The sequence below is a fragment of the Citrus clementina genome, unplaced genomic scaffold (genome assembly GCF_000493195.1).
Source record: "Citrus clementina cultivar Clemenules unplaced genomic scaffold, Citrus_clementina_v1.0 scaffold_6, whole genome shotgun sequence".
Classification (NCBI taxonomy): Eukaryota; Viridiplantae; Streptophyta; class Magnoliopsida; order Sapindales; family Rutaceae; genus Citrus; species Citrus x clementina.
This window is the reverse complement of record NW_006262139.1, coordinates 893,794-965,882: the sequence shown is the minus strand read 5'-3', so window position 1 is coordinate 965,882 and position 72,089 is coordinate 893,794. Positions and strand designations below refer to the sequence as shown.

Below are 72,089 nucleotides of genomic sequence, written 5' to 3'. Positions count from 1 at the left end.
GAAAAACCAACTCATTAACTTGTACTAAGACATCTTCTAATACCCCATCAGGATATGCATTAGACCTGTCAGCTAGTTGAATTATCACACCAGTTTCTTTTAATGGACCAATATTCAAAGATGAATAAATGGAACGAGGCATGACATTAATAGAAGCTCCTAGATCTAACAAAGCCTTTTCAACTCTAACACTACCAATTTTACAAGGGATAGTAAACATACCTGGATCCTTGCACTTAGGAGGTAGTTTCTTTTGGAGAACTGCTGAAACATTCTCCCCCATGTGAACTTTTTCATCTCCTCTTAATTTTCTCTTGGAGATGCACAGTTCCTTAAGGACTTTAGCATATCGAGGTATTTGTTTTATAGCATCTAATAAAGGAATATTTACCTCAACCTTGCGAAATGTCTCAAGGATGTCTTTCTCTTGTTCCTCCTTCTTGGATTTTGCAAATCGGCTTGGAAAAGGAGGAGGTATCACAATAGGTAGGGATTTCGCTTTGGTGGGTTGTGCATCTTGAGATTGAGGCATTAATTCATTCTTCTCAAGCTCATCTTCTACATGCTTTGTCACTTTCTTACTAGGCTCTTGCAACTCCGTCCCACTTCTAAGGATGACAGCACTAACGTTTTGCTTTGGATTCACCTCAGATTGTGAAGGCAATCTCCCTAATACTTGAGACTCCAGACGGCTCACTGTAGTCGCCAATTGACTCATTTGGTTCTCCAAGTTCTGAATGCTTGCTGTAGTTGCCTGCTGAAATTGTTGAGTGTTAGTCGCAAGTGATTTAACAATTTCTTCAAGAGATATACCTGACTTGGAGTTTGACTGTGGAGGTGCTGGTTGTCTTGGTGGATACTGTTGTGGGAATCCTGACGGCCTAACTCCATAGCTGAAGTTGGGATGATCCTTCCATCCCGGATTGTATGTTTGTGCATAAGGATCATACCTCCTCTGAGGCATGCCTGGAAATCCTCCAACTGCATTGGCTTGTTCAATGGGTTCTTCTTGAAGTGTAGGACACATATCAGTTGAATGACCCATATTGTAACATATACCACAAGTCTTCACCTGCTGCACATTACCTACAACAAACTTTTCCACAAGAGAAGTAAGTTTATCTAAACGTTGTTCAACAGAAGAAATATTTACCTCATTCACCTTCCTTGAAGTGAGCTCTTGCCTGCTGCTAAATTGTTGTGCATTGGCAGCCATATTTGATATCAACTCCCTTGCTTGAGTAGGGGTCTTGTTCACCAATACGCCTCCACTAGCAGCATCTATCATACTCCTATCCATCAATGACAGTCCTTCGTAAAAATATTGAATAAGAAGTTGATCAGAAATTTGATGCTGAGGACAGCTGGCACACAATTGTTTGAATCGCTCCCAATACTCATATAAAGTCTCCCCAGGAAGTTGTCTGATCCCACAAATATCTTTTCTGATGTTGGCAGCTCTTGAAGCAGGAAAGTACTTCTCAAGGAACTGCTTCTTCAAACCATTCCACGTTGTAATTGATCCAGGAGGCAAGTAGTACAACCAATCTTTAGCTAGCCCATCTACAGAGAACGGAAAAGCACGCAGCTTAATCTGCTCTTCAGTCACACCTTGTGGTCTCATACTTGAACACACAACATGAAACTCCTTAAGATGTTTATGAGGATCTTCACCTGCAAAACCATGAAACTTGGGTAATAAATGAATAAGACCAGACTTTAATTCAAAATTTACCTCCAAATCTACATATTGAATGCAGAGTGGTTGTTGATTCAAGTCTGGTTCAGCTAACTCTCTAAGAGTTCTTTCTACAGGTGCAGGTCTATCCATCACTTGTTCTTCTGAATCGCTAGATGATTCAACTAAATCACGCACCGTATCTATTTCAGAAAGCAAAGGCGACGAGGATCGTTGCTTAGCTCGCTTCGTCTGCTGTCTCAGCTGGCGAGCTGTCTTCTCAATTTCAGGATCAAACGAAAGTGTACCTGTACGAGAAGAACGAACCATACACCAAGTAAAACGTAAAAAGGATTAAATAAATGACACCAATCCCCGGCAACGGCGCCAAAATTTGATGGGTGTCGAAGCCAACAAAAATAAATTCCTACTCTAAATAAATTGTGTATAGTGATTGAGTAGGGTCGTGTCCACAGAGATCGGTAATTATTTAAATCCTTTTGAAACGTAAAACGTAAAATGGGGGAATTGTTGACAATAATAAAAATCAAATTAAAAATAACAAGAATGCAAATTAAAGTTGTAATTCAAATTGGAGAAAGCTCTGGTTGAAGGAATTAACTCAGCTTGATTCGACTACTGATCATTGATTCAAATATAGATTATTATTACTCATGAATAGACCGGTTATAGCTACTGAGACCCTCTAATAGCCAATCTCTCCTTAACTAGTCGATAACCAAGGTACGACCGTTGGTTATTTCCCTAATCAATAGACAACCCTAGATACGATCATAGAATTTAATCAATTGACAGCCTGAAAAACCAGAGAGACCCAAATCCTAATCAACACATATGATGATTCATTTAAATTAGATTGTTTATTCTCACAACACAACTCTCTGCTATGTTATTTGTCACAAACATTAAATTCTTCATACGATGAATCCTTTAATTGACAATAGATTAAGTTGATAATTAAATAGTGGCCAATTACCTAATTAACAAACATAATCATGAAAATAATTCAGAGAATAAACAAATACCCAAAAAGTAATAAAACAATTAAAGCACAAGAAAGATCTCACAGTAGTGATGAATCAAAGCTTCATTAACCTTCAACCAGAAAAATGGGTTTAGTTCCTCATAGAGAGAAGAGAAAAATTAGATCTAGGGTTTCTTTTTCTCCAATCCAAAAATCCCCCTGGTTCACAATAGATTCCTCCCTTAAATACTCTCTCTCTCTTCTCTTTTAGAATTCTATTTAAAATAAAATCCTAATATCTGAAATATTAAATTCGTAATTACAAAAATAACCAAAAATACAAAACACGTTAAACTAAAAACTGCAGGTCCGCAGTTGACAGCACGCGCCCACGCCTTATCAATAAAGTTCTTCTGACGCTCATAATTTCTCCAAGAGAACAATCATCCTTAAACATCATCTTATAGCTCAATTTTATCATCAATCAATAGAATTGCACCTACAAAAGTAAAACACAAGTAAATCACTATTATTAAGTGCAAAACATTGATATTAAGGGAAGTAAATAATGCAAAACTAGTGCATAAATTGCACTCTAACAGCCACTTCATTTATGTGTGTGAGTGTGTGTGTGTGTATAAAATTAGTAAAATGTTTTAAATATTAACTTTAATATTTAATTTTCTTCAGAAAATACCCAATTTGTAGATTTGGTTGTAGCATATGATGCCTACTTCGTAGGCACTAAATGGTATGATTACTTCACAATATGGAGATATTTAAAAGGAGATAATTGTATTTGGTGAAACAAGAATATTATCTTCCTTCTTAGAAGATTATTTTGGGTTTCACCATGATTGCTTGCTGATTACGGTGCCGTTCTTATTATCTATCCTCTTGTTCTTGCATTTCTTTTTGCATATTGTATAGGAAAGTTGAACTTTCTCAGCAGGTGAAATATTTTTCTGGAGAGGATGTAATGTCGCAACATATATAGCCTAGCTAGAATTTATACATTTGTAATCTATGTATACTCTTTGATCAATATTGCGGTAAATAGTTGACTATTTATATAATTGAACACAGTTTAGCAATTCTATAAGCTAAACAATTACAATGATATCATCTGTTCCTGAATTTCTAAAACTGCCCAAAAGATTCCTTTAGAGGTGCTTTCATTGCCTTTATCAAATTTACAACATTTACAGAGGTAGAAGCAATCAGATTTGAAGCTTGGTAAATTAAAATTTTCAGGTCAACTGCCCCGAGACTGCCAAGTTCGTTTAAGCACTAACATCCGCCTCTACATTAAGCTTGCACTAATTTTCTAGAGAGGCACTGCAAATTGGCTTCTTAGTTCTGTTTCCGCGTTGTTATATCATCCACATCTTTTTTTTTTTTTTTTAAATTTGACGTTGAATACATATATGTAATTGAAATCCACAAAAGTACATAGGTTGATAAATTGTTATTGCCTCTAGCAGTCCCAATATGCATTAATTGAGGCATTTCATCAAACAGTTTTAGATTTTCATCAAACAGTAGGCTTGAGAAGTTTCTCTTTTATCAACCACTGGCAAAATCTGTTCCATGATCTACTAAGCAAGGCTTGTTTGGTCTGTTATTATAAAGGCGATTACCTAGTGGTATTAGCTCAATCTGAAAGGAGTGAGAAAAGACTAGAAATCGGTACCATATTTCAAATAACATAAGATAATGTAAATGTAAGCATTATTAATATCTAATATGTTTTGACATCTTCTTGCTGAAACTTTGAAAATTTATCCATGTATATGCCTGATTGACAAACTGTATAATCTAAAAACAAAACTGCATTGCCATTGCATATGTTCAAAAGTTTCTATATGTACAAAAAATATATATTGCAGTACTTAATTTAACCTAATAGAAATACAACTCATTGATTAATTATGTTAATGTATCAAAACACGGATACGACTAATTTATTTATCGTGTCTAATTGCGTCAACAGTCTTAAACATTTAATATAAAAAAATTAAAAATTATTTTAATATATGACAAATATGTCAACATTATTCTAAAATATGTTAACATGATATGAATAAGTTTATGACACAATAAGAATAATTAGTTTAATGTTAAGTATAAAAAAGCTATTTTTTTCCAATAATATAATCACATGTTAACGAATATTTGTGTCATAAACAAGTAATCATGTGGAGGTGGTCTACCACAGACATTCTTATCACCAGAAACATTATCACACATTACTTGTGTCATTTCATGTCAATATTTTTATTAATTTTGTCAACTTACATCAACACAAATTTGAATAAATCATGTGGTATTTAGGTTGCGTAATTGTATCGTTGCTCCATATTGCCACCTCTAATTGGAATACTCCATATTGCCAAAATAAACCCAAAGAACTTGTGACAAAAATGTAATTCCCTTTGGCGGCCCCGTTTTTCTCGTCTAAGATCAAATTTCAATTTCTTCTGTTTGATGAAGCTTTTAACTTTGTTGCATTGTGATTCATAAGACTGTTAAAAACATTAAAAAAAAAAAAAGTAATGAGCCTTTATTTTTCTCCTCACAAGATACAACGTAAATTTATATCACTTGGGCAAAAGCTATAGAAGAATATTGCATTATCTAGTTTTCAGTCTGCTTGTTGAACACAGTTTCAAGTTCAAGGAGGATATTCTTGACTGATTGTAACTCATGGACAACATTAGTCATGTTCATTCGATCTTGCGGTGACTCCATTGAACAAGCAACTCCGATTTTGACCATAGAAATAAGACATTCTAGTCTGCTGTTGATTCCTGTTTGCATTCGCCTACACTTATCAGTACTAGCCAAAATTTCTTCGTCATTTCGAAGTATTGGATCCACAATATCCATCACTTGATTAGGCAAGGCCATTCTTGCAAAGTTATGAAGATTCAAGTCTCCCTCAAACATAACATCCGTGGGTTTTTTTGCTGTCACCATTTCCAACAGCAATATTCCGTAGCTATAAACATCTCCATTTGTTGACACCTCACTTCCAAGGCCATACTCTATCATTCAAAAGCCATGCATAAAATAGTATAAGATTTTTTTCAGAATTTAGGAGTTGCAAAAAGAAATTAAAAATTAAAAAAGTAAATTATGGATTAGAATATAAGATATAACCTGGGGCTGTATAGCCAATTGTTCCCTTTACTCCAACAGAGCTACTTAAAGTTGAATTTGAGACTTCTTGATGAAATCTAGCTAGTCCAAAATCACCAATATGACCAGACAAGTCATTATCGAGAAGGATATTGCTTGGTTTTAGATCACAATGGAGAATTGGTTCTTGGCAGTGGTGATGAAGATAGTCTAGTGCAGATGCCACATCAATTGCGATGCTTATTCTTTGAAGAAGGGTAAGTTTAATTTCAATTTCTTTGTCTCTTTTTGGGACTGCATGTGGATGCAACCATTTTTCAAGACTCCCATTTGGCATGTACTCATAAACAATAGCTTTAAAGTCGTTACCTTGAAAATCAATACTTGAGCATGAAGTTATGACCTTAACAAGATTTCTATGACGGATATTTTTCAAGGCTTTGCACTCAGCCATGAAACTCTTAGATGCTCCTTCGCATTGAAGGTTAATCACTTTAATTGCAACAACAATTCCATCTTCATCAAGTGCTCCCTTATACACACAGCCAAAGCTACCCACTCCAATCAAGTGTGTTGAAGAAAACCCATTAGTTGCTTTGAGGAGGCTTTTGTAAGACATCTTTGGAAGTGCTTTTCTCATCATTGGTCTTGAAGGAAGCCTGGAAGGTCCCCTCCTCCATTTGTGCCAATATAAAATGAAAAATGACACCATGAAAAATCCAGAAAAGGCAGTTATAGCTGAGATTATTATTTTTAGTCTTCGAGAGATCTTCTGACTGCTTGATTTGCTCTCAGTGCATTTGGGCAGCTGCAATTCGGGTATGCCCCCACAAAGTCTATTACAACCTACAACTGATATTGCACTTGCATTTGCAAAAATTCCTTTTGCAGGTATTTTCCCCTCAAAATCATTGAAGGATAAGTTAAGATACTCCAAAGAAAGAGCCTCGAGGAATATTGGAATTTGGCCAGACAAATTATTTCTCGAAAGATCAATCTTTTGAACACCTTTTAAAGCATTGAAAAATGAAGGAATGGATCCGTGGAATAAATTTCCCGCTAGATAAATCTCTTCAAGACTAGAGCAATGACCCAGTTCAATTGGAATTTCACCGGACAAGTCATTATTAGACACATCGAAACTCCTCAAAGCTCTCAGATTACAGATCCTTGGAGGTATAATACCAACTAAGTGGTTTCGGGCTAAATTCAGTGAATTTGAAAGATAGGATATATTGAAAATGTCTTCTGGGATAGTTCCACTAAGTTCATTTCCGCTCATTTCTAAAAATGCCAATCGCTTCAAATTTCCTAGACTAAAAGGGATGACTCCTGATAAATTATTATTGTTAAAGAAAACTTCGTATAATGAAGATAGATTTCCCAGAGAGGAAGGAATTTCCCCTGAGAAATGGTTGCCACTAAAATCCAAGCCCTGTAACTTCTGAAGCTTACCCATTTCTTTAGGAATTGCGCCTGTAAATTGGTTTTCCACCATCCCTAATAAATATAAGTCAACAAGGTTACCTATTCCTAAAGGGATGCTTCCATAAAACTGATTAGAAGAAAGGATTAAAATTTGAAGTTGACTTGACAAATTAGCTATTGAATGAGGCAATGCTCCTCTGAATTGATTTCCACCTAAACTGAGAACTCGCAATTTGCTACAGTTGGTTAAAGAATTCATAAACCCCATTTCATCACTTTCCCCACTTCCTAAGTTACTGAATTGTAAATTTAGCAATGAAAGATTCTTCATGCCTCCAAAATTGACTGAAAGTTTTCCGGAAAAATTGTTATTCGCAATTTCAATATGTTCGAGTTTTGAAGCATTGGATAGAGATATTGGAATGGATCCGCTGAAGAAGTTGTGGTGGATTTGGAAGAATTTGAGATTAGGAAGAAGAAGACCTAAACTTGGTGGAAGGCTTCCATGAATTTGATTATGAGATACTGAAAAAACGACAAGGAAGGAAAGATTGTAAATGGAAGGAGGGATTGGACCGGAGAGGTTGTTTCCGCCAATAGCAAGAATTTTCAACTGTTTCAATTGACCCAATGAATCTGGAATATTTCTTCCAAAAGAATTCCCAGCCAGAGACAGAACTTCCAGGGATGTTAGATTCCCGAGAAAAGGTGGGATGCCTCCTGTCAATTTGTTTTTGGCTAAAGATAGATCTTTGAGTTTGGATAGAGAGACAAACTCTAATGGAATTCTTCCTTGTAGCTTGTTGTATTCTATGCATAATACTGTGAGCCTGGAACAATAAGACAAGTTGGCTGGAATTTTCCCAACCAGGGAGTTATTTGAAAGAAAAAGAGCTTCTAACCTGAACAGACGCCCAAATTCAGGAGGGATTTCACCTTGAATAGTGTTATTGCTGAGATTGATCTCTCTTAGGAAGCTGAGGTTGCCCATGTGCGGAGACAATGAGCCACTCAAGGATTTTGACATTAGGTCTAGGGCCGTGACTCTTCTGTGCCTGCGACCGCATGTAATGCCCTCCCATTCGCAGAAATGGCGAGAATCATTCCATGAGTTCAAGATTCCTTGCGGCTCATGAGCAATCATTGACTTGAAGGCCTGCAGGGCCGCACGATCTCCATCCTCTAAGGCTGCAACTTGGAACAATGTCATGAAAAAAAGAAACATGGATGAAAAATAAACAGAGTGGGTACTCATTTCTACAAGTGAGAAGGCAATTTCCTATTTTTCCTTGGCTTGCCTTTATATGTGAGCTTCACCTAGCTCTAAGAGTTGTAAATTCAAAGATATGAGGACAAGTTCAGACTCAAAACAAGGACAACGTCTTTCTTCTTTTTCTCCTCTTTTTTTTTTCCCTTAATTTGATTTGTCATTTTCACCGATGGGTCTTTGGTCTAGTGGTAGAACCTTTACACTTACAATATTGAGTGTAAGGGTTCGAACCTCCATAAAAATATTTATAGAGGTTATTTACTATCCTCCCTTAATTATCAAATAATTAAGTGGAGCCAGTTTATCCCTCACGAAATGTGCGTGGAATAGACAACTCTCAAATATTTGAGAAGATTTAAAGAATTTGGGCAGCGCTTCAAAAGAGTACATGCCACGAAAAAGGTTTCAATTATAGAATCTGTTTGTAAATATTAATTGTAATACCTGATGTATATATCAGTAACAGTATAACAGTATTTAAAAAAAATTTTGATTTGTCATTTTCGAAATATAAATGTTGGCCACTATCAATTTGCTCACAAGAAAAAGCTAAGAAAAATATAACTGTTACATTTTGAAAGCTATGAAAAAGCTGTACAGCAAACGTTTTAGCCCGCTGCTGCATTGCTATTAAAGGAAACATAAAGGGTTAATTTTGAAATTTTGTTAAAAATGGCACAAGTACTCGAAACCTTTATCATTCTGATGTTCATTTTACACGTAAAATTTGAAAAACGGGAAAGGCAGATCATAAAGTTATTATTGAACCACATGATGGCATCTTTCTTTCTTCAGATTCGAAGTCTTTAACTGTATGTTCATTTTACACGCGTTTGACAAGATGGCTGGGACCATAAGTTTAGACCAACAGAAGCCAAAACAAAGACTGGGTGAAATGAAAAAAGGTCCAATTAGAAGGACCAAAGAATTTGGACCTCCGAATGTGCACATTATCAATGATTAAAAATTTACGGTTAAAAACTGCTTTTTTCAATAGTGATTTTTAAATAATTTTATTTAATTAATTACGTAAATTTAAATTTTAAAAAACATTGGTGATAAAAGAATAATTTAAATTTTACTTTTTTTTTTTACGGATGGAGCTATTGAAACTCATTAAATTATTTAAAAAACTTATTTTCAAAAAATATTTTGGATTCTTAAAAATATCCATAACGTAAATTGCGAGACCAAAAAGAAAAAAAAATCCCTGAATCTATTCACTGTATGATCATTTTCTTTGATTTTTTTTCCTAACTCATCTCCTTGTTTTCTTTGTCATCAACACCTGTTGAAGCACTGTTAATGGTTGGATTAGGCTTCAAACTTTTGGATTTTGCTGATATATTTTTCACAATCAAGTCTATTGGAATTCATGTAAATTAATTATCTTTTCGTGGTTAAGCCATATATGAAAGCAAAATAGCACCATGAGAATGAAAAAATTTAAGTCAATTTTATCATTTAGTGTGGTTACAAATAACAATGGCAAATTGCGGGTCCAGGCTTCAAGTCCAGGTAAGCAGAAGCATTAGGGTCGGGCTTGGGTCGGACCGTTATTGGCCTGGCTTTCACATATTTTTTATTATTTTAAAAATTGTTATAAAATTGTAATGAGTTGGTAATCAACAAGTTGTTACAAGAAACAATGAATTGAAGAAAATAATTGTTTCAAACTAAAATAATAAATAAGGAAAATAAAGCAAACAAAAGCTTACAAATTTACCTTTTTAACACCGGATTCTTTAATTTAAGCATCCTATTAATTAACTAAGACTTCAGAGAAAGTTTAGTATTATAATTTTTAGTTGTTTGAATCATCAATGATTTATGAGTTATGGATTTAAGTTTTCTTTTTTATTAACACACCTGTATTAGTCTTAATTTTGAGTAGTTTAAATGTCAGAACCTGAATAATATGTTTATTTTTGTGAATGACTAAAAAGTATGTGTCAAATTATTTTTTCAACTTAAAAAATCTAAAAACTAGTATGTTTACATTTGTCCCCTTTCAGATTAGAAATATGAAATAAATAATAAACATCTCAAGGAATATAAATAAGATAATAAATTATCGTAACATAAATCATGCTCAATTAAATATAATTCTCTAATATTCTTTATCAGTATATGTTAATCAATTTCATTGTAGTTTAATTCAAAAAGTTATGAAGATAAATAATGCTAATTTGAAGAAAATAAAAAGACAAAAATAATAAGAGTAAATTACTATATTATCACAAGTTATAGAGATGGATAATAATTCTAATTATTAAATTTTATAGAGATGAAAATTAATTAATTGGATAAGGATGTTTTGGAGAATATCAATAAATGATAATATTAATTCTTTTTAGATTAAGTAGAAAGATAAAAAAATAAGATTAACAACTTAATGAATTAATGACTCAAAATTTACACAAATGAGAATCATGCTTTTGACATCAAGTCTAGGGTTGTGACTTCTGTGCCTGCGACCCCATGTAATGCCCTTCAATTCCGTGAAATGGCTAGTATCATTCCATGCGTTCCCGATTCCTTGAGGGCCATGACAAATCATTGACTTAAAGGCCTGCAGGGCAGCACGATCTCCCTCCTCAAAGGCTGCAACTTGCGACGGTATGATTAAAAAGAAAAATGGATGAAAAATAAACAGAGTGGGTACTCATTTCTACTAGTGAGAAGGCAATTTCCTATTTTTCCTTGGCTTGCCTTTATATGCGAGCTTCACCTAGCCCTGAGAGTTGTAAATTCAAACATATGAGGACAAGTTCAGACTCAAAACAAGGACATCATCTTTCTTCTTTTTCTCCTTTTTTTCCCCTTAATTTGATTTGTCATTTTCAAAATATAATGTTGGCCACTATCAATTTGCTCAGAAGAAAAAGCTAAGAAAAGTATAACTGTTACATTTTGAAAGGACCTGTCTACCTTACAGATTCTGTAACATACGCACCCAATGCATGCACCACACCTGTCCTGCATATGGAGAAAAAGCGTGCAATTGTTTTTGTTTGGTAGCTAGCTAACCAATCAGGAGCTGGCTAAGTTGGATCTGTATGTTACAGAATCTGTAACTTAGCCAGCTCCATTTTGAAAATATAAATTTTGAAAGCTTTAAAAAAACTATACGGCAAACTTTTTAGCACGTAGCTTCATTGCTATTAAAGGAAACATAAAGGGTTAATTTTGAAATTTTGTTAAAAATGGCACAAGTACTCGAAACCTTTATCATTCTGATGTTCATTTTACACGTAAACTTTGTAAAACGGGAAAGGCAGATCACAAAGTTACTATTGAACCACATGATGGCATCTTTTTTCTTCAGATTCAAAGTCTTTAACTGTATGTTCATATTACACGCGTTTGACAAGATGGCTGGGACCACAATGATGTCTTTCTTTTTTCATCAGATTCAAAGTCTTTAACTGTATGTTCATTTTACACGCGTTTGACAAGATAGCTGGGACCATATGTTCAAACAAAGAGAAGCCAAAACAAAGACTGGGTGACATGAAAAAAGGTCCACCAATTAGGAGGACCAAAGAATTAGGACCTCCGAATGTGCACATTATCAATGATTAAAAATTTGCAGTTAAAAACTGCTCTTTCAAATAGTGATTTTCGAATTATTTTTTTAATTAATTATGTAAATTTAAATTTTAGAAAACATTGGAGTTAAAAGAATAATTTGGATTTTTATCTTTTTTTTTTTAGGATGAAGCTATTGAAACCTATTAAATTACTTAAGAAACTTATTTTCAAAAAATATTTTTTATTCTTAAAAATATCCATAACCTAAATTGCTAGACCAAAAAAAAAAAAATCCCCCGATCTATTCACCGTACGATTATTTTCTTTGATTTTTTCCCTGACTCATCTCCTCGTTTTTCTTTGCATTAACGCCTGTTAGCGAAATGAAGCACTGTTAATGATTGGATTAGGCTTCAAACTTTTGGATTTTGCTGATATATTTTTCCCAATCAGGTTTATTAGAATTCATGTAAATTAATTATCTTTTCGTGGTTAAGCCATATATGAAAGCAAAACATCACCATATGAGAATGAAACAATTTAAGTCAATTTTGTTATTTGGTGTGGTTACAAATAGGGATGGCAAATTGTGGGTCTAGGCTTCAAGTCCAGGTTAGCAGAAGTATTTGAGTTGGGCTTGAATCGGACCGTTATTGGCTGGCTTTCACATATTTTTTAATTATTTTAAAATTGTTATAAACTTGTAATGAATTAATAATCAACAAGTTGTTATAATAAAGAATGAATTGAAGAAAATAATTGTTTCGAAATAAAATAATAAAGAAGGAAAATAGAGCAAACAAAAGCTTACAAATTTACCTTTTTAGCATTCTCTAATTTAAGCATCCTATTAATTATTTAAGACTTAAGAAAAAGTTTAGTATTATAATTTTTAGTTTTTTTAATCATCAATGATTTATGAGTTATGGATTTAAGTTTTCTTTTTAATTAAAAAATATGTATTAGTCTTAATTCTGAGTAGTTTAAATGTCAGAATCTAAATGAAGAAAAGAAACATGGATGGAAAATAAACAGAGTGCATACTCCTTTCTACAAGTGATAAGGCAATTTCCCTGGCTTGCCTTTATACGTGAGCTTCACCTAGCTCTGGGAGCTGTAAATTCAAAGATATCTTTTTCTTTCTTTCTTCCCCCCCCCCCCCCCCCCCCCCCCCTTAATGTGAAACTGGAATTGGCTTTCTCTTTTCCAAGTACAAATGTGTAATGAAATGACAAGAGAAATGTGAACATATTATACTTCTAATGTTGTCCATTTTTTTCTTTTTTGGGTTTTGATATTGAAAGGCGTCATTTTATTCAAATTTTGGATTTTTATGAACTGATTTCAAGGTTGTTCCTTCTCCAAAAACGAATATTAACATAACTTATTTAACAGTCAAAGAAAAAGTAAAACACTTTTGCATGTGATGATGAATAACTAATGAGAATCATGCTTTTAACAATATGCAAGTCATATGATAAACATATGCCAAGTCATTCACCTAACGTTTCCATGTGGACTCATTTTCATGATTCTAAAATTTAATATCATATCATAATTAGTTTTCAAAATTTAATATCCCAAAGCACATTAGTTGGAAAATAATCAATATGAATATATATTTTCTCTCTTTGTAAAAATTTAAAAGTAATTACGGCTTGGTTGATTGTTTATGACTGTTTCAAATGATCCTCTACGAATAAGTTGTTTAATTAATTAGTTTGCGTTTGATATTTATCTCATGGCATACAGACATAAATTCATGCATGGCCACATTTGTGCCTGTGCATGTAAGGTCTGTGGACTTTTCTCTATTAGAAAAGAAAACCTAGGTTAGAAATGGGATCTTGTACGTTTGATGATGAAAATGGATTTTGAAAATGATTTTGAGCACAAGGAATGATGGGAAAGATTTTTGTGAATCAACTTGGTGCAAAAATGGATGAAGATGATGAGTTTTAGAGTGAGAATGAGAGAGGAAAGAAATGGTTTTAGATTGAGAAAAATCGCTTTGCCGAATGAAGAGAAGAAGATGATGAAGACTTGAAACGTGAATTCGGCTAACCGTTTTCCACTAACCTACGAGCCAGTTTCTGTCCAGTGAGTGAAAAATCACAAACAGCTTACCGATTTTTTCCTAACCGGCTGACCGGTTGTTTCCAGCAAGTGTCAAAGATAATCCGGCTTACCGGATTTCATTAACTGACTAACCGATTTTTGTCCAGAAACTAAGAAATTTTGAAGCGGTTTTCTGGATTTAAATAACCGGTTGACCGATTATTTCCAGTAAGTGACAACTTAAATCTGGCTGACTGGATTTCACTAACCAGCTAACCGGCTTTTGGCTAGTAAGTGAGATTTTGAAGGCGGCTTACCGTGGTTCTTTATCCGGCTATCCGGTTTTGGTCCAGTGAGTAAAAATAAGAGAAACGACTTGTTGGTTGGTTACATGCGATATGTCGGTTGTGCCTTAGAGATCATTTTGCCTCTTATTGAATTTTGGTTAACCTATAAACTTGAATGGTACACACTAATTTATCTTAAAATTTGATCAAATTAAAATGATTTTGTTATTTAAAACTTTTCAATAACCCAATTAGTGCATGAAACATAAATGCATACAAGACCAAACATATGAAATCATATCAAACAATGATGCCAATTTTATAGATGAATGATCATATAACACAATTAATGGCACAAGAATTCACACATGCATGATGAACAAATAAGGAAGATGAGTAAATGGCATAAAACATGATGATAGACAAAAAAGATGAAATCAAAGATTATACAATCATCAAAATCAAACAAATGCATCATGATAAGTTGACATGCTACTATCATATATATTTATCCATGCATCATGATTACACACAATAATATGGCAAGAATTGTTACCAAAGCAATTAAATCGTCATACTCATCATTTTCTCTTAGATCATGATCGAATGATTATTCTCACAAGCGTTCATCAAGAAACTCTTCACCATTTCTTGATTATGATAGCTACAAAAAAATATTCAAGTTGTGCTTTTTGGTGCCCAAATACTCTTGGGTCTTTGAGTGTTAGTCATGGTTCCTTTTGGAACCCAAACACATTTTACTCCATAATATGCATTTCTTTTAACTGGACATCTAGACTTTATGTGACCATCTTGATTGCAATAGTGACATACAATTTGATTATTAATGAAGTTCTTCTTCACAAAATAATTCTTATAATACTTTTGTTTCAAATTTGGCTTGTAGCCAGTACCTCCTTTGTCAAACACACATTTTTGTGAATTAAGTAAGTTATCCAACATCTTTTGTCCATTTGTAAATTTTAAGACAACATCACTAAGTTCAATATTTTTTTTCTTACGCATATCATTTTCCTTTTTCAAATCATCTACATGTGATTCCATATGTTCATTTGAAGTGCTAGGTTTCTCATTTGATAACGCAATTCTATCATGCAATGTTTTATTATCTAATTCTAGGCATGTAATCTTTGCACTTAGAGATTCATTTTCATTTGTGAGCTCTTCCATTTTCATTTTAAGACATGCATTCGTTTTACCGGTTTTCATCAATTCATTATACAATTCTTTAAAAGCATCATATAGCTCATCATAAGTAGGAAGATCATTTGCCTCATCAAGTTCATCATCTCCTATTGCCATAAGTGCTAGGTTTTACACTTCTTGCGAATCTTCTTCGTCACTCGATTCTTCATCGTTATTGTCCCAAGTAGCCACCATGGCTTTTTCTTGAGTTTGTTGAGAAGTAGACACTCTGATCTTATATGGCCACGCTTTTTGCATTCAAAACAAACAATTGCCTCATTTTTCCCTTTCTCCACCTTAAGGTTTTCTCTCATGAGATCTTCAAAGTTTCTTCTCTTGATTTTCTTCTTGAAGATCCTTCTAAACTTTCTAGCAATCATTTCAATGCCGTCATCTTCAAAGTCACTTTCGTTATCATCACTTTCAACTATAGAAGTGTTGGATTTAAATACTAATACTATTAGTGTCAACGTGCAAGTGTACGCAACAAGTAATAAAGTGATAAGTATTCAAGATCGTCTTCACATGGATTGATGTTATCAGACTTGCTACAGCAATCTTAACAGTGCAGATTTTGTTTTAAATTAAGATAAAACAATTAATGAAATTAATATACTAATTAAAATAAAAACGCAATAAATAAAATGCAACAAAGTAAATTATCACGTCAACCTCAAGGATAAAACCAATGGGAATATAAAGTAGTTGAGTGAATAAACTCTCTTAATAGTTTTGACTATTTTTCTATTCTTTGGTTCGGTTGCTACAACATTTGTTACAGCACTAGGTAGAATCTTTATGTATCCTCAGTTGTCGCATGTTGGATATCTTATATCTATATGCAACCTAACAGTGATAAATTATTATGCCAATATAAGATATAACATTACACGCTTAGGTTCTATTTACCTTACAAGATAAATGCCTATGTCTAATTCATCACTAATTTTAGATTAAGCATGGGCCTTTTGGGATAAGTTAAACTCAATCTAGGAAACCTAATCTAAAACCAAGTATTGCTTTGATACGTTCCACTAAGATAGACCCTTTTATGGCTCTCTCCTAATTTGTATCATTAAATGGGTGATCAGCTGAAATAATGAATAAAAATAAATGCTATCAAAACAAAATGCTACAGCAAACATGCAGCAACACATATTTTCAGTCAATAAACCATCAAGATTGTTTATCACTCAACTACAAATAAATTTAGTTCATGATTTGCAAAAGAAAAATAAAGAACAAAGTTTCAACCATGAAACACATCCCCATGAATAAATAGAAAACACGAAAACAAGAAAAGATAAGAAGGATTGAGCTCCCAATTGATCTTTGCAATTTTTTCTCTTCTGAAGCCCTTAATCTCTCTCTTGAATCTTGTTTTTCTTTTGTTTCTTTGTGTTTTTCTCCTTGGGTGACGGCTCTCTCTATTCCTTATGATTTGTGTTTCTTTTATAGTTGAAATTAGGGTAAAGGAAAGCCTAGGTCGCGCATAAGTCAGATTAGGAAACTGTAGATCGCAATTCTGCAATTATCCCGCACGAAATTTTCTCTGTCGTTGCTCCATGATTGCTACAGCAATGTTGATATAGCAACTGCACTGTTCCAGATTTGTTTCAATTCTTTTGTAGCCATGTTCTTTCCTTATTTTTTCAAGCCTATTGCATTAGTATTCCTTCCTTGAAATTTGAGCTTCTACACAATTTTTTTTTTTTTTGCAGCGCTCCACCTGAAGTTAACATTTTTTTCATTGGTTCACTCTCGTTATAACACTGTTAGAACTTTGCTGCCATCATAAGTGTAAATTTGTCATTTCACAACGACACAGTGGTGGATAGGTGCAAAACAATATAACTTCAAGTGGAGTTAAAAAAAAAATTAAGAATTATGTATTTTTTTAAAAATACGAAAAAAGGTCGTTGGTGGATAATTTATCTTTTACATTTAAGGGTAAAAAAGTCATTTAAACAATGTTTGTCAGTTTTCTTAACGGTCTCCAAATGAAAGTGGAAAAGTGAAAAGAAATGTAATTTCAAGTGGATTCCAGCAAAAAAAAAAAGGAATTGTGTATTTTTGAAAAAAACTAAAAAAAAGGGGTGGACGGTGGATAATTTCCCTAAATTTATTCCAAGTTATTGATCAGCCTAAGAAATTTAAGACTTTAACATTCTTAACCTATGACACATATGGTCTGTTATTATCAAAATCAATATTATAAGTATATTTATGTCAACAATCTCCCCTTTTTTTATGATGACAAAACTTACATGTATTCATAGTATGAAATATTGCCAAAATACTAGCTTCCCCTAAGTTTTTACGGGTTTTAAAAAAGTACCAATTTAACAAGTTATGCAATTTTTAACCACTTTAATAAGGTGAAATATGCTCATTTAACAAGTTCAAATAGATTGGCTCCCCTTATCATTAAGCATAAACTCAAGAAATTCTTTAGTAAAATGAACATTAAAAAAGTAATCCAAGAATATTAGATCAGAGAGATCACAACATCCAAATGATCACAAAAATGAAGATGCAAACCAATCACATTATCCATGTTGAATATATAATAAAACATAATTAAAGTTCCAAAATAAGAGCAACATAAAAAATGATGCAAAAATGATGTCTGTGCAAGATAGAAGAGGAACACCGAGAGCAGTGAAAAGTTTTTGTGGGCTGTCCAAAATCTGCTGCTGCTGATCAAGGATCCTCTCCTATTGGTTATGTACACTCAGTTGGAAGCCAGTAAACTGGGACTGAAGCTGACTCTGCTGCTCAGATATAGGTCGAACCTCACCGAGCAACTGCTGCATAAGGTCCTTAGGGATTGGAGGCTCCTTAGGGGTTGAAGGCTCGTTGGTATTCATATTATATCCCTCTGCAACAGATTCTGTTGAAGGATGTACCTCAGTAGCAGGTTCTATTGAAGGATGTACCTCAGCAGCAGGATGTGATACCTAAGCCCTCGTTCCTAAACGAAAGTCTGGTAATTGATCAACAAAGAGGATGTCGTTGAGCATCCTATCATCCTCAGGGCAATCAGGTGTCTTGGTTCTTCGCAGTTGTACTCTTAACCCATTGTCTAGTCCTCCTATGAAATCGTAACCCAGTAATAGCCTCAGCACCTAATCTCATGGTCTCCTCAAAGATCAACTCACTAGTAGGAACCTGAAAATGTCATAGAATCTGAGTGATTATACTACTGTATGAAGCAAACAGTTACTGACTTCAGGTGTACTAGGCATGTGTCTAAGAATCACGTACCCAATGTTAACCAGCCTTTGGGGAAAATACAATCTAACAACATCTAATCGAGTCACTAATCAGCATATCCTTTCCTAGAAGTAACTACATGCTGAAGTATGCTTTGAAGTACTCAAACTTGTAGAGGTAAAAGTTGTGAAGGAAAGAAGAGGGTGCACACATCATCGAAAAGGTCTCTACGCCTACAAATGTTTCTCACCTCGTTAACATGTAGAAAATGGTTACATATAAGCTTTTTCCTCAAAGTACAAAGCTTTAAACCCATATTCTCAGTTCTTAAAATCAAATTTAGATCCTTTCTATCAAACTGTATTGGTATTCCACCTATATTTGTAACTATCCTATCTAGTCTAGTGGCAGAAAGCTCTGTGTTTGAATAGAACACCTTGACAAGATTTGGATACACATTCTCCTCAATACTCAATGCACTCCCATCTTACTTGTTTTAACAACTCTTTAACACTACTACCACGCACTAAGAGTTGTTCAAAATTATCCAAATCAACAAAGTAAGAGGATATTAATTACCATTCGTGAAATGAAGCACGAATGAAAACGTCTGACCATAGGGGCAGTGGGAAAGTGAATTATATCAAATTCCATTTTAAGAAATCCACAAATGAATGATTAACCAATTGAGGATAATGGATTACTGTTTAGAAACACAGAGCCTATAGGTGTTAACGGAGAACTGATTGGCCTAAGCGGATAACCATTTTCGTGGTGAAAACTTCATGTTTTATACTGGTTAACCGATACACATAAACGATGAACCGATTGTCTATTAAGAGGCCTCTGACTTTTAATAGTTAGTCGATTACAGAAAATAGTTCACCGACTTCGTGCAATAAGATGCTTCCTAGGTTTTCTTCTTCGTTCATTTGTTAACTATAATTTCGCTCATATATTTTGATCTTTGGCCAATAATTATTCCATTCCAAGGTCATTTCATGAACTAAAAATGTCTCAAAGGTTATTTTGAATGCATGAAATATAAATGCATATTTCATTATATAAACTTCAAAACCAAATAAATCAATCAACAATCACCACAAAATAAATAGTCTAATAAGCTTGATAACATTCAAGAATATGCTAATGTGAAAATTTCATCATCCCACGTTCATGTCAAATTTTGAGAAACTGGTCTTTACTAAGGGGTTTTGTAAAGATGCCTGCAAGTTACTTTTCGGATGAAACAAGTTTTAATGCAATATCCCCTTTTTGAACATGATCTCTCAAGAAATTGTATCTTATCCTATATACTTAGTCTTAGAGTATTAAATAAGATTTTTTGACAGATTTATAACATTAGTATTATCACACATGATAGGCATATGATCAAGGTTAATTCGTAGTCTCTAAGGGTTTGTTTCATCTAAATGACTTATGTGCAACACCTACCAACTGATATATTCAGCATCAATAGTTGAAAGTGTAACTGAATTTTGCTTCTTGCTAAACCAAGAGACAAGTGAGTGACCTAGAAAGTGATAAGTTCCCCTAGTATTCCTTTTATCGACTTTGTATCTGGCAAAATCAGCATCCGAGTAACAAGTTAAAATTATTTGAGTTTCTCTAGGATACCAAAGACCAAGATCAACAGTACCACTCAAATAACGAAAAAATTGTTTAATAGCAAGCAAATAGGATTCCTTGGGATGTGATTGAAATCTTGCACATAAACATATACTAAACATGGTATCAAGTCTACTAGCAATGACATAAAGTAGAGATCCAATTATACGTTGATATATTTTTTATGTTAACTTCTTTTCCTTTTTCCTCCTTATCAAGCTTGTTAGTTGTGCTCATTTGAGTGCTTTTGATCTTTGACTTATCAATACCAAATCTGTTGATTAGATATTTTACATATTTGGCTTGATTGATGAAAATTCCTTCATTGTTTTGTATAATTTGAAGTTCACGGAAGTATTTCAATTCTCCCATCATACTCATTTTGAATTCTTTACTCATGCAAGATGAAAACTCTTTACATAAGGACTCATCAATAAAGTCAAAGATAATATCATCAACATAGATTTGAAAAGTATATCTTAGTCCTTATGTTTAACAAAAAGAGCAGTAACTGCTTTTCATATTGAAAAATCATTATCCAATAAAATATTCTTAAGTCTATCATCTCATGCTCTAGGTACTTGCTTTAAACCATATAATGCTTTAAATAACTTATAAACATGATTTGAGAATTTTTCATTTTCAAAACCAGGGGGTTCTTTCACATAAAATTCATCCATAATATAACCATTTAAAATTGTACTTTTAACATCCATTTGAAACAAGATAAAATTTTTATAACATGAAATGCTCTTAGCATTATAATGGATTCCAATCTAGCTATAGGTGCGAAGGTTTTATTAAAATCAACTTATTCTCCTTGGTTGTATCTTTGAGCCACTAATCTAACTTTATTCCTTACAATCACATCGGATTCATCAATTTTATTCCTAAATACTGTTGTGCAAATTTTATTGAACTGGCAAGCGCACGAATCTATTGTAGAATAGACTAATGGTGATGAGTGTCGATCCCACGAGGAGGTGGATTTTAATTGTATGTAGAATTAATTTTGTAAATGGGTGGTTGGATTTGTGGTGAAAGTGACTTAGATTATCTTAAAATTGGAATTTAAATGGCGAGAATAAATTGAAGAGAATTCTATTGAAATACGACACTTGGGTATCTGGATTCGTATCAACATGCACCATAGACTAAATATTCATTATTAATACCAATTAAATCATGAGGGGGGTTTTCACACTCATGAACCACGCTCTAATCAATATGGTGCTAAGGGCTTATCGTGCCAAATAATAATAACCTTGTACTAGGGAGCCGGTGAAACCAAGGCGGTATCTAGACAAGATTATTATTATTTGTCGACAAAAAGTCAAATCATCCACAAAAATTATAGGGGAAGAGAAAGTAAATTTATCAAATAAAGTCCATGACACATGTTGAGACTTCACCTTCAACCCAAGCTTGAAAGAAAATTAGCTACTCATAATTAAACTAGGGGTAAAATGGAAATTTATTAAAATACGTAGAAAATACAAGATGGAGAAGGAATTACAGAAAATCGAGTCCAAAAATGGATTCAGAGCTATCCAATTAGGGGGGGGAGGCCCCCTTTTTATAGATACATTGAGTAAATCATGGCCATCGGATTAAAAATAGTTTGGACGCTCAGGATTGCGCCACGTCATCAGACAACAGTACGCGGTTTGACCACGCGGTTTGAACAGTAACACGGTTTGACCCGGCTTTGAACAATAATGCAGTTTGGTTGAAAATAATCCTGTGTAATGCATGTACCGTACGCGCAAGTTTTGGTCCATTAATATGCTACCACATCACCATCAACAGTTCATAAGAATTTTAGACCAATAGGATCATGACACCTCATCAGTCAATGCCACATCATCGATCCGTCTATGTGAACAGTGTCGTGAACAGTAATGTAGACAGTACCGTACATGTGAATAGCACCGTACATGTGAACAGTACCATTTTTCCCTTTTATGCTCCTCCTAAGGTTTTCGACCGTCCTGAGTTCAAAAGTGATGTCCATTTTGCCGTTTGATCTCTCGTTTATTGTGAAATGACTATGATGCCCCTAAAATACAAAATATATTTAATTAAAATAAAACACACATAATTAAATTACAAGAACCTTAAATACATAAAAGTAAGGGTTGTTAGTAAGACTTGAAATGTAAAATGACGATTTTCTCCTTTATAAATATACATTTTCTAACGCTCAACAAATACCCATTTAGTGCTTGTGATAGATTGATATTTTGGTTTAGGAACAAATTTCTATACATTATTCCTCTCTAATTGACTTAACTCTTCTTGCGTGGCCATAATCCAAGACTCATTATTTTTGCATCGGAAAAATATTTTGGTTCAATTTGAGATATGAATATAGTATGCTCACATATATTTCTAAGTGATGATCTAGTGTTTATGTCTCATGAAGGATCTCCTAAAATTAGTTCTTTAGGGTGAGAAGAAATATACCTCCATTTTTTGGGACTGTTTGAGAATTACATTCATTTTGATTTAGTTAGCTTGTTCTTCTTGTTGCTTGTCTTGATTTTTGCTTGGTAGATCATCTTTTTTGTCTTTTGAAGACTCTTCTGTTCTCTATAATGGAAGGGTCAGACTCATCAAACATAACATATATAGATTCCTCAATAACCAAGGTTATTTTATTATGCACACTCTAAGTTTTGCTTCTATTTGAATATCCAATAAAGATATCACATCAAATTTTGGATCAAATTTACTAAGATTGTCTTTTGTATTCAATATAAAACATTTGCATCCAAAAACTTTGAAATAGCCAATGTTGGGATTTCTATCTTTCCAAAGCTTGTAGGAAATTTTATTGAGGTAAGGTCTAATTAACACATGATTTAAAACATAACAAATATTTTTATTCAACATGGTCCTAGCCATTTTTTAATAGATTTATTCTTTCTCTCAATAACTTTATTTTGCTGTGGAGTTCTAAGTGATGGATTAATGTTGAATGCCAAAGTTATTGCAAAAGTTTTCAAAATCATAATTTTCAGATTTCTCACCATGATCACTTCTAATGCAAGAAATAGCATACTCTTTTTCATTTTGGACCTTTTTACAAAAGATTTTAAAAGAATCAAAGGTATTATCCTCATTTGTTAAGAATAATATCTAAGTGTATCTAGAGAAAACATCAGCAATCACAAATGTATAATATTTACCCCTTAGACTTGCATATCTAGCAGGTCCAAATAAATTCATATCAAGAATTTGACGAGGTTTTGTAGTAGAAATATGATTTTTATTTTTGAAAGATGACTTGATTTGCTTTCTAAATTGGCAAGCTTCATATAATCTATTCTTTTGAAAACCAATCATTGGAAGACTTTTAACTAAATCATCTTTAGAAACTTTTGAAACCAAATCCATGCTTGCATGACCTAGTTTCCTATCCTATAACCAACTCTCATCATGTAATGCTAAAAAATATTTATCATGAAATTGATGCACAATCTATATAAATGATGTATACATTTATGCATATTTTTTCCAGCAAACAAGATTTTACGACCACATGCATTTTCAATAATACATTTTGACTTATAAAAAATAACTCTATAGCTAAGTAAATTATGTTTCAAATTTTCTACGAAACATACATTCTCAATAAAGTTTGAAGAATTTCTACAGACATTACTAATTTCAATTATCTTTCCTTTTAAATTATCTCCAAAGGACACTTCCCCACTATTTTTTACTTTTGTAAAACCTAATAGCCGAGAGTAGTCACTAGTCATATGCCTCGAACAATCGTTATCCAAATACCATTTATTCATTTTCTTCTTTAATCCCTGTGGAAAAAGTCTCAAATTGAGTTTTTAAGTACCTTAATCATTTTGGGTCCTTAAATGCTGGTAATGGTTCCTTTCAGAATCCAAATATTTCTAATACCTAGATAAATATTTCTCCTAATTGGACAAGTATAGCTCATACGACCATTTCCTTTGCAATAATTATAAATGATTTGATTACTAATGGAAGTATTCTTAACAAAGTGATTCTTGAAATATTTTTGTTTCAAATTAGGCTTGTAACCCATGCCTCCTTTGTTAAAAATACATTTTTGAGAGCTAAGCAATTTATCTAAATTCTTGTGACCATTTGTGAATTTTAAAACAGTATGAGTTCATTTTTCTCTGTCTTAAGAGCTTTATTTTCGTCAAACTATTCACAAGTGAATTTTCATGCTCAAATGTAATGCTTTGTTTTTCTTTAAAAGACATAATTTCACCATGCAACCTTTTATTTTCTATTTATAGACATTTAACCTTTGCATTTAAAGAATCATTTTCATTTGAAAATTCTAAATTTTTCTCTTTAAGAGAAGCATTTTTCATTTTAATTTTCTTTAAATTATCATGCAATTATTAAAAGCTTCAAATAATTCATCATAGGAAGGAAAATCATTTACCACTTTAAGTTCATCAAATGATTCATCTCCTATAGCCATAAATGCCAAGTTTCATACCTCATGCAATTCTTCTTTATCTGTAGACTCTTCATCATTGTCATCCCATATTGCACCATAACCTTCTTCTTCAATTTATTGAGAAGATGTCGTTCTAATTTTATGTGTTTAGGCTTCCTGCATTCAAAACAAATGATTGCCTCATTCTTTTATTTTTCATTCTTGAAATTTCTGAACTTTCTTCGCTCAGTTGGTTTCTTGAAGAATCTTCTGAATTTTCCGCAATTATTGTGAAATCTTCATCTTCAAAGTTGCTTTCTTCATCACTCTCGAGTTTTGAGGCTTTCAAGGCAATACTCTTCTTCTTTTTGTCTTCATCTTCTTTTTCGATAATTAAATATTCTTCATAAAAGATAAGTGAGCCAATTAAATCATCAATAGATAAAGTATTTAAATCCTTAACTTCCTCTATGGCTGTTCATTTTTGTCTCTATTTTTTTTATAATGACCTAATGATTTTTTTCACATTTTCACTATTTCACATTTTTGTCTCTATACACTTGTTTTATTCTATTTGAAATAACTCATATTGCCTAGTACATTTACTAATTTTAGACTCTTTAACTTGATTAGTCACCTCATACACAACTTCAAGTTTTCTATAAATTTCATTAGCATTAGAACAACCTGAAACTTTATAAAATTCCTTTTTATCTAAAGCACAAAATAGAGTATTCATGGCTTTAAATTAAGAGAATATTTTCTCTTTTCCAACTCATTCCATCCACATGAAGGTTTTGAAATTTCTTCCTCTTCTTCATTTTTTAGATGTGAGGATGAATGGACCATCATAAACAACTTCCCATATTTCATAATCTAATGCTTGCAAATAAATTATCATCCTAATTTTCCAATAACGATAATCATTTCCATAAAAAATGAGGTATAATGGCGGATTGTCTTTCCCTATTTTGGGTTGTTGTGGATCTTTTACTCTGGATGGTTAAATCTTAACAAGAAACCCTTGTTATGATACCAAATAAAGTTCTAGCTAGGTAATCCAAGAGAGGGGTGAATTCGATTATTAAAAAATTAAGCAAATGAAATTACAAAACAATTTCAACTAATGCCTTAAGAGTTTCAATGACAGTAAATTTAACAATAAATAAAATTGAAAAGATAAGGAGGAGAGAGCAAACACAAAATTTTTACACGGTTAGGCAAACTTCGCCTACGTCTACGCCTTCAAGCTGACCGAGCTTGAAGATTCCATTATCTAAGCCTTACAATCTAAGGCTTCAAGATGCTTATAATTGACTTCCTAGGTATTAATAAAAACTTTACAATTTGAGATGATCCTACACCTCTCTCTTAAAGTGTTTCCCACACTTACAATTGCTCAATTTTGATATTGAAATAAAGAGTACAATGACTTTCACTCTCACAAGTGTGTGTGTACAAGTCACAACTCAAAATATGAATCTATGAAAGAATAAGTTGAAATGCAAGTTATGCAACCCAAGAGGGGGGTGAATTGAGATTTTAAAACTTACGCTCTACAATTCACACAACAATTTAATATATTACCTTAATCAAATAAAAAATAATAATTTCAATAAAGTAGATTAATAAAAGAGCAAGGGAAGAGAGAGCAAACACAACAATGTTTACATGGTTCGGCAATATCTGTCTACGTCCACGCCTCCAAGCCAACCAAGCTCGAGTATTTCAGTATCCAAGCCTCCCAAGGCTTTAAGTTCTTTACAATTGACTTCCAATGGGTCAATAAACCTTTACAACCGAGTGATTATCTCTCAATCTCTTCACCCCAAATGTTTCTCACACTTATACACTCACAAATTTGATAAAAAAAAATGAAGAATACAATAAACAACTCTCTTTTATAGTGGATCTACAAATAATAGCACAATGATGATTCAATATATGATAATTTGTGAAATGAAAGCTCAATATATGTTTTATGCACTTGTTTTTGCTTGCAAAAATTTTTTAAATTGAAGTAAAAGTTGAGTTTTTATAGTTAAAGCCCGAAAACTAGTCGTTATATGCAAATTACAGCAAGCAAGCGACTAGCCCCTTAATTTATCTAGTTTGCTGCTTAGGAACAGTAGAGTTACCATTAAATTTGAATTTTGCAGCAGTAGGACTGTTCATAAAATTACATTTGTGCCCATAACTTTCTGTAATTATACTATAGCCCAAAATGTCATAAAACTTTACAAATAGGTCCACTTCAGAATTTCTAAATAAAGCTTGTTATTCCAAAAAATCTCTGACATTGTTATATGGCCCAATAGATGATAATATTTTTCAAAATAGTCCTTTTCAAAATTTAACATAATATTTATAAATTTCAAAGTTTTCAAAACTTTTTTAATTTAGTCCAAAATTTAAAAGTGTGAAGTTTTCCTCAAGCGGCTAGCCGCTAGCCCTTAGGCAGTTAGCCACTACCGCTTTGTCCACTTGTGATATTTACACTCAAGCCCTTAAACTTTCATAAATTATAATTTGGCCCAAAAGTTTCAAATATTTGCAAATAAGTCCAACTCCGGAATTCAAAACAATACTTATTAAAATCAAAGATTGTAAAACTTTTTTATTCTAACCCACATCTTGAAAAATAACTAACTTCACAAAATACTTAGCTTATACTTGTAAAACTTTTGATTTATGAAAAAAATAATGATTTATTAAACAAAATCTTGAGCTTCTCAAATGCTAAACCATTCATATATTAAATCATACCGGCTTTACAAGAATCGTCATAATAATGAGTCCATTGAGCTCTAAACTTTGTTCTTGATTGCGCTGTTGTCGGTTGAGTGTCTTGAACTTGATTCCATGTGATTCGCTTCATTGTAAATATTATCCTTGAAGAACTAGTGAAATGTGAAATACAATATTTTTCAATTTACTTTAGACACATATTTTTTATCATCAAAATTACAATATGCCTAGTCCTTTAGGCTAACATAAGCAAATTTTAAGCACAAGACAGTTTGAATACTCAAAAGAAACCCTTGTAACAGTGGTGGAAATTAATCTCCTTTGAAATTGAATTTGATGGAGCCTTTTTATAATTGGAGAAAGAAAAGTAGTCGTTGTTGATATTCTGGATGTTATCAGATCGCTTTAACAGAAATTGGATTGCCATTTTGACTTTGTGTATGTTACTGTTATGCAACAATTTTGAATTGTCGAATCACCATTAGAGAATGTTGGTTTGTCGTTTTCATCCAAAGACTTTGCAAAGAATATTAACTACCCATTTCCAGTAAAAGGTTTACTGTTTTAAAAAAAAGTCCTCTTTGGAATTTATTATAGACTTAAAAGAGAAAATCCAAAATAAAGTCTTTGTTATTTTTATTCATTTTTTATTGAATAACTAATGCAGCTTCCTACTTATAGAAGAATACACAGAATAAACATAGGAATTAATAATTACACTTGATCCTAATATTTATATTTATACACAAATCCCCAAAAATATCTCAGCCAAATCTTCTATTTTCCAACACTCCCCCTCAACCTGGTTTGAAGATATCTTCCATTGCCAGCTTGCCATTCAAACTGTTAAACTGCTCCTTGCGTACTCCTTTTGTACGTATATCAGCAATCTGCTTAGTAGTTGGAATATATGGCATACAAATCAGTCCATTATCGAGTTTCTCTTTAATAAAGTGTTTATCTACCTCTACATGCTTTGTTCTATCATGTAGAACCTAGCTGGGAACAATTGAGATGGCTACTTTATTGTCTCAGTATACTTTAATGGGGGAGGATTAACAAAACTTTAACTCTTCTAATAGCCTTTTATTCCATATTACTTCACAAATCCTATGAGCAATTGATTTAAACTCAGCTTCAGCAATACTCTTAGCCCCCACATTTTATTTCTTGCTTCTTCAAGTAACAAGATTACCTCTAAGAAAGGTACAATAACCAGAAGTTGATCTTCTATCAGTTATAGTCCCAACCCAATCCGTATCAGTATAGACTTTAATATTTGTATGGTCACATTTTCAAAATAATAAACCACTTCCTAGAGTCCCTTTTAAGTACCTCAAGATTCTATAGACTGCATCAAACTATTCTGGTCTAGGGAATGCATGAATTGGCTCACCATGCTTACCGCAAAGGCTATATCTAGATGTGTATACGACAGATAAAATCAGTCTACTTACAAATCTTTGGTACTGTTCTTTGTTCACCACACCTTCAGGTTTGACAGATTGTAGCTTTAGATTAGGCTTAATCAGAGTTTCAGCTGCTTTACAAACAAGTAAACCTGTTTTACCAAGCAAATTAAGAGCATATTTATGTTGATTTACAAATATGCCTTCCTTAGATCTTGGAAACTCCATTCCATGGGAATATTTCAATGTGCCAAGTCGTTGATCTCAAAGGAAATATTTTAACGTGCCAAAATTTTGCCACTGTCATCACTTGTCAGGATTATATCATCTACATAAACAATTAAAATAGCACTTTTGCCTTTGCTGGAGTGTTTATAAAACATGCTATGATCTGCTTGACTTTGACAGTAACCAGAGCTCCTTACAACCTTCCTAAAGCATGCAAACCTTGCTTTTAACTCTAGAGGATTGTTTAAGACTGTATAATGATTTTTTTTTAATTTGCAGAATTTATTTTTACCATGTTTCTCCTCAAAGCCATGTGGTAGGCTCATAAAGACTTCTTCTTCGAAGTTTCCATTTAGGAATGCACTCTTTATATCTTACTGATGTAAAGGGCAATTTGAATTCACATCCAAGGATAATAAAACTCGAATTAAGTTTATCTTGGCTACTGGCACAAATGTTTCCTAGTTTTCGATCCCACAGGTTTGTGTAAAGCCTTTTGCTACAAGCCTCGCCTTGTACCTCTCTATGCTTCCATCTACATTGCATTTCACAGTAAATACCCATTTTCACCCCACTAACTTCTTTTCTCTTAGCAAGTCAACTACCTTCTAAGTGCCATTTCTGCTAAGAGCATTCATCTTTTCCATCACTACTAATTCCAATTCAAATCATTAAGTGCTTCCTGAATGTTTCGTGGAACAAACAAGTGAGAGATTTTAGAAGTAATTGCCTTACTATTATGAGAGAGTCTTTTATAGGATAGATATTTAGCAATAGGATGATTAATACAAGTTCAGGTTGCTTTCGTATTTGCTATAGGAATATCAAGATGCGAGAATTCTTAGGGCATGATGCAATTCATGGTTGGAGGCTAAGGTTTCAGAATATTTTTTCTAGATGTTAGATGAGTTAGACTCAGATAAAATATCAAACATGCTTGAACGAAGTAATTTCTTTAGAGAAAATGCCAAAGATCGTATTTATGCTCTGATACCATATAGACTTAAAAGAGAAGATATAAAACAAAGTCTTTGTTATTCTTATTTTCTCTCGATTAAGTAACCTACACATCTTTCTACTTATAGAAGAATAAACATAGGAATTAATAATTACACCATCTAGCCTAATATCTTACTTTCCTTATTTATATTTACATATAAATAAACAGCTAGCAAATCCCCAAAAATATCTTGCCCAAATCTCCTAAAATAAGGCAATATCTCAACCAAATCTATTATTTTCTAAGATTTATTAGTTAGCTGTTTCCCAATAAAAAATTAACTATTTCTGACCAAATTCAAATATCATGTTAACCTTATATAATTGATTCGCCATTTCAATATTAATGGTTATCTATTTTTATCCAAAATCTAAAATTTATTCCAACTTATTGATCAGCCTAAGAAATTTAAGACTCTAATATTTCTAACCTATGATACATATGGTTTGTTATCATCAAAATTAATATTATAAGTATATTAATGTCAACAAACATGATACATGTATGTTTCATACATCATTAGTGATGTCATGATGATATAACATGCATATTTGTGGCCAACCTCGCACAAAATCTATAGCAAAATTGGGTTTAGTTTACACAATATGATAAAGAGAACCTTAATAAGTAAGATATATGAGTCTTTTTCATATGCATTTATTCATGAGATCACACAGTTTTAGCTCTAGTTAAATTCATATGCTAATTAGAAGCCAACAGTCAAACCTACTCTGGATCCATTTTTAGAAAGATTAGCATGAGTGTGTTACTTTTGTTGCTAAGATTAAGGTTGAAGTTCATACAGTGATAGAAATTACAATCTATGTACAATAATTTATAGATTATAAGTATTCAGAGCATCATAGATTCAATGTGTTTAGAGTTTTAGTTAATCCGACCGAAAAGGGTTTTTGATGCCATGAAATGTGCCTATAAGTAAAGGTTATCCTTTACTGAGTTTTTGCTAGAGGGCAGTGTGTATCATTATTCAATGTCTGTGTTACACCAATATGAGGGACATAGAGCTGTTACCTGGGTAGAATTTTTAGAGAGAGTTCATGATAAATTCTTTCTTGTTAATTATCAAAGTGACAGGATGAATGAGTTTATAACATTTGTACAAGGATCTAAGACAGTGGATGAGTACAAGCATAAATTTATGAGCCACTGAGATTTGCCTTATTGCTATATTGAATGAGAGAGAAATATGTAGAAAGTTCAAACGGGGTCTTTAAGAGGACAAAGAGACTAGAGTGATCGAAATAGAATGTACAAATTTTGGCACACTAGTTAAAGTTGCTATGAGAATTGGGAAGAGTTATAGAGACGCACAAGGTTAAGCCATAATAGCATAAGCAACACCCTAACTGGCCAGTTAGTGAACCTAATAGTACAACGTTGATGAGAGTAACATAGTATAAAGAATTTCACTTTCTGGGACACATCGGCTAACAATTTGATATGCACAATACTTGAACAAATACAAGTCATTCCAAAAGAAATTCTTTATTTCCGCAAAAAAATTGGCTTTGTCTTGCTTAGTCAATGCTCTGGAAGTTGACCTGTAACAAGATAATTAATATATCAGCATACCAAGGTAATACTTCCACATTCATCAATTGTTCATATGGAAATGACTCATTAAATGTTAATGGCTCTGTAATTGTGTCAAAATGGAGACGAGAGAGATGGTCAGCCACAACATTTTTTGTGTCTTTCTTATCTTTAAATTCCAAGTCGAATTCCTACAAAAGTAACACCCAACGAATTAGTCTAGCTTTTGCATCTTTTTTTGTGAGAAGATATTTAAGAGCAGCATGTCCTGTGAACATAATTATTTTACAACCAATGAGATAAGATCGAAATTTCTCTAATGCAAACACTACTGCTAGCATTTCTTTTTTAGCAGTTGAATAGTTTAACTGTGCATCATTCAATGTCATACTAGCATAGTAAATAACATGGAAAATTCGATCAACTCTTTGTTCTAATACTGCTCCTACTGCATAATCAAATGCATCACACATGAGCTCAAATGGTAAGCTCCAGTTTGGTGGCTGAATGATGGGTGATGATGTTAACAACTGCTTTAATTTTTCAAATGCCATAAGACATGAATCATCAAAGATAAATGGTACATCCTTAGCAAGTAGATTGAATAAGGGTCTAGAAACTTTACTAAAATCTTTAATGAAACGTCTATAAACCAGGATGTCCAAGGAAAGATCTTACTTTTCTGACTGTTTTGGGTGGAAGAATATTAGAAATGAGATCCACTTTGGCTTTGTCAACCTCAATACCTTTGCTCGAAATGATGTGGCCGAGAACAATACCTTGTTTTACCATAAAATGACACTTTTCCTAATTTAAGACTAAGTTCTTCTCAGTACATCTCTGCAGAACTAGTATTAGATTATGTAAACATTGATCAAATGAATTACCAAAAATAGAAAAGTCATCCATAAAGACTTGAAGGAATCGTTAAACCATATCAGATAAAATGCTTAACATGCATCGTTAAAATGTAGCAGGTGCATTACATAATCCAAATGGCATTCTCCTATATGCAAAAGTGCCAAAAGGGCAAGTGAAAGTGGTTTTCTCTTGATCTTTTGGTGCTATGGGAATCTGATTATATCTTGAGTAGCCATCTAGAAAGCAATAAAATTCATGACCTGCTAATCTATCAAGCATTTGATCAACAAATGGTAAAGGAAAATGGTCTTTACGTGTGAGAGAATTCAACTTTCTGTAATCAATGCATACACGCCATCCTGTAGTCACTATAGTGGGTATCAATTCATTATCGTCATTCGTAACTACTGTGACTCCTGACTTTTTGGGGACAACTTGCACAGGACTGACCCATGAACTATCAGAAATGTGGCAAATGATACCTGCATCTAATGGCTTAAGGACTTCAGTTCTAACAACTTCTTTCATGTTAGGATTTAACCAACATTGCATTTCCCTAGTAGATTTAGCATTTTCATCAAGGTGAATGTAATGCATGCAATCTACTGGGTTTATACCTTTTATGTCTGCTATGGTCCATCATAATGCTCATTTGTGCTCTTTTAAAATATCCAACAACTTACCTTTTTGTTCGTCATTGAAGGATGATGAGACGATTACCGGCAGAGTACTTTGTTCTCCCAAAAATGCATATTCCAAAGTGTTGGGTAATGGTTTGAACTCGAGTTTCGGTGGTGATTCTGATGATGGGATGAGTTTCTTTTCTGATGGTGCTAGTTGTTCAACTCTTGACTTCCATTTATTAGTGTTTATGGATGGTGTTAAGTCAAGTAGGGCGTTGAACTCATCAACCGATCTGTCAATATCAAAATCCAAACCAAAGTAAGCTAAGCATGTTTGTAAAAGGTCATCACTAAGGTTTAAAAGAAAAGTATCATCAACTAATGCTTCAATTAAATCCACATCAACAATTTCATCATCTTGATTGTGAAGTTGTTTGGCAATGTTGAAGATGTTCAGCTCCATAGTCATGTTGCCGAAGGACAACTGTATATTTTCGGTCCTGCATTGAATGTGAGCATTGGCAGTTGCCAAGAAAGGTCGGCCTAAGATAATGGGGATGTGCTTCCTTGAATCCTGTATTGGTTGAGTGTCAATTACAATGAAATCAACAGGAAAATAAAACTTGTTTACCTGGATAAGCACGTCCTCCACAATACCATGAGGTATTTTCGTGGACCAATCTGCAAGTTGTAACACCACTGGTGTTGGGTGTAATTCTCTCAGTCCAAGTTTCACAAATACTGAATAAAGCAACAGATTTACACTAGCTCCTAAATCCAACAAAGCATTCACAATTGTGTGGTTCCCTATACTACATGAGATAGTAGGGGAGTATAGGTCTTTGCATTTTAAAGAAATTTTGTGTTGGAGTATAAAACTAACGTTTTCTGTTAAAAAGGCCTTCTTTTGAACATGAATATTTGTTTTTTTAGTACAAAGGTCTTTAAGAAATTTGGCATAAGATGAAACTTGTTTTATAGCATCAAACAAAGGGATGTTAACACTTACCTGTTTGAAGATTTCAAGAATCTCACCTGTGGATTTTCCCTTATTTCCTTTAGCTAACCTCTAAGGAAATGGAGCTTTGGGAACATATTCTCGTGGGTTGGTTTCTTCTTTCTCCTCCGATGGTTACTCCTCAACATTCACAGGTGCAATTTGATTTTCTTTTGTCACCGGCATCTCCACTTTGTTGTCGACTTCTTTTCCTTTTCGCAAGGTCATGACTACTTTGACTTCTCCATGCTGCTGTGGTGAACTGGTACTTGCTTCATGTACTCCTTTAGGATTAGGCACTGATTGACTTGGAAATTTACCTTTCTCAACAGTCATTGCCAAGGTCTGAACTGAAGAAGCAAGTTGTCCCACCATCTTCTCGAGGCTTGAAACTGATTGGGCTTGTGAGTTGAAACCTACTCTCATCTCATTTCATATTTCATCAATGGTGCGGTTCTGTTGCTCAATTGTAGAGTGAGTAACATTCTTGATATTCTGGAATGCATCCTCCCATGGTCTGGGTTGAGAGTAGTTCTGGTTATGATTGTATGGTCTAAATGGTGGCTGAGAGGCTTGAGGAATTGGTTGCATTGGTGGAGCTGGAGGTGCTAGTCCATTCTGTTGGAATCCTTGAGACCATGAAAAATTGGGGTGGTCTCTCCATCTAGGGTTATATGTGTTGGAGTATGGGTTATAATTTGATGGTTTTCTCATTACACCTATGGCATTGGCTTGTTATGAATATGAGTCATGATCATGTGGTTATATTGATTTAGCAGTTGATAACGATGCTATTTGTCAGGAAAGACCTTCAACCATCTCTTTGACTTCTTTGATTTCTCAATTTGACTCACCAATGTGAACCTCATTTACTCCCTTAATTCTTTTAATATTCCTGAGTGATTGACTCCGTTGTTAAGAATTATCAGCTTGTCACTGGAAGAATTCCCAAATCTCTTATGTACTTTTTGACATTAGCTCTCCTCCACTTGTTGCCATTAGCCATTCTTGCACATTCGTCAATAATCCCTCTAAAACGTATTGGCCTTGGTGCCATTTCTCGTACCCATGATGTGGACACTTCAAGAGTAGCCCATTGAATCGCTCCCATGTTTCGAAAAACTGCTCGTCTTCTCTCTGGGTAAACTCCGAGATTTCCCTGTGAATAGCATTGGTTTTATGCATTGGGAAATATTTATTCAATAATTTAGTTACCATTTGTTACCATGATGTAATGCTATTAGCAGGCAATGTATTGATCCATGAACGAGCTTTATCCTTTAGAGAAAATGGGAATAGTCTAAGTTTAACATCATCATCTAAAAAATTCTCATATTTAAAAATGTGACAAATAGCATGAAAATCATTCAGATGATTATATGGGTCCTCATTTTTTAGGCCATAGAATGTTGGGAGACAATTTAGCACACTAGGTTTTAGTTCAAAACTCCTAGCAGCTACATTTGGGTATCTTATACATGATGTGCTCAAATTAGCTAAGAGACTAAAATAGTCCTTAAATGGCCTCTCCTGTGGTGCTTATTGTTGTTGCAAATCCATTTCAAATTTATTTTTAACGTGCTTGTGTGTGCGAAGTGTTTTTTCTAGTTCAAGGTCTGTAGGTTCAAGATTAGGTAATAATGACTTACGACCATGCATGCAAGGAACACAAAAATAAATGGGAACAAAACAAATAAAAATAAAAAAGAAGGAGAAATTACGGTACTAACCTTATCACGTTGTTACAACTTTTCTATAAAAACACACTAAAACAAATACGTGAAATAAATTAACTAAAAATAAATTAATAAAATAAACAAAAAATTACAAAGAAAATAACTTAAAAATTAAATTACAGAATTGTAAAGAATAGAGAAAGAAAAGAAATTATTACCTCTAAATGTAGATTTACTTTTTTTCTTTTTTTAATAAGAAGAACAAAATACAGGAAAACAAATAAAAGAAATTATTCAAAAAAATTAATGCTACGAATTAAAATAACTTACCTCCCCGGCAACGGCGCCAAAAACTTGTTGTGTAAACTTTATTGAACTCGCAAGTGCACGAATCTATTGTAAAATAGATTAATGGTGACGAGTGTCGATCCCACGAGGAGGTAGATTTTAATTATATGTAGAATTAATTTTGTATGAGGGTGGTTGGATTTGTGGTGAAAGTGACTTAGATTATCCTAAAATTGGAATTGAAATGGCGAGAATAAATTGAAGAGAAATCTATTGAAATGACGTACTTGGGTATCTGGATCCGTATCAACATGCACCATGGGCTAAATATTGCTTATTAATGCCAATTAAATCATGAGGGGGGTTTCCACACCTCATGAACCACGCTCAAATCAATATGGTGCTAAGCGCTTATCGTGCCAAATAATAATAACCTTGTACTAGGGAGCCGGTGAAACCAGGGCGATATCTAGACAAGATTATTATTATTTGTCGACGAAAAGTCAAAACATCCACAAAAATTAGAGGGGAAGAGAAAATAAATTTACCAAATAAAGCCCATGACACATATTGAGACTTCACCTTCAACCCAAGTTTGAAAGAAAATTAGCTACTCATAATTGAACTAAGGGTAAAATGGAAATTTATTAAAATAAGTATAAAATACAAGATAGAGAAAAGAATTACAGAAAATGGAGTCCAAAAATGGATTCAGAGCTGTCAAATTAGGGGGGAGGCCCCATTTTTATTGATACATTGAGTAAATCATAGCCATCGGATTAAAAATAGTTTGGATGCTCAGGATTGCGCCACGTCATTAGTCAACAGTACGCGGTTTGACCACGCGGTTTGAACAGTTACACGTTTTGAACAGTAACTTAGACAGTACCGTACATGTGAACAGTGTCATTTTTCCTTTTAATATTCTCCTAAGGTTTTCGACCGTCCTGAGTTCAAAAGTGATGTCTGTTTTGCCGTCTGATCTCTCGTTCATTGTGAAATGACTATGATGCCCCCTAAAATACATAAAATACTTAATTATAATACAACACACATAATTAAATGACAAGAAGCTTAAATACATAAAAGTAAAGGTGTTAGTAAAACTTGAAGTGTAAAATGACGATTTTCTCCTTTATAAATATACATTTTCTAACACTCAACACTCCCCCCAACCAGCTTATTGCTAGTCCCTAGCAAATAAAAAGAAAACAAAATTCAAATCCAAAATGATTTTTTTTTTAACAATCATGTTTATTCAATCAGACTAATGATAATAATCAAGTAAAAGTATAAGCATTATCTCCAGTCTAAAGAAACATCACACCCACATCAACCATCTATATGAATCAGCCCAGTAGACTTTGTCATAGCAACTTTCAAGAATGACATGTCAAACCTCAAAATTTCACTGGAAGTAGTGACTCTCACAAAGAAATTAAACCCAATAAAAATAGTCGCTCCAATGAATGGTAATTGAGAGAAAATAATAAAGAAGTGATATCACATGCTCTCACCAAGATAAAAGAAATATGCCCTCAGCTTAGAAAGAATACGATCTCAAGTCAAATAAAAATGCTAGTTAACCCAATTTATTTATTTATTTATTTTTTATTTATGCACCACTACATCTTTTTAGCCCATATAACTAGCTTCTACTTCGGACTATAGTTCCCTAAAATTAAGAAGGACTTTTATTAGGACGTAACGTAGGTTAGGAATATGGCTAACAAAGGAGGGGAAATAAGGAAAATAAAGTATATGTTTCAGAAAATGTAGAGATTTTTTTTTTTTGAAAGTTGCAAGGTGGATTTCACCTATTATTTATTTTTATTTTAAGCAACAATTTTTTTCTTTTTTTTTTTTGCATAACTTCACTGCACAAAATAATTATTTACATTTTTCTCAAACATAAATAGGTGATGGAACTTGTAAGATATTGGGTAATACTCTAAATCGGAGTGGGTTAAGATGATAAGTTTGACAAAGAAAATATAATTTTTTTTAAAGGTTCAAAAGGGTGAACTATGGATATTTCATAAAAGGAATGGCTAGAAATGCTCAAACGGATCAAAGATGGCCTTTCCATCGTCTTTTAGGGCTCTAAATAATCTTTCATATCTACTAGTTAGATGGGTCTCCAAATGTAGCAACACACATTTTTTCTTTTTTCTTTTTTTTTAATTTTACAATTTTTTTAAGGGTTAACTCAAAAGAAATCTAGAGATCGTGTATAAAATAATAAACTGCTAAGCTGTATAAAGAATGGGCAAAAGAGTTACTCTCCAAGAAAAATGATAGGCTCAAAAACTCACTTGGTACTTATTATGACATGTTTATTCCTTCAAGCAACTCATATTTGTCTCCAACATCAACATGTAGAGTAGCAAACATAGCGTAACATCACTTAAGACCAAAGATAATACAAATACTAAAATTTGAAATTCATCATGTCATCCAATGTTAAAACAAATCACACAATTTTTTTTTTCAAACAACATTCTACCCCCCAACCTATTCTAAACATGAAAGGAAAATATGCATGCAGAAATGTGAAAATGATGCAGAAAAACTAATTAGAAAAGTTACACTTAAAATGATAGCAAAAGAAAATGGTTTTTTTTTTTAACTAAGAAGATGCGTTTCTAGAGGCACTACACTCCATATTCAGCCATATTTGACTCAAAATTTTGAAAATGTATATTTATAGAGGAGAAATTAAAAAGAAGAAGCCAAAAAAAAAATGAATATCAAAGCTTAATAAAGAAAAATAAAATGTCTAAATTTTTTTTTAACGAAGAAGATGCGTTTCTAGAGTAACTACACTCCATATTCAGCCATCTTCAACACAAAAAGTTAACAACAGTTAGTTTCTACAACAAAAAATCAGTAAAAACTTAACCAAGATTCCACAGTTGTCGACAATTCCTTCCCCCCAACCAGAACAAAACATTGTCCTCAATGTTTTAAAGGAAAGAAGTAGAATTTAGAAGACATCACCTGGGTGGTGCAACACAAAGGAAAATATTTACAGGCAGAGAGTTAAATCTAATTTGTACTCTTCCTACGGCTACTGTTACCATCATTATTTGGACGCTCCAACACAAAGGTCCAGGGGTCTGGCTTCGGTCTGTAAGCTTGTAATAGATCAAGTAGCTCATTAGTAGTGTGAGCACAAATAAAAAGTTTTTTCACATTGGAATGAATGAAATAATTTTTTATTGCATGGTTAAGAAATGCGATAAAGCCATCATAAAAGTTATTGACATTTTAACAAACCGATGAGTTTCTGGTGAATGTGCAGATGGGCCCAAGATGCTAATGTAATAAGTACCTCTAGAGTTGCAAGATCTCCTAGTAGGAAAATAAAAGCATCAGCATGATTAAGCATTTCAGTTATTCTTTCTTGCATACCTGAGACGACTAACTCTTCTCCAGTCGGTGAGTCAGACAAACTGCCCAGGTTTTAGGGCTCTTGAGATGATGCCTAACACTTAACTTCCTCTGACAAAAGCAGCTTCTGAGATCAATTTTGATAACCCTCAGTTACCTCCTCCATACACCAGGTGAAATTTTCTCTCTGCTATGCTTCGACCAAGATTTATGGCTGTCTCAACGAACTCTTTATGTTTGCCATAATTAAATCCAAAAAGCACACAAATGTTCTTGAATTGTCTATTGTGAGTAGCTGTCATTGGGATACTTCTCAAAAAGGAAAATTATTATTCGTATACCTTATATTTGCTCTATTATAAAAAATATTACAACGCTTTGAGGGTGTATCAATCGTCCACCCTAAGTTGACAAAATGTATCAACCGACCACCAAACCGTTAATTGTCGTTTGAAAGTTAACGAAATTACAGTGAATTAACGATTTTACCCTTGAAAATTATCACTTGTATACCCTTAAATTCTCTTTTTATCACTTGTATACCCTTAAATTATCACTTGTATCATATGAAAAGACCAGATTACCCTTTTGACGTTATTATATTTAAACGAAAACTAACGGTTTGGTGGTCGGCTGATACATTTTGTCAACTTAGGGTGAACGATTGATACACTCTCAAAGTGTTGTAGTATTTTTGATAATGGAGTAAACTAAGGGTATACAAATGATAATTTCCCTCTTAAAAATAATTTGTGAGTGCTTAACAAAAAGTCATATTTAAGAATCTTGGTGACAGTGGGTCACAGCTGTGTATGAGGTAGCATGTCAGTGTCAAATAACGCGTAAAGCACACGGCTCGCGAGTCAAAAAGAAAACAACAAAAAGAAAAAGAAACAATGATAAAATAAAATTATTAAAGACAATAATGCAAATGATAAAACGACAGTGAAATAAAATAACAGTGAAGTAAAATGATATTTATAAGTAGTTGCGATTGTGGCTCACATCTTCCTCTGGTTTTATGTCCAGAAAGGACTTGAACGCCCTCTATGGGTCGAGGATAGGCTTTCCATCCAGTTTTCTTATAAACTGGCAAATAGGGTCGTTTATAGTCAGATTCCCGAGACTATATCGTGCATGCTCTTTCTGGAATAATGGCTATAACTGGAGAATCGCTCCTTGCACATATCTACTAGGATGCGTTTCAAGAGACAAAAGGATATCATCCAATGACTCCTTATTCAAGCCATCCTTAATGAATTGAATCTTATCTTCTCTGTTATCAGACACCATTCCTAAAGAACATGGCTTTTTATCACAAGTCATTCTGGCACATTTATGACAAGCAACAAAAATTCTTCGAGCTCTTCGTTTTCTTGCATAATTTTCTTTACCACAACCAGGCATGTATGCAATAAATTTTGGAGGTAACTCACCTGCCAATCGTACTTTAGCCTCGACTAACCAACGGATGTCAGCAGATATGTTATTCCTCATGAGCAATCGCATGCGTTCGGACCGAACTTTATAGATTGTAAGGAGGGCATTCTGAGGAAGTGAAGGGAATCGATTGTGAAGCTTTGCTAGAATCTCGTTTCTGTCCATACCATCGCCTCAGAATATAAGTTATTATGGAAAATTGAAGTAACCGACTTGATTGTCACAGAGTATCGTTATCCGCCACTTCACCGGGGTAACAAACTAAAGCACATAAACAAAGAAAAACAAACTAAAACACATAAAGAAAATTACAATTGTCCTCTTATTGAATTTACCTCAAGCTCCAACTGGATGTTGTAGACACTTCTCTCAATGTCTCTGAGTTGGCTTTCTAAATCTTCAACAAAGGATACTAACTCTGGTGGTTGCAGAGCCCAAATACGATGTGTTTTACAAAATCGAATATGCCTTTTGAGATGAGATTTTACACGTTGAAGTGGTTTACGAATGTTCAGGAGGAACTGTTTGAAATGCAAGTTATGCAAGCCAAGAGGGGGGTGAATTGGGATTTTAAAATTTATGCAATACAATTCGCACAACAATTTAATCTATTGCCTTAATCAAATCAAAAACAATAAATTCAATCAAGCACAATATTAAAAGAGTAAGGGAAGAGAAAAAAAACATAAGGATTTTTACGTGGTTCGGCTATCCCCGCCTACGTCCACGCCTCTAAGCTCACCCGGCTTGAGGATTTCACTATTCAAGCCTCCCAAGGCTTCAAATGTTTACAATTGACTTCCAAGGTGTTAATGGACCTTTACAACAAGAGATTATATCCCCGATCTCTTCACCCCAATTTGTTTCTCACACTTGTACACTCACAATTTGATGAGAAATGAAAATCACAACAATGAAACTCTCTTTAAGAGTAGATAATAAATTATAGCTCAATGATGATTCAATAAATGATGATTTGCGAAATGGAAGCTCAATATATGTTATATGATCTTGTTTATGGTTGCATTAGTTCTTAGAATGAAGTTTGAGTTGAGTTTTTATAGTTAAAGCCTGAAAACTAGCCGTTATAGGCAAATTCCCGCGCCCAAGCGGTTAACCGCTTGATTTATCCGGCTAGTCGCTCAGGAACAGTGATATTACCATTACTTTTGAACTGTGCTACAGTAATACTGTTCACTGAAATTACACTTTGGCCTAAAAACTTTCTATAATTATATTATGGCCCAAAACGTCACAAAACTTTACAAATAGATCCAATTTCAGAATTTCGTAAAAACAATTATCTTTCCAAAACTTTTTAAAATTATGATATGGCCCCAAAGATATTATTATTTTGCAAAAATGTCCTTTTCAACATAATACCCATATTTTTCAAAGTTCTCAAAACCTTTCACTTTAGTCCAAAATATTCATAAATTATAGTATGGCCCAAAACATTTCAAATGTTTGTAAAAACGTCCAACTCTGAAATTTAATATTTATTAAAATCAAAGATTTCAAAACTTAGCATTTAAGTCCAAATTACTCAAATTCACAAAATACTTTACTTTATAAAAATAAAACCTTTTAGTTTATGAAAAGTATTTAATTAAATTAATCTCTTGAGCTTCTCAAGTACTAAATCATGCATCAATTAAATCATACTGGGTTTACAAAAATTTATCGCACTAACGAAATACACTCTCAACCAACAAAGAATTACCAATCGGTTCAGCCACTACTAAAGTACAATCTAATGGCCTCATCTCTCTATCTACATGCATGGCAAATGCACAAGAAATAAAAGAATGGGTAGAACCTAGATTAATTAAAATATATGCCTCACTGCCAAAAATAGTCAAAATGCCCGTCACAACATCTGGAGTAGCATAAGCCTCATGTTGGGTCAGAAGAAATACACGTGCCTAGGCTTGTGGTCTACTTGGCTAACTCCTCTATTGACTACCACTAGTCTGTCCTGCATTAGACTGGTAACTATTGAAAAGTGGGGGTCCTCTTCTCTGAGAACAGACAATGGTTTAGAATTTTGTAATCAAAGGTTTGATAGCTTCTGTGTAAAGGAGGGAATAACTAGACATAAAACAGTGAGGTTAACACCTCGGCAGAATGGGTTAGCTGAAATGATGAACAAGACACTCATGGAGAGGGTGAGAAGTATGTTGGTTCAATCCAAACTTCCAAAGACTTTGTGGGCAGAAATACTCTTAACTGCTTGTCATCCGGTTAACCTAAGTCCCTCTACAACAATTGATTTCAAAACACCTTATGAGAAGTGGACTGGTCAACCAGCAAACTATGGAAACCTGAGAGCATTTGGCTGTCCAGCCTATGCCCACACAAGCCAAGGAAAGCTAGCTCCTAGGGCTTTGAAAGGTTTCTTCATAGGATATACAGAGGGAGTAAAGGGTTATAAGATCTGGTGCACAGACTTAAGTCCACCCAGATGCATCATAAGCAGGGATGTGACCTTTAATGAAAAAGATTTACTAAATCAGAAGTCAGCTCAACAGCCAACTGAGGAAGGTACCGAGGTTGGTAAAAAGCAACAGTTTGAGGTGGAGATCCCTAAGTCTAATGACTTACTGGAAGCTGAAGATTCAGGTGGAGTCACTGACAGTTCAAGTGATTCAGAAATTCATCAACAAGAACAAGAGCCTCAGAGACAAGGGCAAGGCTACCAATTAACTAGAGATACAGCCAAGAGACAAATCAAACAGACCAGAAGGTATGGATATGCTGATCTTATCTCATATGCTCTAGCAGCTGCACATCAGATTGATGAAGATGAACCAAAGGCCTACAAAGAAGCAGTCCAAAGCAAGTTTAGTAAGGAGTGGCAGCAAGCCATGGATGAAGAATTTATGTCCCTCTATAAAAATAACACATGGGAATTGGTTAAGAAACCTGATAAGAGGAGGGTTGTAGACTGCAAATGGATATTTAAGATAAAAGATGGTTTGACAAGAGATGAACTAAAAAGATTCAAAGCCAGATTGATGGCAAAAGGGCATACACAAAAGGAATGGGTTGATTTCAAGGAGGTATTTTCACCAGTTGTCAGGCATGCCTCCATAAGAGTGATTCTAGATCTAACTGCAGTACAAGACATGGAACTTGATCAACTCGATGTCAGGACTGCATTTTTGCTTGGAAGACTCCAAGAAGAAATCTTCATGACTCAACCTGAGGGGTATGTGGACTCCATGAAACCCAGACATGTATGCCTGCTCAAAAAGTCTCTTTATGGTTTAAAACAGTCCCCAAGACAATGGTATCTCAGGTTTGATGAGTTCATGATAACAAATGGATTCATGAGATGCAACTATGACTGTTGTATGTATTTCAAGCTGCTGAAAGATGATCACTACATCAATCTCCTCATATATATAGATGACATGCTGATATCTTGCAAAAGAAGGGAAGAAATAGAAAAGTTGAAGGTAATGCTGAACTCAGAATTTGATATGAAAGACTTGGGGACTGCCAATAAGATTTTAAGTGTAGAAATTAAAAGAAACAGAACAAAGGAGGAAATATTTCTCAGTCAGGAAAGATATTTGACTAAGGTTCTGGAAACCTACAAGATGCTGGATTCCAAGCCTGTCCTAACTCCTCTAGCAGCTCACTTCAAGCTGAGTAATCAGTTATATCCAAAAACTGATGAAGATAAGCTTGATATGAAAAATGTCCCCTATGCCAATGATGTAGGGTGCCTAATGTATGCTATGGTACTCACTCGACTAGACCTATCCTACTGAGTGAGTGTAGTTAGCAGATATATGGCACAACTAGGGAGAGAACACTAGAGGGCTGTTAGATGGATCATGAGATACTTAAATGGTTCCTTAAGCCAGGGATTAGTATATGGAAGATCCAGAGGGAGATGTGATGGGCTGCTGGGGTTTGTTGATTCAGACTATGTAGGAGACTTAGATAGAAGAAGGTCACTCACATGCTTCATGTTTATGTATGAAGGATGCCTCATCAACTGGAAAGCTACTATGCAGTATGTGGTTGCTCTCTCAACCACAGAAGCTGAGTATACAGCTGCCATAGAAGCTGTAAAGGAAGCCTTATGGCTGCAGGGGTTGTTTGGTGAATTGGGAGTGAGGCAGAAGTCAGTGACTATACATTGTGACAGCTCCAGTGCCATTCACTTGTGCAAGAACCCTGCACACCATGAAAAAACCAAAGACATAGACATAAAACTTCATTTCATCAGAAACGAAGTGTCTAAAGGAGCTGTAAAGATGGCCAAGGTGCATACAGATAAAAATCCAGCAGATATGCTGACTAAAGCGGTTCCCTCAGCAAAGTTCAACATGTGCTTGGACTTAGCTGGCCTTAGCAGCCGCTAAGTTGATAAGAAGAAGGATAAGGAAGCAGGAAAAAAGAGTTTTTTATTCAAGGTGGAGAAATGTGGACTTGAGTGCAATGAATCGAAAACTCAGAGTCCCAAAATGGCTTCGTTTGGATCAAATAGTTTCAGTCATTTGTCACGTGTAGCACGAGGCATTTAAGTTTAAAGACGAAACGACTCAGCCGCTGTCGTTTTGGAGTAACTTAAGTGGAGCACGTGAGCTAACTTGTGAAGAAGCGAATCAAGGTTGTTAAATGCCGTTACACACGTGTCCAGATTCTGTGCAATCTGGGTTTCAGCATCAGGAGTATAAAACTGGTTGTTGAGGGAGAAAGATGTGTGGTTCATTGAGAGCATAAGAGAGAGATTGAGAAGTGAGAGAAGTTCTTCTTGTTGCTTGTAATCTCTTGTTTAGAAGCTCTGTATTTGTCTTCTTGATTCATCAATAAATCTTTTCCTGTGGCTTTTCCCCTGGATGTAGATTGTGCATTTCATGCACAATTGAACCACGTAAAATCTTGTTTCTTGTGTGTTGTGAATTGCTTCTTGGTTAGGTTATACTCTGTGATATTAATCTTAAACCTAGGGCTAATTGGAATTGTGTTGGAGTCTTGATATCAAAGCTTGGTTTCTTCTACAACTTGTTTGATCTTGGCTAGAGTCTCCTGGGCAGTGGTTTATCATCTTGAGTCTTAAGGGGTGCTAAATCACTACAGGAGAATTATTAGAATCTTGATTACGACAGCCAACATCATAAATTTACTCTATTGACAAACTCTTGCTTCTTTATACCGTATAGTAAAATATGAGTGTAAGATAGATGCGAATCTAATGGTTTCAGGTTCAGTTTGTAGAGAGTGTAAAATTAACAAATACACAGATTTAAAAGTTATTGTGCATTTATAAAGTTTATTTGCATCGTGTGGTGGTTTTAGATTTGGCTTTGTCGGCATTGCATTGGTCGTATTTCATGTTCCATGGACCATGATAATATAAATAAAAGGAAGCTTCCTTGAGCTTTGGTTAATGGTATGGAAGTGTTTTAGCTTAAAGATCTAAACTTGGGAGATTAACTAAGAACATGGAAACAGAGCATATGGTCTTTTTTTAAAAATAAATATTCTTTGTTTCTAAAAAGTTCTAGTCGTAAAATAGGTTTGGTTTAGTTTTTGAAAAAAACCAAACCGAACTCGAATCTCCAAAGTCTTACCCACACTCGTTTAATGTTTCATCTTTTCGGTGTGTAATTTCCAAGTCAGGTTTTAGGTTTAAGGTTTCTCTAAATTCACAATGAAGACATCAAAGGAAACCACCACTGCAGCTCCAAACATGGATTTGGTGATTTACAATTCGATGACGTAACAGAAAGAACTTTTTACGCCAATTGTTCCTAGCAAAGTTGGCATGTACGTCTGTGGCGTCACCGCATATGTGTTAAGTTTGAGAATGAAGCTGAACCTGGATCAGCTCATGTGGGAGTGCTAGCTGGAGTTTACTTGATAACAAAGGGAGATGCTCACACAAGCAAGGTGATGCAATCCACACGTGCAGAGGAAGAATATTCCAGCTGGCAGAACAGTTACACAGAAATTCCTCAGCCATTATGTGATGTAGCAAATTAGTTATAGATTAGTGGTTGTGATTAAAACAGAGCTTACACACTTTACTTGCATCTGTTAATTTGTAAATCTAAGTTACTGAGTTGGATCTTTAAGCAAACCAACTATATATATATCAGTAACTTTGTATATTGTCAATCTCAATAAAATAGTTACAATTCATTGCTCAAAATGATCTAAAAATCTCACATGGTATCAGAGCTTTGAGAAGCAACAATGGCGAGTAATGAAAATCAAACAAACAGCAATGGAGCTTCAAGCTTAATTATAAACACAAATCAAACTTTAAATGGTATCACCTCTGTTATCAGCTCACTTGTCTTCAACACGCCTATCAAGCTCACTAATAACAACTACCTGCTATGGCGTTCTCAAGTGATAGCAACAATCAATGCAAACGATCTGGAAGATTTGATTGATAGCTCAAAGAGTTCACTTAATCGAGTTATGATCAATATTGACAGTGATCAAACAGTGATAACAACTCCAAATCCACAGTTCTAAATCTGGAGGAGAAATGATCAGCAGCTGATGAGCTGGTTGCTTTCAACCTTGAGTGAAGAAGTTCTTAGTGCTGTAGTTAGAGCCAGATCTTCTCTAGATGTGTGGTAAATTCTTGCAACTCAGTTTGGAGCCAGATCCAGAGCTAGAGTTCTGCATCTGAGGACTCAAATTCAGACTACCAGGAAAGGGTCAACTATCATTCATGAGTACTACATGAAGATGAAAACCACTCTTGATGCATTGAGAGCTGCTTGAAATAATATGAGTGATGAAGATTTTGTGCTATGCTTGCTTGCTGGCCTTGGATCTGAATATGATTCAATTGTTACCACAATCAATGCACAACTTGGAAGCACATCTCTTTCTTATGTGTATGGAATGATTCCAGTCAATTCAAGTCAATTCTATTGTCTTCAACTACTACTCCTAGTCTACTTACAGTAAATAAAATACCTGGTCCTGAGTCTATGTTGTCTGTCAGTTGTAATGACAATTGTGCAAGAAACAAAGTGCTTGATCTATGGCATAAGAGATTAGGCTATCCCAATGTCAATGCTCTTGTGAAAACCTTGTCTGTTTGTAATATCTCTTTTGGAAATAAAACATCTGGTTTATCTTTCTGTAAAGCCTGTCAGTGTGGAAAACAACATAGTCTGTCATTTAAGCACAATGAAACAAAAACATCACAAGCTCTTGAGATCATTCACAGTGATCTTTGGGGCCCTGCACCAACTGAATCCAATCAAGGTTTTAGGCACTATATAGCTTTCATTGATGACAGAACCAGTTACACATGAATTTATGGATTAACACACAAGTCACAAGCACTCACAACTTTCATATCTTTCAAAAACCAAGTTGAGAAAAACCTTGAACTGAAAATTAAAACCTTACAGTGTGACATGGGAGGGGAATATAAAATCTTTGAGCCTTACTTAAAACATGAAGGCATTTCTTTAAAATACTTCTGCCCATACACCCATCATCAAAATAGAAAGGCTGAAAGGAAATATAGGCACCTTGTAGAAACTGGATTGACTCTTCTTACTCAATCTGGATTACCTTTGAAATTTTGGTGGGAAGCCTTCTCTAATGCCACATATTTCATAAACAGAACCAGCACACCCATTTTGAATGACAAGACTCCATTTGAATCCCTTTATTCAAAGAAACTAGATTACTCTCTCATCAAGATATTTGGCTATGAGTGTTATCCTTTCATAAGACCTTACAACAGACATAAATTCAACTTTCATACTTCTACATGTGTAAATCTAGGATTCGGTCAATATCACAAAGGCTACATGTGTCTAAACTCAAATGGAAAAATATACATAGCAGCACATGTCAACTTCATTGAAAGTTCTTTTCCTCTCAAAATAGATCCAAAGTTCATAGATTCAAACCAGAATAGATTATCTGAGTCTTTAAACTCATTTAGCAAATTCATCACAGTGACTTTTCCTTCTGAAAGTCATGGTCATGAGGCACCAACAACAAAGGTCAAACTCATCTAAAAATGAAATTCAAGATTTTACTTTCCCTAATGATCAAGATCCTGACAACCATCAAAACCAAATTCATCCAGAGCTAAATAATATATCAAATATACACTCAGAAATCCAGGATACCTCAAGTTATTCTGTTGCACCCGAAAACACTGAAGATCAAAAGCAAAGTCCTGAAATAACTCAAACCACTCCTAACATCAATCCCTCACATCTTATGATAACCAGAGCCAAAGCTGGAATTTTTAAACCTAAAGTTTACAACACTAAAAAAGCCTTGTCTCTAGAAATACCATCAAGTGTTGCTGAAGCTTTAAGTGATAGCAACTGGAAGCTAGCCATGCAGGATGAGTTTAATGCTTTGATTAAGAATCAGACCTGGTGATTGGTCCCACCAGAACAACATATGAAGCTTGTGGGAAATAAATGGATTTTTAGAGTGAAGCAAAACCCAGATGGAACAGTAAACAGATACAAAGCCAGGTTAGTAGCAAAAGGCTTCTTGCAAACTGAAAGAGTGGATTATCAGGAGACTTTCAGCCCTGTAGTAAAAGCAGCTACTATAAGAATTGTTCTAAGCATGGCTGTAATAAACAACTGGAAGTTGAGACAGGTTGACATTAATAATGCATTTCTGAATAGAGAGTTAACTGAAACAGTTTATATGCCTCAGCCTGAAGGGTTTGTGGATGCAAATCACCCGAGATATATTTGTAAGTTGAAGAAAGCTCTCTATGGTTCGAAACAGACACCAAGAGCCTGGTTTGATAAATTAAGGCCAGTGCTTGAATCATGGCATTTCTGTCGAGCAAAATCAGACACTTCATTATTTTTCAAACAAAATAGAAATGAACTGATTATCTTGTTAGTTTATGTGGATGATATCATAGTCACTGGGAGTAACAATGTTGAAATAGAGCAGCTTATTTGTAATCTGGGGAATGCTTTTGCTCTCAAAGATTTGGGTCAGCTAAACTTCTTCCTTGGTATTGAAGTTACAAGGAATGAAGATACTCTGGTGTTATCACAATCCAAATACTTAAAGGAGCTGCTTATTAAATTTGATTTGAAGAACTGTAATGGTTTAGATACTCCATTAGCAACCACTGAAAAGTTGAGCAAACATGTGGGAGAAAAATATATTAATTTAACTCAATACAAAAGAGCCATTGGAGGGCTGCAGTATGCTGTATTGACTAGGCCTGAAATTGCTTATGCAGTTAACAAGTTAAGTCAGTTTATGTCCAATCCTCTGCAGCCACACTGGACAGCTTGTAAACGAGTACTCAGGTATCTAAAGGAAACAATTGACTATGGTTTGACATTCAAGAAATCTGATTCTTTTGATCTTATAGCCTACTCTGATGCTGACTGGGGAAGTGACCCTGATGATAGAAGATCCACTAGTGGATATTGTGTATACTTGGGTGACAACTTGATCAGCTGGAGTTCAAAGAAGCAAAGTGTAGTATCGAAATCTTCAGCTGAATCTGAATACAGAGCCATGGCTCTAGCAAGTGCAGAGGTGACATGGATATGTTCATTACTGAAAGAGCTGGGTATAAAACTTAATTGCACTCCCTTGCTACTAAGTGACAGTATTTTGCAGCTGCAATTGCTACAAACCCAGTCCTTCATTCCAAGACTAAACACATAGAGATAGATATTCACTTTATCGGGGATAAAGTTGAAAAGAAGGAAATCGAGTTTGCTTTTGTGTCTAGCAGTGATCAAACAGCAGATGTGTTAACTAAACCACTCACTTACTCCAAGTTCAGCTACTTCAGAAACAAACTTAAAGTTTCTCCTAGAGACTTAAGTTTGAGGAGGGATGTTAAGTTTGAGAATGAAGCTGAACCTAGATCAGCTCATGTGGGAGTGCCAGCTGGAGTTTACTTGATAACTAAGGGAGATGCTCACACAAGCAAGGTGATGCAATCCACACGTGCAGAGGAAGAATATTCTAGCTGGCAAAACAGTTACACAGAGATTCCAAAGCCATTATGTGATGTAGCAAATTAGTTATAGATTAGTGGCTGTGATTAAAACCAAGCTTACACACTTTAAGCAAACCAGCTATATATATCAGTAACTTTGTACATTGTCAATCTCAATAAAATAGTTACAATTCATTGCTTGAAATGATCTAAAAATCTCACACTCAGCCATCTCGGCCATGCTCGTGCTGCCATCTCCTTCGACATTCTTTACCGGTAATTCTTGTCAGATTAATGAGCTCTTCACGCCAATTGTTCTTTTTTTTTTCAGCTAAACTGGTTTTTTATCAAAAGACGAGTTTTTTAACATAGATGTTAGCTTTTGTTGATTCAATGTGTCTAGTGAGTAATTAAACAAAATCTAAATCTACTCCGAATGGAATTTCTGGCACTTTAGCCCAAAAAAGATGATCTGAACTTGATATTATTTGATAAAATTAGAAATCAATCCAAACCATAAATAATTATTATGACGCAATACACCTAGGAGAGCAATATGATTTATGTTGTGCAAAATTGTGGACGGTGTGTGAGTGGACAGCATAAGTGGTACAGTTTTGGTATTTTTTTTTTTTACATGAAAATGTATGCACACGTGATAGGAGTTATACAATGTTATGAGGTCGGTTCTTTGTAGACAACTTTTATACTTTAATTTTGTCAACCTAAAATGTACTTAAATTTGGCTGGAAGAGTAGCAATTTTGGATCATCTTATAGAGGAAAGATATGGAACTTGAAGCTTTGAATGCAACTTAATACTGATTTAGTTACTTTACGGATTAACCCTCTTTTCGGTTTTTTTTTGGGTCATTCATTTGTTTCTCTCAGTGGATCAAATAATCGAGTTTTTAAATGGGCATGATATGTGCAGAAAGTGCGGTTGTTTTGTTTTGTATTTCTTTTGTTTTTGTGTTTTTGTTTTCTATGTATTTGAAATAATTTTAAAAGGGTTTACAATTGATATATGAAACTACAATTTGGTTGATGTGATTTCGAGTTTGCAGATACTTAAAACATCTAAAGTATGAAGTAACTTATGTTCGAAATTTCACTGATATAGACGACAAGGTGAGAATCTTCATTCTAAATAATATACTGGGATGACTGTATATCATGGTTTTAAACTGAAATTTTCATGGGTCAATTGTAGAGTGGTTCTTTAAAATATGTATTTGACATAGATGTTGAATTGAAATTTATTACATTGTTGTGGGAAGGAGGAAACAATATTACATGTGAAAAATCAGTAATGTAGTAAAACTTTACAAATCAATGGAGATAACATTGATTTGATGCATTGTGATTTTCATGAATGGTCCATGAAGCACTTCTTAAACACAACTAGTTGGATCATATAAAGCATGGATTATGTACCTTTTTCGAATTTTAACAATTCATGGACATCTATTTTTGTGTTACGTATCAGTCTTCTCCTAATGGACGCTTTTACATATTGGTTGGGTAAATAAAATGTTTCTGTGAGACTACTATGTTTTTTTTTTGGGGGGGCGGGAGCTTTTTTTCTTCTTTTCTTTATTATTTTGTAGAGTTGCTAATAAGTAGACCTATGCAGATAATTCATCAAGCAAATGAGCTCGGGGAAGATTCCTTAAGTTTGAGTAAACGATATTGTGAAGAATATCTGAATGACATGGGTGATCTACAATGCCGCCTTCCCACCAAACAGCCATGTGTGTCTGGACACATGAAACATATCACGGATATGATAACCCTGGTTTGTTCTTGTTGAAAAAATAGCATAACATGCTATTTTGACGGCACATTTTGAGTGGGTTCCACTTAACGAAAGTGGAAAATATTGTGAGGTTCGGATTCTACTCCGTTGATACTTCAATAGTATAATCTTATTTTCTCAAAATAGCGCTTGAGTGAATGAGAAATTGTCTCTCAAAGTTCACCCTTGAAGTTGGAAATTTGAAAGGAAATGAGTCTTATCCCACATAGGAAAAAGAAGCCTAGGAATTAGTATTTATATATAAACACTTAACCAGCATGAATAAGAATTATAAGGATAGAGGCTCTTTCCACACGCGCGTGCGCAGGGGGGGTGCGAATCCAAGACCGATTTGGTTGAACTCATGTGCGTCCTGCGTACACGAATGTCAGCCCAAAATCATCCATGCAAGCTAGGCACGTTACAATTCAATACAAATCAGCTGTTACATCCTCACATGATTATAAAAAGGCATCTCCTCTTTTGTTTTTTGCACACTTGGAAAAACCAGCACAAACCACACTTGTTTTCCCTTCATCCTTCTTCGTCTTTCTCTGATCGAGTTCGCTGTTGTGGTTTGCCGGAATTTCCAGCCTGTTCTTGACTGGAAAATCATACCCGTTGTATTCTGCGAAACAGATACCAGCAGACCTTAAGCACTCCAACGAGGTGGTAAATCTGTTTTAAAGAGACTGTCTTGTGCAGGCCTCGGGTTCCATTTTATTTTTTCGTTTCGGTTTCATCTCTCTTCTGGTTTTGCTTTCTGTTATTTCATTTGAAATTTCCAGTAGCTGGTTTTCGTTGGTTAGCTACTGTTTAATTTGTTATCTCACTGTTTGTTATTGTCCAACAGTTCTTGTACTTATGCTCTATTTGTCTCTCATAATTCTTTTAATAGTGGCTTGGCAATCTACAATCTAAAATATATATGGTATTGTTAGAATACATTATACATCACATAATAATTAGAATACATCAGAGTCATTATTTATAATAGCACAGAGGTAAAGTTTCCCTCTTCATGAATGACTTGATATATGTAAAACCAACTTTGCAATATAACAATGATATCCATTGATACGTTTTGTTAGGTATCATAATAATTTAGGCAAGGTCTTGTTTTGAATTATTTTATGCAAATAAAAATTTAAGACTAGTGATGAATTGTTCTTAGTCTTGAACGAGAGAATCAGCAGTAGCCTATTTCTATCAACAGTACCTTAGAAAGATTTAAGAAATCTCTCGGTCATACTGATTTGCAGCATAATGTGTAAATATAGAAATTGAATAGAAATCGATCTACAATATGGATGGTGATTATAGGAATATAATAGATCTACCTTTAAGCACTCTTTGTATCATGTAGATTATCAACAATGGCTGTGCATATGTGGTTGAGGGAGATGTTTTTTTTTATGTTGAAAAGTCTCCCAACTATGGCCAATTATCGAGACAGAGGTTGGAAAACAATAGAGCTGGTGAGCGTGTAGCTGTTGACCCTCGAAAGCGTAATCCTGCTGACTTTGCCCTTTGGAAGGTTTGAATATTATATTCCTATTGAAGCTGCTAAATATTGACATTTTGGTTATTTTTTTAAATATGCTTTTAAAGGTAAGTGTTGGTGGGTGAAGCCCAAATCGATTTGTTTTAGCCCTTACCTCCAGGAATCAAACTCGGGTGGGAAGCCGAATAAAGTTGCTTGAAAACAATTTGGACATGACATTTTGTCTTGGTCATTTATAATCTGATTTTTTTTCCCCTTAACTTTGCAGGCAGCAAAGCCTGGAGAGAAAAGTTGGGACAGCCCATGGGGTCAAGGAAGACCAGGGTGGCACATAGAATGCAGTGCCATGAGTGCGCGTTATTTGACTTTCAAGTTTGATATCCATGGTGGTGGAATTGATTTGATTTTTCCGCATCATGAGAATGAGATTGCCCAGAATCGTGCTGCTTGCCAAGAGAGCTGTGTAAGGTACTGGGTGCACAATGGCCATGTGACTATCAACAATGAGAAAATGTCAAAATCATCGGGCAATTTTCTCACAATTCGCCAGGTGAGCCAAGCGCCTGCTTTGGTCTGCTCTTTCAAAGTGAGCTGCAGTTTCATGGTACTAGTGTTTGACGCATCTTACTTTTGTAGATTACTGAGCGATATCATCCCCTAACCTTGAGACACTTCTTAATAAGTGCACACTATCGTTCTCTCCTCCATTACTCAGTCATGCAACTGGAAAGTGCATCAGATTCTATTTTTTACATATATCAGGTTTGAAGCTTATTTAGGTACTGAACACTTTTCATTAGATTGTTTGCCAAGTTCTGCTGGCATCTTAATCTATATGCACCCACTTCTATTCTTGTTTAATTTCTAGCAGATTTTGTTTATTCTACATTGCAATCGGTTAACTGATATGGTACGAGAAACTTAGTTTAGATAGAATCTCATACTTTGTTTTCATCAATTACCACCTGAATGCATGAATAACTCGTGTTTATTAAGTTTATCTGTTCTTTGAAATTACTACTCTACAGAAGTCAGGAGGAAACAAATACTGAAAGATGCATGTACATTTTTGTACCTATATTAATACATTTGAGTTTGCTCTACTAGTTTAGACATTGCTAGATTGTGAAGTTGCTTTGTTTGACGTATTCCAAGAAGATGATGGCGAAAAGGATCGCATCAGCGCTCCTGCTCAACTTTGCTTCAAGAATCTGCAAGATGAATTCTATGCAAGAATGTCAGATGACTTGAACACATCACACCTTCTAACTGGTGCCTTCCAAGATGCCTTGAAATTCATAAACAGTCATTTGAACATGCTCAAGGTACTCATTTGGGTACGTGGGTGGGAAATGCGACCCCCCCCCCCCGTTCTTTGTCAGTGTTTGTATGTGTGGAATAACACTTTCTTTTTTAATATTAAAAAAAAAAAACCCTTTTTTTGGTTTATAATTGCAGAAGAAGCAACCCAAGAATCAGCAATTAGTCATGATTCGGTCTCTTCGTAAAATAGAGAACAAGGTTAAAGAAGTACTAAAAGTTCTGGGATTGCTGCCACGCAGCGGTTTCTCCCAGGTCAAGAGGCCTTTCTGATCCTTTTGCTTGTTTTTGTTGATATTCTCCATTTATTTGACATTTAAGAGCTGAACAAAAATGTTTTTGGACAGGTTTTGCAGCAGTTAAAAGACAAGGCATTAAAGAGAGCAGGACTGGTGGAAGCCGATGTGCTGTTTATGATTGAGAAAAAGAACAACAGCCAGGAAAAACAAAGATTTCTCAATGAGTGATTAGCTCAGGGCTGATTTAAGCACAAGGGGGATTGCACTTATGGATGTGGGCAATGAAACATTTTGGAGACCATGCGTTCCAGTTTGTAATCCTACGGCCCTTTGAATTTGCGTATTATTCTTGATATCTAATTAAATACACACAAAAGGTATCACCACCTCAACGAAATTGATTTGATTGCATTACATTATTTGAATTGCATACATAAAATATTAAAAAAATTAACATCGATCATAATTCATAAATTATATATGTAATGCTGGGATTTTTAAACTCTAATACGCGAATTTTTTGGATACCCGTGCTCGTTAATTACACGTTAAATTTTTTTAGTATCAAACCAGTTAATATATGCATTATGATACTGTTATTCGACGAATTCTGAGGTAATTCTTGCTACTCACTCCTCCAAATTTTATTGTATGAATTTCCTTATTATTTTAAATATCTATTTAAGTGCAAGCGAAACATATCACCAACTCAACCAAAGAAATTTAAATGCACTACATTATTTGAATTATATGTATGGCTTTTTGAGCTAAAAATTACTTAGAACACTTAAATTTCAATAAAAATTTTATTCTTGATTCTTAAAATAACCACAACTAAATTTACTGTTAAGGACAAGTTTATCTAACAATTAGTTTGTTTCTCTGAACATATATAAGTTAAACTCTAATTACTTTGATTGTAATTTCATCACCCCAAATCTCGAATTCGTGTATTGTAGTTAATTTCTTCAGCAGGTGATTTTACATAACTCTCAGTGTCTCTAAACCCTCTTCAGCAGGTGAGTTTATTACGTAACTCTCAGTGTCTCTAAACCCCATCACCGCAACTTCATCGTTATCGCTTTTTTTTTAAAAAAAAACAAATCTGTGGTCTACATTAAAAAAAAAAAAAAAATTTACTCTTATAATCTCTTTGATGGTGCATCTATCTTTAAAATTTAGTAGCATTTAAAACCTTCAATTTATTGAAAATTCTTTTCTTATCATTTGGCGGTGTACATTGACGTTTGTCAAAACTTATGAGGTAGGCAAAAATTAACCCATCCTTTAATAATAAACTGTTGAACTTTTAAAACATTTGATAACTTATAATTAATTCATTTGCCTCAATAATGTTTTCAATCTTTTTATTCTTTAAAAATAGTGAGGCTTTCAGGACACATTTGGATTACTTTTAGATGGTTAAAAAATAATTTTGAAATTAAAAGTTAATTTTGGTGTTTGGTAAAATTTTTTAAAAATTACTTTTAACAAAATCACCTTATTTTACAGAGATTTTGAAAAGTAAAGAAGGAATAATTTTTCTAAAATTTGATTTTGAGAATCACTTTTGTACCTAATACCCCATATATATTCTCATATATATTATAAAAAGCCAAAATTAACCTTTATTAATATAAGGAAATAAAAATAAATTAAATTTAAGGGAAAATTTATCCCCTGGCCCCAAATTTTCCCTTTGGTATATTTGGACACTTCTCAAACCACCCAAAAAAATTTGTTTACACCACCTTTGTTTTTAAGTTTATATCAATCAATCAATTTGACACTAAAAAATAACCATTTTATCCCTAAATGAATTTAAAAAAAAAAACTATTTTATTCTACAAAATTTTAAAAATAAAAAACTATAATTATAAGAATGTCCCTGAGTTTAATAAAAGAAATGAATCTTAAATCCAAAATGTTAATTTTTTATAATTATAATTTCATTTAAAAATTATCCTATTAATATTTTATAATCATAATTTCATTTAATTTGTATGGTGAAGTTTCTTAATATTAATTATTGGGAAGTTTACAATAATTATAGGGAGCTATCCTCTTCATGTTAATTCTTGTAAACTTCCTTATACTTTTTTTAACTACAAAAATTAAATAAAATTATAATTACAAAAAATTATAATTACAAAATGTTATTTTTTATAATTATAATTTCATTTAAAAATTATCATCTTAGATTTTGAGTTTTTTTATTTTATTGAATTTAGGGGTATTCTTATAATTATAGTTTTTTTATTTTCAAAATTTTGTATAATAAAATAGTCTTTTAATTCGTTTAGGGGGTAAAATGGTTATTTTTAGTGCCAAAGTGGTTGATTGATACAAGTTTAAAAATAAAAGTGGTGCAAAATATATGTTAAAATTTTATGGTGATTAGATATACATATGACAAAAGAAATGTGGTGCATAGATAATTTTTCTAAATTTAACAAGATTATTATTATTACTAATTATATTGATATAACAAAACAACAAAATAAAATCAATAATATAAAAGTTATTTTAGTTATCAATTATTATATATATAGGGTATGTTGGAGAATTTAAAGAATAAAACACAAATTTTATTAGAGAAAGCTCAAAAACATTACAAGAACAATTCATACCCTCTTCATAAGTCACTCTTAGAAGCTATTTTGCTTCTTATGCTTTGTTCTTCTTGCACTTGATGCATGCAACACAAATGGCATAGGTATTGATAGTGAATGAAACACAAACACAATCATAACAATACACATCACCTAACATGTTCCACCAAGCTTTCATCATAGCACCACTTTACCTAACATGCTTTAAAGGAATCATTTAATGGCATCCAAAGTATAAAGCTAATATCCACTTAATTAGATGCGTCATGAACATAGCATAGTAGGACCATGATGATGGAGCATAATGATGAAGGGCTATGTACACCTCAACACCTTATTCCACTTAAATGAATTATTTGTGTAAAACAAGTTTATTGTTTTCAACACTCCCCCTTAAACTTGTTTTATGACACCAAGTATATTTATGAATTTGATAAAACCTTCTACCTTGAGTGGTTTGGTGAAGATATCAGTTGTTTGATCTTTTGTCATCACGTAGTCAACTTGTATATTCTTTCTCGTGATGCACTCTCTTATATAATGATAGCAAGTGTCAATATGTTTGCTTCAATCATGGAAAATTAGATTCTTGGATAGAGCAATTACTGATTTGTTATCCACACAAATCTTGGTCAGCTCTACTTGTGGCAAACCCAATTCGTTCAGCAAATTTCTAAGTCAAATTGCATGGCAAACACTTGATGTAGCAGCTACGTACTCAGCTTTACAAGTGGAAAGTGTGATATTTGGTTGCTTCTTTGACATCCATGTGAAAGCAGTATCTCGTAAAAAGAACATAAATCCGGTGGTGCTTTTTCAATCATCTACATCTCCACCCCAATCACTATCACTATATCCAACAAGCTTGTAGTAATTAGAAAATGCGTATAACAAGTCGAAATCAATTGTACCTTTGATATAGCGAAGGATTCTTTTTGCAGCCTTAAAATGAGTGATCTTTGGATTCTCCATGTATTGACTCACAAGTCCAACAACATAAAGGATGTCAAGTCTCGTACATGTCAAATAACACAGACTTCTAACAAGGCTTTTGAAAAAAGTTGGATCTACTTCTTCTCCTTCGTCATACTTGGATGGCTTGACTTTGCACTCCATTGGTGTGCTTATTAGATTGCAATCATTCATCTTGAACTTCTTGAGTATCTCCTTTGCATAACTTTCTTGAGAAATGAAAATGCCATCTTCTTGTTTCTTGACTTCAATGCCCAAATAGTATGCCATCAACTTGATGTCTGTCATATCAGATTCTTTCGCCATTACTTCCTTGAACTCTCGAAATAAGCTTAGATTACTTGCAGTAAAGATAAGATCATCCATGTACAAGCAAACGATTGAAATGTCTCTATATTTGACTTTAACATATAAAACGTGCTCATAGGAACATTTGGTGTAGCTATTTTCTTGGAAGTACTTAGTCAATTCTGTTGTTCTATGCTCTTGAAGCTTGCTTCAACCCATAAAGTGCCTTATTCAATTTCAAAACTTTGTCTTCATGCCCTCTCACTTCATAGCTCAACGGTTGTTCAATGTAGACTCCTTCTTCAAGAACACCAAGCGGTGAGCGCCGACATTGGCGTTATGAATGTTTGAAAGGTAACTTTTAATATATATTATTATTCATAATTTGATATTATAGTACTATTAGTATTTGGTTGTAATTTAAACTATAATAATAGTTGTTATAGTTTTAAATTTTAAGTCTAATTTGTAATTGTTTTAGTTAGACAAGTTGAAGTTGATAGAATGTTATTATTGTCTAGTAATATTATTAACTTGATTTGGTGATGAATGCCATAAAATAAATAAATATATATATATATAAAATCAAGTGTGTGTGTGTATTGAAAAATTTGGTAAACATATATATTTATTTGTAATTATAAATTTATAATGATGTAATAGAAATTAGAAATATTGTAACACCCCTTTAGCTCAATTAAAGATATGAATTAGATTTATTTATTTGTGTTTGTGTTTGATGTGTAACCTTATGAATTTGGTTTATTTGCTCAATTTTTTATATGAATTGAGTTTGTTCATTTGCAATGCGGCTTAAAAAAAATATTTATTGTACATTTTTTCAATCGGCACTTGAACTTGGAGTTCAAAAATTTGAATTTAGAACTTGTCAAAGTGTTTGCATGGAGCTATGGAGCAACCAAGGTGGAGGAACCAAGAAAGCCTATTTAGTTTGAACTTTGAACTTTGTGATTTGTGTTTCTAAATAATTTAATTATGTTTAAATTTTGTGACTTTATGAGTTTGTGTTTCAAACTTTCAAAGACATTATTTGGAAATTGTGCTTTGGAGTTTGGACTTTGTAAGTTTGTATTAATTTTAAATTTTATTAAGTTTAGACTTTGTTGGTTGAGCAAATAATAGTCCTAAAATCCTACCCTCCAAGCCAATAGGCAAATAATCCAATTCTAGCATTTTTACTTTATTCATTTGATTTAATAGCATTTTCTTTTCTTTTTTTTTTTCATTTGAAAATTAGTAAAAATGACTACAATTAAGAAAAATGTCTTAAAACTATCATAAAACCTACAAAAATAGAAAAAAAAAGCTCAAAATTGCATTAACCGAATTTAACCCGAATTGACCTGATTGACTCGACCCGACTGGACCCGATTTCAACCGACTTGAACTGAACCGAACTCAATTTTTGTAGTTAATAATTGAATCGATGAATCTTGTAGTGTTGTTGTGACTCAATTTTCGTAGTTGATATTTGTATATAACAATGATATAATAATTAGAACAAAAAAAACTATCAGATAATTGTTTCAGCTGATTGCTCACGAACTTTGTCCAACTATTATGGCCACCTACTGACATGAATTGACCCGAACTCAATCTGACCCGTTCTAAATCCAACCCGATTCGGGTCGGATTGGGTCGAGTCCATAATTCGAGTTAAGTTCGGATTGATTCTTGGCTAACCCGAATAACCCGAAACAAGATCGGGTTGACCCAAACTTGGTTTTGCCCACCCCTAAATTAAACTATTCAACTACTGAAAAAGAAATGCTAGTAGTAGTATTTGCATTAGAGAAATTTCGATCTTATCTCATTGGTTGTAAAATAATTGTATTCATAGATCATGCTGCTCTTAAATATCTTCTCACAAAGAAAAATGCAAAAGCTAGACTAATTCGTTGGGTGTTACTTTTGCAGGAATTTGACTTAGAATTAAAGAAAGGAACAAAAAATGTCGTGGCAGACCATCTCTCTCGTCTCAATTTTGACACAATTATGGAACCATTACCATTGAATGCATCATTTCCAGATGAACAGTTAATAAGTGTGGAAGTATTACTGTGGTATGCTGATATAGTTAATTATCTTATTACAGGTCAACTTCCAGAGTATTGGACCAAGCAAGACAAGGCTAAATTCTTTACAGAAATAAAGAATTTCTTTTGGGATGACCCTTAGGTGTTCAAATATTGTGTAAATCAAATTGTTAAATGATGTGTCCTAGAAAATGAATTTCAAAATATCTTTTCATTTTGCCATAAACAAGCTTGTGGAACCCATTTCAGTGCTAAGAAAACAGCAGTTAAAGTTTTACAATGTGGTTTCTATTGGCCAACTATATTTCAAGATGCTTACACATTTTTCTCTTCATGTGATAGGTGTCAACGAGTGGGGAGCATTACACGAAAGAATATGATGCCACTAAATCCAATTTTAGTGGCTGAGATTTTTAATGTATGAGGTATCGACTTCATGGGTCTCTTTCCCCCTTCTTTTGGCCATCAATACATATTGGTTGCAGTTGACTAAGTATCGAAATAGGTGGAAGCAATTCCATGTAGAACCAATGATCACAAGGTGGTGGTAGGATTTTTGAAAAGCAACATTGTTTCACGCTTTGGATTCCCTCAAGCAATGATCAATGATGGTGGTACCCACTTTTGCAACAAATCATTCCAAGCTCTTTTGGCAAAGTATTCCATCACTCATAAAGTGGCGACCCCATATCATCCGCAAACTAGTGGCCAAGTTGAGATCTCCAATCGAGAAATAAAGCACATATTAGAAAAGACGGTGAGACCAGATAGAAAAGGTTGGTCATTAAGACTCGATGATGCATTATTGGCATATAGAACGGCTTTCAAGACCCTAATTGGGATGTCACCCTACAGGCTAGTGTATGGAAAAGCTTGCCACATACCTATAGAACTCGAGCATCGTGCGTATTGGGCCATCAAGAAATTCAACTTTGATATGCAACAAGCTAGCTCAGAAAGAAGATTACAGCTGGCAGAACTTGAAGAAATTCACAATAATGCATAAGAAAATGCCAAGATTTACAAGCAGCTAATGAAAGTCTTTCATGACAAGCAAATTATGAGAAAATCTTTCACTCTAGGTCAGAAAGTGCTTTTATTCAATTCTCACCTGCACCTATTCCCAAGTAATTTACGCTCTCGATGGTCTGGCCCCTTTATTGTTCATACTGTTTTTCCATACGGGGCAATTGAAATTAAAGACCTAAAGAACGATGTCACTTTTAAAGTTAATGGTTAAAGATTAAAGTCATATCTAGAGTACCAACCACATAGAGAGAACACCAAAATAAATTTGAGTGAACCACCGGATTTGAATTGAGATTTTTTTCTTTTCGGTGATTTATTTATCTTTCTTTTTACTATTCTTTCGCTAATTGAAATTATTTTTGCATAAGTGTGTTTATTTAACCATTAAGTTTTCTCTTATCATTGTTAATCATGAGTGCCTCAGCTAAACAGATCCTCTTGGACATTTTTAGACCACTTCAACGTATAAAATCTCATCTCAAAAGGCAGATTCGATTTTGTAAAACACATTATATTTGAGGATTTAGAAAGCCAACTCAGAGACATTGAGGGAGGTGTCTACAAAATCCAGTTGGAGCTTGAGGTAAATTCAATAAGAGGATGATTGTGATTTTCTTTGTGTGTTTTAGTTTGTTACTTTGTTTGTGTGCTTTAGTTTGTTACCTCGGTTAAGTGGCGAATAACGGTACTCCATGACAATCAAGTCGGTTACTTTAGTTTCTCATAATAATTGACATTCTGAAGCGAAGATATGGAAAGAAATGAGATTCTAGCAAATCTTCACAATCGATTCCCTTCACTTCCTCAGAATACCCTCCTTACAATCTATAAAGCTCGGTCCGAACGCATGCGATTGCTCATGAGGATAACATACCTACTGACATTCACTGGTTAATCGAGGCCAATGTACGATTGGCAGGTGAGTTGCCTCCAAAATTTATTGCATACATGCCTGGTTGTGGTAAAAGAAATTATGCAAGAAAACGAAGAGCTCGAAGAATTTCTGTTGCTTGTCATAAGTGTGCCAGAATGAGATGCAATAAAAAACCATGTTCTTTAGGAATGGTGTGTGATAATAGGGAATATAAGATTCAATTCATTAGGGATGGCTTAAATAAGAAGTCATTGGATGATATCCTTTTGTCTCTTGAAACGCATCCCAATGGATATGTACAAGGAGCGATTCTCCAGTTATGGCCATTATTCCAGAAAGAGCATGCGCGATATAGTCTTGGGATTCTGACTATAAACGACCTTGTTTGCCAGTTTACAAGAAAACTGGATGAGAAGTCTATCCTTGACCCATAGAGGGCGTTCAAGCTGTTTCTGGAAGTAAAACCAGAGCAAGATGTGAGCCACAGTCGCAACTACTTGTAAATATCTTTTTACTTCACTGTTGTTTTATCATTTGCATTATTGTTTTTAATAATTTTATTTTATCACTGTTTGCTTTTTCTTTTTTACTGTTTTCTTTTTTACTCTTGAGCCATGTACTTTACGTGTTAATTGACATAGACATACTACCTTATACACAGCTGTAACCCACTGTCACCAAGATTCTTAAATATGATTTTTTGTTAAGCACTCACAAATTATTTTTGAGAAGTATCCCAATGGCAGCTACTCCTAATAAACAATTCAAGAACATTTGTGTACTTTTTGGATTTAACTATGGCAAACATAAAGAGTTCGTTGAGGCAACCATAAATCTTGGTCGAAACATAGCAGAGAGAAATTACACTTGGTGTATGGAGGAGGTAACCAAGGGTTATCCAAATTGGTCTCAGAAGTTGCTTTCGTCAGAGGAAGCCAAGTGTTAGACATCATCCCAAGAGCCTTAAAACCTTTGGGCAATTTGTCTGACTCACCAACTGAAGAAGAATTAGTCGTCTTAGGTATGAAAGAGAGAATCACCGAAATGCTTAATCATACTGATGTTTTTATTTTCCTATCAGGAGATCTTGTAACTCTAGAAGCACTTATCACATTAGCATCTTGGGCCCATCTGCACATTCATCATAAACTCATCAGTTTGTTAAATGTCAATAACTTTTATGATGGCTTCATCGCATTTCTTAACCATGCAATAAAAAACTATTTCATTCCTTCCACAACGAAAAAGCTTTTTATTTGTGCTCACGCTACTAATGAGCTACTTGATTTGTTACAAGCTTATAGACCAGAGCCAGACCCCTGGACCTTTGTGTTGGAGTGTCCAAATAATAATGGTAACAGTAGTCGCAGTAAGAAGTGCAAATTAGATTTAACTCTTTGCTTGTAAATATTTTTCTTCTTTGTTGCACCACTCAGGTGATGTCTTCTAAACTCTACTTCTTTCCTTTAAAACATTATGGATAATGTTTCATTCTGGTTGGGGGGAGGGAATAGTTGACAATTGTGGAATCTTGGTTAAGTTTTTATTGATTTTTTGTTGTAGAGACTAACCGTGACTAACGTTTTGTGTTGAAGATGGCTGAATATGGAGTGTAGTTACTCTAGAAATTCATTTGTTTGGTTTAAAAAAAAATTCTTTCTAATTTCTCAGTTATAAATATACACTTTCAAATTTTTGAGTCGAAGATGGCTGAATATGGAGTGTAGTTACTCTAGAAACGCATCTTCTTAGTTAAAAAAAAAAACCATTTTCTTTTTCTATCATTTTAGGTGTAACTTTTCTAATTAGTTTTTCTGCATCATTTACATTTTTCTGCATGCATATTTTCTTTTCATGTTTAAAATCGGTAGGGGGGTAGACTGTCATTTGAAAAAAAAATTATGTGAATTCTTTTAATATTGGATGACATGATGACTTTCAAATTTTAGTATTTATATTATCTTTGATCTTAAATGATGTTACGCTATGTTTGCTACTCTATATGTTGATGTCGGAGACAAATATGAGTTGCTTGAAAGAATGCACATGTCATAATGAATACCAAGTAAGTTTTTGAGCCCGATATTTTTCTTGAAGAGTAACTCTTTTTGCCCATTCTTCATTCAACTTATCAATTTATTATTTTATACGATTTCTAGATTTCTTTTGAGTCAACTCTCTAAAACAAATTATAAGATAAAAAAAAGAAAAAAATGTGTTGCTACATCTGAAGGTCCATCTAACTAGTAGATATGGAAGATTATTTAGAGCCCTAAAAGACAATGGAAAGGCTATCTTTGACCCGTTTGAGCCTTTCTAGCCATCCCTTTTATGAAATATTCATAGTTAACCCTTTTGAGCCTTTTTTTTAAAAAAAAAAATTCTTTGTCAACTTATCATCTTGACCCACTCTAATTTGGAGTATTATCCGATGTCTTACAAGTTCCATCACCTATTTATGTTTGAGAAAAATATAAATAATTATTTTGTTCAACGAAGTTGTGCCAAACAAAACCAAAAAAAAAATAATAATTGTTGTTTCAAAAAAAAAGAGAAAAAAGGAAAAAAAACAATAATAATAAATAAGTGAAATTCACCTTGAAATTTCCAAAAGATCTCTACTTTTTTTCAAACATATACTTTATTTTCCTTATTTCCCCTCATTTGTTAGTCATTTCCCTAGCCTACGTTACGTTCTAATAAAAGTCCTTCTTGATTTTAGGAATTTATAGTCTGAAGTAGATTCTAGTTATATGGGCTAAAAAAATGTAGTAATGCATAAAAAATAAAAAAAAAATTAGGTTGACTAGCATTTTTGTTTGACTTAAGATCATATTATTTCTAATCTGTGAGCATATTTTTTTCATCTTGGTGAGAGCATGTGACATTACTTCTTTATTATTTTCTCTCAAATTTAGCATTTATTGAAGTGACTATTTTCATTGGGTTTAATTTTCTTGAAAGTAGCTGTATCAAAGTGTATTGGGCTGATTCATGTGGATGGTTGACGTGGGTGTGATGTTTCTTTAGACTGGAGATAATGTTTATACTTTTATTTGATTTCTATCATTAGTCTGATTGAATAAACACGATTGTTTTTTTTTTTTGTTTGAATTTTGTTTTTGCTTTATTTGCTAGGGACTAGCAATAAACTGGTTGAGGGGTGTGTTGAGTGTTAGAAAATGTATATTTATAAAGGAGAAAATCATCATTTTACACTTCAAGTCTTACTAACACCCTTATTTTTATTTATTTAAGTCGTTTGTGATTTAATTATGTGTGTTTCATTTTAATTAAGTATTTTATGTATTTTAGGGGCATCATGGTCATTTCACAATAAACGAGAGATCAGATAGCAAAACAGACAACAATTTTGAATTTAGGACAGTCAAAAACCTTAGGAGGGGCATAAAAGAAAAATGACACTATTCACATGTACAGTACTATTCCCATTACGGTACTGTCCAAGTTACTGTTCACACATACGGAACGATGATGTGGCATTGACCGATGATATGGCATTGACTGATGAGGTGTCACGATTCCATTAGACTAAAATTCTTATGCACTGTTGATCGGTGACGTGGCAGCACGTTAGTGGACCAAAAATCGTGCGTATGGTACATGCAATACACATGATTATTTTCAACCAAAACGCGTCACTATTCAAGCCGCCTGACTGTTCAAACCGTGTGGTCAAACCATGTCACTATTCAAACCTCATGGTCAAACCGCGTAGTGTTGACTAATGACGTGGCACAATCCTGAGCATCCAAAATGTTTTTAATCCGATGGCCATGATTTACTCAGTGTATCTATAAAAAGGAGGCTCCCCCCTAATTTGGCATCTTTGAATTCATGTTTGAGCTCCATTTTCTGTAATTCGTTCTCTCTTGTATTTTCTACGTATTTTAATAAATTCCCATTTTACCCCTAGTTCAATTATGAGTAGCTAATTTTCTTTCAAGCTTGGGTTGAAGGTGAAGTCTCAACATGTGTCATGGGCTTTAATTGGTAAATTTACTTTTTCTTCCCTTCTAATTTTTGTGGATGTTTTGACTTTTCGTTGACAAATAGTAATAATCTTGTCTAGATACTGCCCTGCTTTCACCGGCTCCTTAGTACAAGGTTATTATTATTTGGCACGATAAGCCCTTAACACCATATTGATTAGAGTGTGGTTCATGAGGTGTGGAATCCCCCCTCATGATTTAATTGGCATTAATAAGAAATATTTAGCCCATGGTGCATGTTGATGCGGATCAAAATACCCAAGTACGTAATTTTAATAGATTTTCACTTCAATTTATTCCCATCATTTTAATTTGAATTTTAGAATAATTTAAATCACTTCCACCACAAATCCAATCACCTTAATAGAAAATTAATTCTATATATAATTAAAATCCACCTCCTCGTGGGATCGACACTCGTCACCATTGATCTATACTACAATAGATTCGTGCACTTACAAGTTCAATAAAATTTGCACAATAATTCCCCAAAAAATGGTCAATCAACTGCCAAAAAAAAGGTTATTGTTTGACTTTTATTTTTTTACTTTATGTTGCACTTAATTATTATTTTTATTGAACTAATTACTGTGTCATTTTTATATTTTGAATAAGTTGCACATATGATGGAGGCAGATTCTCATAATGAAAGAAAATTGGCAGTAACTCCTTCAGTTAAAACTAAGAAGAAGACTCCAAGGAATACTCCCAAAAGGACTCCAAAAAGGTCTCCTAGACTTAACCGAACTCCAAACCAGCAAAGGAAACAAGAAGACCCTTTGGTTTTTTTTTTTTTTTTGTCTTGGTTCTAAAGCTAGTAGAAAACTAGTAATGCAGAAGAACACTAGGCTAGCTGTGCAGGAGAGAAAAAATAGCAGTGCAGCAATAAAAATGTTCTCGGTTATGGTTGAAAATTTTTTACGTAAAGAAATTTTAATTGAGCATGATGAATCCATTTTGGTTATCAAACTGTAACCCTATTGACAAAGGATGTTTGTCAAGTGATCATTGATTTTGCTGCATTGCGGAATGAAGTGATTGACCTCTGGGCAAGGTAACTCGCTGTCTTACAATCTTACATTATATAACTGTCATGTTTTATTCATCGTATACAATGACGTTCAATTATTAATATTGTACCATATCATAGGTACTTACATGAGTCAATGGAGAATGATGAAGGGATGTTTCCCGTTGGATTTGGTCAGGTGATGCTTGGTAGAGCCAAACCGCAAGAGGAATATATAACTCAAAAGTCTCGTCACATATCTGAATTATTGCGAATAGCTCTACCTGGACAAATTACATTAATCATATATAATGCAGGGTAAGGTCTTCTAGTTTTTTCCTACACTAATAGGCAATAAGTTGTTTTTAATCCATTAAAATTTACTTTCCATGACATAATAGCATGCACTTTCTTTGCCATTTTGTTCTAATGTGTCTTGTATTTTGCATTGAGTTGGTGAATAAAAGGATGATTGCTTTCATAGCAAGGAGTATGGTCTGGTTTTGGAGTTTCATTTCATAGAATTCCAATGAAGGCCATTCACATGCAATTTCACTTCCTTTATTCTAATTATTTTTATTGATTGAGATAATCGATTTATCAGGCTACTAATATTACTATTTAGGTGTTGAATTGTAGTAATCATTGGGTGTTAGTTGCAATTGATATGTTAGTCTCTATTGTCTATTATTTGGATTTAACAATTAGAGAAAAGATTGATGTGAATTTGGAGCAAATAATCAATTAGTTAAGTTTATGTAGACTTCTATTTTAATATTTCATATACCTTACTTATTAAATTATGGTTACTATATTCATTGTGGTTATTACCTTTAGAGGAGTTAGAATGTATCATTCAATCAAGTTCAAAACTAAGTTAAACCTGAAATGGGTAACTATTCAAGTAAGAGCTTATTACATTTTTGTCTATTTTGTTTCAATTTGTAACTTAACTTTTTTATGTTTTCAGTTGTGAAACTAATTTAATAAATGTACAGTGCCCCAACAAATAGGTGGTTTTGAATTTAGGTACTTCGTTATGAAGTACATGCAAGATTTTGTGAGAAATGTGAACATTTTGAAGGAAAATGTAAGTTTGAAATCTTATTTTTGTTACTTGACTATTTTCAACCATGAATATATTATGTACGACATTATTTTCATTTCCTTAATTGAAAGTTTAAAGGGATAACTGAGTATTCAGATAAGGATCTTATGAATGTTCGAAATGAGCGGGCTGCCTATGTGGGTAACTTAATCACTCAGTTAAGAAAATAGGTACATATCATTGTTTAATAAATAAATTTTCTATCACCAAGCTTATATTAGAATGATATTTAATGTTGCTGCCTTTATTTTTCCTTTATACTTTCAGGGAATGTTGTTGCTGTTTTTTTGACTTAAAGCTGGTTGCTGCTAATTTTCGCTGATTTATGCTGATTTCATTGAAGATCATTGCTACTGATTTATGCTGTAACTCATTCAAACGATTTGGTTTTTGTTGTTTTCGGTTTTAAGATGAACAAATTTGTGCATGTTTGAATGTTTATGATACTTGTGGTCTTGTTTAGCCAAAAGTGCACTGATTTGGTTATTGTTTGTTTTAGTTTGTAATTCTAATTCTAGTATTGTTGGATGATACTATGTTGTTGGATGATTATGATACATTGTATGTTTGAAATGGAGCTTACAATAGCATTCATAATCAGCTGCAAATTTGATTTATGCATCAAATAAATTTTATTTTTTTATTTTCTCAAATAAAATGTGACACCAAATTAGCATCCCTGTAACACTATTGTTATACAATCAGAATTTGATTAATACCATTACATTAGAATTTCTTTGATACAAACAAGTTACAAATTCTTTGATACCATAAAATCACAATTTTTTTGCTACTTTCGAATCATTATGTGAGTGATGTCTTAGCATCAATTTTTTTTTTGATACCATAGAATCAATATGTATCTGATGTCATAGCATCAATATTGTTTTGATACCATACAATCAATATCTACGTGATGTCTTATAATCAAAATTTTTTTATACCATTGTAACACAAAATTGCTGATACTAATAACTATTGTCAGTGTAACAATGGCACGGGCTATGCTAACTACAACTCGGTGTCAGTAAAACATGTTTCTGATACCATAATAGTATCAGTGAAGGTCATTTTTCTACTAGTACATCCTCTACTTGAGATTTCTCCTTTTACATGATTGGAGTTGTTGTTGTTGAAATTCCAACCTCGTCTATGACCACGACCTCTTCTTCATCCTTGACTTCTTCCTCGAACATATTGCCTTCTCCCATTGTCGGAGTTTTCTTCTCTTTTCTTTAGATTGACTTCTATCTTGAGAAGTTGTTTTTCAATTCCTTGCTTCTTTTTTAGTTTTTCTTCATAGACTTGCAACCTTCCTTGAAGTTGCTCGATTGTCATTGCTTCCAAATCTTTGGTTTCCTCAATTGTCATAATAATAAGGTCAAACTTCGAATCTACTGATCGAAGTATCTTTTTCATGATTCCTACCTCTTTTAACTCACCAGTTCTTTTTAGTTCATTGGAAATGGTCACAACTCGAGTAAAATAATCAGAAATCGACTCGGATGCCTTCACGTGTAAGGACTTAAATTCTCCTCGTAATGTTTGGAGACGAACTTTCTTAACTTGCTCTACTCCTTTGTAAGAGGTCTCTAACTACTCCCATGCTTCATTTGAAGAGGTTGCATCAGTAATCTTTTCAGAAGCATCTTCATCTAATGATTAAAAGATTAAATATTATGCTTTATTATATTTCTTCTTTAAGTCTTTCAAATTCTCCTTTTGCGTCATAGTTAGAGTAGCTTCATTTTCTAGCATAGTAAAGCCTTTCTCCACAACTTCCCATATGTAATGTGTACCCAATAGAGCTTTCATTTTGATACTAAAGTTGTCAAACTTACTTCCTTTTAGTTGCGAAAGTTGAAATGACATCATACCACTATTTTCCATAACTCACAAATTGAGTGAGAAATTTGGCGATTCCAAATGAACGGATGGATCCGGAACATCGAAAAACCTTGCGAGGAACTCGGATCAACAGCGATCAATGGTCAACTTGGATCCGGGTCGGCTCGGTTTGGCTTGGTTTGGTTTGGTTCGATTTTGTTCAACTTAGTGAGTTGACTCAGCTTTAGGAAAAAAAACTTTTGGCAGTGAGTGTAGGCACATTTGGACTCTAATCAAGCCGATTTTTGTGGCGTTTCGTTCCTCTCGTCGAGATCTTCGATCTAATATGCTATATGACTATATATAGTATAAAAAACTAGCTTTCATACTACTTTGTTGGAGAA

At 33.8% G+C, this 72,089-nt stretch overlaps 2 protein-coding genes, 1 non-coding gene and 1 pseudogene across 3 annotated transcripts; 2 read left to right on the top strand and 2 right to left on the bottom strand.

Annotated features, from left to right (window-relative positions):
- Positions 1–5,218: 5,218 nt before the first annotated feature.
- On the bottom strand, positions 5,219–8,601 carry LOC18038858 (probable LRR receptor-like serine/threonine-protein kinase At3g47570). The gene is made up of 2 exons (XM_006428220.2): positions 5,826–8,601; positions 5,219–5,710 (listed from the first exon to the last, which is right to left on the bottom strand). Exons 1-2 carry the CDS (start codon positions 8,485–8,487, stop codon positions 5,301–5,303), a joined length of 3,072 nt encoding a protein of 1,023 aa, XP_006428283.1. The 5' UTR covers positions 8,488–8,601; the 3' UTR covers positions 5,219–5,300.
- Positions 8,602–35,353: 26,752 nt separating this feature from the next.
- On the top strand, positions 35,354–35,457 carry LOC112097491. The gene has a single exon (XR_002905023.1). It is a non-coding gene; the product is annotated as a small nucleolar RNA R71 (small nucleolar RNA).
- An 11,301-nt stretch (positions 35,458–46,758) lies between these two features.
- On the top strand, positions 46,759–56,320 carry LOC18040052 (annotated as a pseudogene).
- A 3,004-nt stretch (positions 56,321–59,324) lies between these two features.
- On the bottom strand, positions 59,325–59,786 carry LOC112097218 (uncharacterized mitochondrial protein AtMg00810-like). The gene has a single exon (XM_024181839.1). It carries the CDS (start codon positions 59,784–59,786, stop codon positions 59,325–59,327), a length of 462 nt encoding a protein of 153 aa, XP_024037607.1.
- Positions 59,787–72,089: the final 12,303 nt, after the last annotated feature.

Excerpts from the sequence above, each read along its gene's own strand:
- LOC18038858 (XM_006428220.2), bottom strand. The coding sequence starts at position 8,487 with ATGAGTACCCACTCTGTTTATTTTTCATCCATGTTTCTTTTTTTCATG. Across the intron at positions 5,711-5,825 it reads AATTGGCTATACAGCCCCAG|AGTATGGCCTTGGAAGTGAG; the intron begins GTTATATCTTAT and ends TTTGAATGATAG.
- LOC112097218 (XM_024181839.1), bottom strand. The coding sequence starts at position 59,786 with ATGGCGAAAGAATCTGATATGACAGACATCAAGTTGATGGCATACTAT.